This window comes from Pempheris klunzingeri, chromosome 7 (assembly GCF_042242105.1).
Source record: "Pempheris klunzingeri isolate RE-2024b chromosome 7, fPemKlu1.hap1, whole genome shotgun sequence".
NCBI classification, from domain to species: Eukaryota; Metazoa; Chordata; class Actinopteri; order Acropomatiformes; family Pempheridae; genus Pempheris; species Pempheris klunzingeri.
In genome coordinates, this window is record NC_092018.1 from 21,959,903 (window position 1) to 22,031,991 (window position 72,089).

General features: G+C 44.7%; 2 protein-coding genes across 2 annotated transcripts in view; both read left to right on the forward strand.

Annotated features, from left to right (window-relative positions):
• LOC139203649 (coiled-coil domain-containing protein 183-like) overlaps positions 1–8,446 on the forward strand; it is an 8,735-nt gene extending 289 nt beyond the window's left edge. The window contains exons 2-12 of the mRNA XM_070833474.1: positions 740–907; positions 1,230–1,334; positions 1,800–1,922; positions 2,405–2,560; positions 2,641–2,704; positions 3,595–3,695; positions 5,683–5,801; positions 6,882–7,041; positions 7,417–7,542; positions 7,900–7,969; positions 8,313–8,446. Of these exons, the coding sequence (XP_070689575.1) occupies positions 740–907; positions 1,230–1,334; positions 1,800–1,922; positions 2,405–2,560; positions 2,641–2,704; positions 3,595–3,695; positions 5,683–5,801; positions 6,882–7,041; positions 7,417–7,542; positions 7,900–7,969; positions 8,313–8,446 (1,326 nt within the window). The remainder of the gene's footprint in view (positions 1–739; positions 908–1,229; positions 1,335–1,799; positions 1,923–2,404; positions 2,561–2,640; positions 2,705–3,594; positions 3,696–5,682; positions 5,802–6,881; positions 7,042–7,416; positions 7,543–7,899; positions 7,970–8,312) is intronic.
• Positions 8,447–27,542: 19,096 nt separating this feature from the next.
• Positions 27,543–60,007, forward strand: nsmfb (NMDA receptor synaptonuclear signaling and neuronal migration factor b). The gene is made up of 16 exons (XM_070834372.1): positions 27,543–27,613; positions 36,509–36,570; positions 37,619–38,389; positions 38,731–38,803; positions 39,413–39,415; positions 43,101–43,169; positions 47,173–47,225; positions 47,762–47,851; positions 49,149–49,276; positions 49,393–49,476; positions 50,289–50,322; positions 50,564–50,634; positions 51,122–51,201; positions 51,498–51,600; positions 57,557–57,632; positions 59,910–60,007. Exons 1-16 carry the CDS (start codon positions 27,543–27,545, stop codon positions 60,005–60,007), a joined length of 1,866 nt encoding a protein of 621 aa, XP_070690473.1.
• The last annotated feature ends 12,082 nt before the right edge of the window (positions 60,008–72,089 follow it).

Sequence of the window (72,089 nt, forward strand, 5' to 3'; positions counted from 1 at the left end):
AATACTACAAATCCCACAATGCACTGAGCAGCTGCCGCGCTAGTCACGACCCGTGCAGCCGCCCCTCCTCCCGCAGGTATAATGACACACCGATTTTCGCGTTTCCACTAGAACCTACTCAGCTCTACTCGGAGTAGGTACCAGTGGAAACGCGCCATTAAGCTAGCCCCCCCAAAATAAATGGCCAAACTATAAGTGGACTTTGAAAACAGAGACTTTCAAAGCAGGTGGGGGGCAGAGTTTTACCTGTTTGTCTGTTGGAGGTGAACCTGTGTCTTGTTTGTGGAGCTGATGTAGCCATAATTAAAGAATATAAATATAAGACGACACTATGAGACAAAACGTATTATTTTATTGAGGAAAAGTTGTTTGTTTGGCTGTTTACATTCATATTTCTGGATAAAATATATATTATATACTATAATAAAAGAGTCACTATTAGAGTCTTCACTAAATGTTGAGCCCGTTTGGCCCACGACTTAGACTGTGTTTTAAATTTTGGCCCTTTCTTTGATTGAGTTTGACCCCCCTGATCTAGAGCCTTTTAACAAGGCACTACTGAGTCCGAGCCCCCTGTTTTAGTCTCTACCTAAACCATAAAAGCACAAACCTGCCAACTTCACTCTGACTGCCATTAACCTTTTAAACTGGGCAACATTTGTCTTCTCAACAGTTTAATTTAGTTAAAGTAAATGTAATGAATTAGACTAAATGTAAAATGTTTTTTTTTTTTATTCAGAAAAAACTTGAAGTTGAGAAGCAGAGGAGGCACCTCCTGATCAACGAGCACAACAGGCTGATGTTTGAGGTGAAGAAAAAAGAGGCTAAGCTGACGGAGCTGCAGGATGTACTGAAGGCAAATAACCTTCAGCCTGCAGATTACAGCAGTGAGGACACGTTAAAGCAGGTAAGTAGCATTCGGGACATTTCCTACACCACTGTACGTGATCCATGAGATACTTAAAGCTGAAGGCACTGATTTATTTCTTTATCTTTTGCTACAGAACAAGGTGGAAACAACATTTGACACCTTTAACTCTACTCGATTGATCATCAATAGAAAAATGTCCATTAGTGCGGCTACATCTCACCATCTAAACTATAATGCGCACAGTTTAACACACTTAAGAGTCTGTCATGATGACTTTCATGTTTAACAGAGGTCCCACCTTCTCTGACCTTATTATCCTACTACTAGTTCTTTTTTTTGTTTTATTTGCTAATGTTAGCGTGTACGACAGCTGGAGAACAACGTAGACAAGATGAAGGTGAAGATCAAACACGCCATGGGCATCCAGACCGTCTATCAGGGCATCCATGAGCGCCTGCAGGAGGTGAGCTGGGCTGTCCACCACTTTAGAGAGGTAAAGTCCTAGCGGGTCAGATAGGCGATGACAATGACTTCATGAAATAACATATAACAATAATTGAGGTTGAATCATTTCTTCAGTCATTTCACAAATTGTTGCTTCAGTTATATACTTTGCACAATTTATTCTTTTATTAATTTATTATCTAATATTGAACACTCCTCCATAAATCCGAACTCATACAATCTAATGTCGTCAAATGACTCGGTGTCCCCTCATAAGGAAACCAGAGGAGCTCAAAGGAAAGTTAGCCAAAGCCAAGAGATATGACTAAAGCTGTAATGTAGCTCAGCCATCAACAGCCTCCAGCCCATAAAGCCCCCACTGACAAGTTGGCCCCGCGAGCCAAATGAAAATGAACGTTAAAACAAGCAGCAATGTAACCTGTCAGTACAGAGCCCCCCCACATGTTCTGTGTTATGTGGTCAGGAGCTCCATGATCTGTCCAGGGTCCTGGACCAGAAAGAGCGTGCAGTTATCATCGGACAGGCAGAGGTGGACAAAGCGACCAAGCAGCTCCAGTCAGCTGCAGCTGCTGCAGACAGAAAGCTGGTGAGACTTCAGCACCGTTTTCACACCACCAGTTTTTACCTTTCTCAGAACCCGCAACCTCTCTAACATGCTCGGTAAGACTGAAGTTGTCATAGGAAAAGACACATTTGCTATCATGAACACTCACCACCCCAGAACATATCATCTCATGTATTACATGCCATGGAAGAGTGGGACATATTTGTTACAGTGTCCATGTCCCACAGTCCATATAGGAGAAACATCAAGGACAATTAAGAAGAAGAATATTAGATGATGAATCCACCAGCAGAACCAGCAGCCATACTGACATGGATCATTTGACATTTGACTGCTCTGACTTCAGCAGACAAAAAAGGAACGTGTCATTTCGCCATCAGTGGTGAACTTATTGATGAAGTTAAACATTTTGTGTTTCGCTGACAAAATGCCGTCGAAAGAACCCTCTCTCTACGATGTGACACGTGATCGGCTCTGTTCTTTTCTTTTCTCCAACCAACCAGGCCGAGATGGTCCAGGCGGAGCATGAAACAATGGAGAAAAAAAGAGAAATGGAGAGAGAGCTATGTGAGCTGAGTGCAGAAGAGAGGGAGCTCAAAGAGCCCAGTGAAACACTGGGGCGTCTCAGCCTGACAGGGCTGAGCAGGCTGAAGGAGCCGGTAAGAGCTGGACTGGATGGACACAAGTTCAATCAGTTTGTGGATAAGAGAAGGTTGTTGGTTTCTTTCTTCACGTGTAGGAAGAAGAAGAAGAAGAAGAAGAAGAAGAAGGAGAAGAGGAAGCACACTCAATTCCTTTCAAAGGTATCGCAGAACATTGTTGCTGTGCTATCGACCAAATGTCTGCCATTGTAGCGGCATATCGTGATTTAGCCACTACAGTCGTATAACATAGGGGACATGAAGGGAAGTAAGAATGGAAATCGCCAAAGTAGGTCAGTGCCTTACAATGAATCCATTATTAGTATTATCACAACTGAACCAGAATCCCATAACATTTGGATCCAAACAACACAAACTAAAACCTGCAGCGCTATAACTGCTGACCAGCCCTTTCACAGGTACATATTATGGCTGTCCTGTTTTTTCCCCTCAGTGGTTTCACGTTTCACCATCCACACAAACTCTTGTCTTAAATCTTATTATTGTATCTTATCTCTACCTGTGACGCATCACGTAACTCTAGGCCCATATTTATCAAAATTGTCATGACTTAGAAATGCTTTTAAATGTTAAGACTGTCCTAAGGTCTGTGAAGCTGGTTGAGAGGAGATCCTAGATGATGATTGCAGCACACACAGAGGCAGAGCACTCCTCCTGAGACACGTTATGGCGCACAACTGCTGACTGCCAGCCTCTCTTAGCATACGTTCTTCTGTGTTAGCTTGGTGTCTCAGCTGAGTCTGTTGCTGCGCAGCGGCTCTGACGTGTTTTTTTTTTTGCTTGGTTTCACTGAGCCACGGCTTCACTCACTGAATGATTCACAGACTCACATGAAGTCACATGAGTTAACATGCACTAACATGCGTGCACACGGTCAAACTACTTCCAAGATTTAACAGTGAACTTTTCATGCCGACAAAAACCTTACTTTTACAGAGCAATGTGAGCTCTACACTACCTGCCCCCCTGTGTTTAATGCACCAGTATGCTGTAGGCGTAAATACTTGTTTGAGCTCTGTGCGCCTCTGCAGATCATCGGCGTTACAACATCTGTGGCGCTTCCCCGTCAGACGTGAGACGGGTAGAGGACATGGAGGCTCTGAGAGAGGCTCTGGGCTGTGCTGACTTGCAGGTAGTCACTTTATATTGCTGAATATGAATTTAATGCTATGAATACATTATTCTTCAACCCTTCTACAAATTGTTATCTCACCTACTGTTTATTTGGAATGCTTCTCCATCGACATTTTTCAGTGTGGAAACATTATTCAAACATCAAAACATCCAGCTCAGTTAGGCCGGCTATCGCTTTTCTCGTTCCTATCTTTAATACTTTCCAAAATATTCAACGTTTTTTGGCAATTTAGCTCCACTGAAGTGTATTGGCAAAATTCAGCTGTGTTCAATGAACAACTTAAATAAGAACAATTGAAACAGCTCAACACAACTAATATCACAGGTGGTTTCTCCAAAGTCAACACAATATGTCACTTTTAATGACTGCTGCAGTGAATAGAATCCCTCATAAGAGTCTCAAGCACACCTGATGTGACTGATCAAGGGCCTCATTAGTTGCATCAGGTGTGCTTGAGACAGAACACATCAAATACCTGGACTGGGTTTGCTCACAGTGACGTTTGGCTGCATGTTAGAAATATGGATAAGTCAAGAGAATTGTCCAACAAGTTAAGAGAGGAGATCGTTGCCTTGCACAAACAAGGTAAAGGATAGAAAAAGATAGCAAAGGCACTGAATGTTCCTGGATATACTGTCGGAAGCATAGTTCACCAGTTCACAGCTAAAGGAACACCGGCTACACTACCTGGACGTGGCAGAAAGAGGAAGCTATCAACGGCTGTCACCAGATTTCTGAGGAGGCAGGTGGACAGAAACCCCAGAGTGACTGCAAAAGACCTGCAGCAAGACTTGGTGGCAGCAGGCACTGAGGTTTCAGTTCCTACATTAAGGTGCATCACTAACCGCTGAAGGCCTCCATGCCAGAACTCCAAGACAACTCCATTACTGAACCAAAAGCACAAGACAAGACAAGTCTGCTCCAATATGCTAGAAACCATATAAATAAGCCACAGAGGTTTTGGGATTCTGTTCTGTGGAGCGTTGAAACAACACTGGAACTTTTCAGGTCTATGGATCAGAGGTGTGTCTGGAGGAGGAAGAATGAGGCAGACGCTGAAAAGAACAGCCTGCCTACAGTGAAGCACGGCTGTGGCTCTGTGATGCTCTGCTTTGCTTCTGGCTCTGGAAACCTGCAGCGTTTAGAGGGTAAGATGGATTCAATGAAGTATCTGGAAATCCAGGAGAAAACGTCATGCCGTCTGTGAGGAAGCTGAAGCTTGGGTGTCACTGGACCTTCCAACAGGACAATGATCCCAAGCAAACCTCAAAGTCCACCAAGGTTGGCTTCAGAAAAAGTCCTGGAAGATACTAGAGTGGCTGTCACAGTTGCCTGACTTGAATCCCACAGAAAATCTCTGGTGGGATTTAAAGAAGGCGGTTGCAGCACACAAACCCTAGAATATTAGAGAGCTGGAGGCTGTTGTCCATGAGGAATGGGCTGAGATTCCTCAGGAACACTGTCAGAACCTGGTGTCTGGCTGTGCATCACGTCTGCAGCAGGTCATAACAGAAAAAGGGTGCTCTAAAGGACTAAAGATGCTGGTCAAGAAGTGACATATGTGACATATTTTGTTGAATTTGGAGAAACCACCTGTAAAATTAGTTGTGTTGAGCTATTTCAACTGTTCTTGTTTGAGTTGTTCATTGAACACAGCTGAACGTTTGCACATTTTGCCAATACACCTAATTTGCAATGGGGTTTGAATAATTATGTGCAGCTGTATTTTTTTTTTTTGTCTTTGGCCATTAAAGGAGTCCTTTTTTAGATGCTTTCATTGTGTGCTTTTGCTTTGCAGTATTGTAATTGTTCCTCTCTTGTATTGACACACACTGCACACAAGCCTTTGGCTGCATTCCACAGTACAGTAGATGGGTAGTTAAAGCTCACAACCAAGCTCATTATCATTGTATTATGTGACCAGAGAGCCAATTTAAACTGCTGTTTTCTGGCTGTTTGATGTGGTGTCTGCCTGTCTTATTAGGATCTAATTACCAAGGTGGTGTCACAGCAAACGACTAAGGAGCAGCTCCTCACTGAGCTCACCCAGTGCAAGGAACTGGTCAGGCAGGATGCCAAAACCATGGCTGATCTGGAGGTCCGGTACGCTGAACTCAAGTTTGGTGCGAACTCTGCAACTACAAGGTGCATTTAAGCTCTGCTGCACAGTCAGTTATCCAGAGTTGTTGTGAAAATAGTAAAATATGTGAATGTGGTAGCCACTGAATATATCTCAGAGTTTGATGTTGCACACCACCTTTCATGCAAAACACTGACCTTTAGGTTGAGCTGCAACAGAGGTTGAACCGGAGGAGACATATTGACCTCATGTGTTTCAGCAACATGATGTGCTCTGAGTCGTTTATTTGACCTTTTAACTTCCTGTCTACACCTGAAGTGGGAATTCTGTTGGATTGTGGACAACTGTTGTATGTTGTGTGATGTGCTAAAATTGCTAAAAGTATAGTGAGAGATGCTTGGGTTGAAGATGAGGGCAGGGCTCACTGGAAATGTAGCTTTAAAATGTAGTATGAAAGAAGAAAAGGTTCGGACAGTTGAAAGTTGTTAGTTATTTGTACAATCTGATAGAGTTTAATAGTAAATATGGGTCAGTAAGAAATGGAGCGTCTCTTGTCATCCCACTCAGTCTATTCTAGATGCTGGACTTGCCAAGTGTTATGAACCATCAATCCACTTCTGCATCTGTCTTTGAACTGACACGGCAGGCAGTAGTTTAACGCCTGTGGCTTGATAATGAGGGTGGTGATTATTTGAAAGCGGTGCTGGCAGCCCTGATAGGCCGCTCGTGGCTGAGATTTATCAGTGTCGCTCAGCGAGGAAACCTCTGTTAGGAGACATGGTCTTGTGGGGTGATTGGGCCTGATTGATGTCTCTGCTGATTTCTCCTGAGATGTTTTCACAATCCCTTCTCCCGACACCTCGGGCCATTCTCAAAGCGTGTCGTTGAACAGTGACATATTCAGTATCTGATCCCCTTATTGCGCTCATCACTTCATCCCCTTCAAACAGCTGGGACCGGGACAGTTAGCACTGAAGAAGAACCGTGGGACACCTTCAGATGGGGCCATTAAAATGAGAGGAGATGAGATGAGATGTTTTTCTGCCGTGTTTGGTTTTATAATATGAGGAGAGAAAATAAAAACTCCATCTGTTTATTTTAAGGTTTGACAGGCTGCAGGAACAACTCCAGGCGAGGCTAAAACAGGAAAAGGACCGTGCTAAAGGACTGCAGGCCCAGCTGAAGCAGTCTCAGCACCTGCTGGACACGGTTGATATGGGGGTCAACAACCTGTACTTCTGGATGAGCTGTGTGCCCGTGGAGGTCTGGACCAAAAACCGTCCGTTCTTAACTTTCCCACTCATTGTTCCATCTTTTAGCATCTTTTAGCATGTCTGCTTGTTTAAAGGACAGATTCAACTTATTCCAAGTCTATCACCAGGTCTTAACACAGTGCTCCCATCCCAGTGTACGCCGAACAAGTCCTAGGTTGCTCTAATCATTCCTCCAATGATCAAGACAAGATCAAGACATCAAGTGTTTCTCACGAGTCAGCGTCTGATCACTCTGTTTGTTTGTTCATTGTTCGCAGACCTTTTTCACAGCAGACATTTTGATGTTTTGGGAGAGCGCAGGTGGAAGTACTGACATCAACGCTGACCAGCTAATGTATTCAACAAGTCTTTGACTCTTCCTCAGGGGTTGCCAACTGTGTGTGGTGTCGACAGCATAGACAAACTGAGGGACATCAGAGCCCGTCTACCAACACTGCAGCAAAGAGCGTCGGAGCAGAGACCTGTGATCAGCGAGCTGGACCGAGAGAGGGTGCTGAACTTCTCTCATACTTCCTAGTTGTGTTTTATAGCGATACCCAGCTCAGCATCTCTAAATTGGACTTTGTCAGTTTCCCCTAATGCATTAAATACTATAAGCATTATTTTTAAGTTACATAAGAAGATAAGATGATTTTAAAGTCATCAGAAGTCTAATTTGGTTTAAATCTGCTGCCCATTTTCCATTTAATGCTCTTCCTGTAGCTCAAAATGACTTGACTTGACTTGACTCTACTTGAATTGATGCCTCATGTGTCTCACTCTTTTGGAAAAGCATTCAAGTTGTTTAATAGGTGTGACCATAAGTCTGTTGAGTGTGGTTATGGATTAATCCCTACATCCTTTTCAGATTTACAGTTTGCTGGAGCAGTGCAACACGATGGAGCCGAGGAACGTCAAGAGGCCAACCACCCCTGCAGGTGAGCGTCCAGCAGCTTATTATTGTTGAGAGAAATACACAAGAAAGGTGGGATCTGCTAATAGGAGTTTGCAGTCCAGTTAAAAAAAAATCTAAGAAGGACCATTTCATGTAAACACAAATGTCTGTAGTTGTTTTGAATACATCCTTTGCGGTGGTTCCCAACCTGGTAGTCGCAGCCCCCACTAAGGGCTGGAAAAGCATTATGGGGTGCTCCACATGATTATGGGGAATGTAAAATGTAAAAACTTTCTTTTTTTTTTGAAGGCTCAAAATGTCATCTTTGGTTGTCTGATGTCTTGGCTGAGAAACTACCTTTTGTTTCTTTCTCCCATCTCTCACAGATATGCCCCAGCTTAGTGATGATGACGAAGAGACGTGTGCTCCATCCCGCGAGGAGATCAAACGCAGTGGCTCCAGACTGATCGAATCCAAGCAGAACAAGAAGTCCTCGAGGAGAGCCAGGAGGAAGCAGTAGTGATCCAGACCACGCAATGGGTATAATAATAAACGAGAATACAGCAGCAGTCTTCTGCTTGTGGTGACTGCTTGTCAGTGGTCCGCTGTGCACCAGATCTGCAACCCACTCCAACTAATGACGATGAAGGGAGATTTGATCAAAATTCAAAACACTGGAAGTGGAACTTATATTGAACCACTAGGTGGGAGTATTGTCCTGCTGATTTAAAGAGAGCAGAAGCACGTGTTGATTTATCTAACTGGAGGATGACTGGATTGATTCCCAGCTCCCAGCAAGCCTGCCCAGCAGAATTACATGGTAAACAGGTCTAGTCTGGGCACATGGAGATGAGGAAACAGACCGTCCCCTAGAGCACTGATTAGGAGGTGGAACATTTCACACATTTCTCAATGCTGAGTTCACTTTTTCTAAACTCACCATAGCAGCAACCCAGGGTTACACATGACTTGATTTCAAAGACTACACGTACCAAATGCTCTCCCAGAGCTCTACTATCCACTGATCCACACGATTACATTCCCCTGGTGAAGGCCTCCAGTAGACCTGGCTCGGGCGAACAAGGTGGAGCAAAAATGTGCCACTAATTGACGTTAGTGGTTTTCCAGTCAGTCCACTACAGTTTCAGTGATTCAAGAGGCTCTTTTATACTGTCAGTACAAGTACAAGTGCCAGTAAGGTTTTAAGGCTGGTCAACAGACTGGATCACAGACTGGATCACAGGCTGGATCACAGGCTGGACAATAGACTTGGACAACAGACTGGATCACAGGCTGGACAACCGACTGGATCACAGACTGGACAACAGGCTTGGACAACAGACTGGATCACAGACTGGATCACAGACCGGATCACATACTGGATCACAGGCTGGACAATCGACTGGATCACAGACTGGACAACAGACTTGGACAACAGACTGGATCACAGACCGGATCACAAACTGGATCACAGACTTGGACAACAGACTGGATCACAGACTGGATAAGTCCTATGGCAGTGTGTACCTGGGGCATGATGTGACTCGTGACAGGACTTATTTTCTTTGGACACTACAGACACTACAGATTTCCTCTGTTGGTATCAGGAGCAAGGGGGGGTGATGAACAGACCCCACTTCAGAGAAAGATGGAAAAAAAAGTGTTTTTCATTTTACAACAGCATACACTGCTGAAGCTATCTTTCTATGAAAGTGAGATATTGGAGATCAAGTTTCGCACTGTTTTAGGGCCAAAGTGTGTCATTTTAAACTGTCACATTCTATTGATGACAACAATGCTTCAGATGGTTTACATCCATGTCAGAATAATCATTAGACTGAACATCTTTCTCCGACCACTCACACTCACACCTACAGACAGTTTAGAGTCACCAGTTTACCTGCATGTCTCTAAACTGTGGGAGGACGCTGGAGAACCAGAGAGAACCCACACAAGCACAGAGAGAACATGCTGACTCCACACAGAAAGGCCCCATGTTCAAATTGCAAACTACATTTAGCCTGCCAGCAGATTCAAACCGGGAACCTTCTTGATGTGAGGCAACTGTCGCTAGAGAAAAAGTCAGGGTTAGGGTTATCACCAAAGTCTGCACGAGTCGTCCTCTGGGGATCAGGAATGTCTACAAAATCCATCCCAGAGTTAGTGAGAGCTCCGTGTCATGGCCCCAGCAGTCAGCTGGCTTGGGTGCTCAGTGGTGAGCACACCCTCCCAGCATGAAGGTCAGAGGTTCAAGACTTGGTTGGGTTATATGGGGTGTTGACTTCGAATAATTCAATTCAATTCAATTTATTTTGTATAGCCCAATATCACAACAGAGTTGTCTCACAGTGCTTTACAAAGTTCACTGAAATAAACAAGAAGTGTAAGCGAACAAACAATCACACAAATCAAATTTAGAATAATTGAATTCCCCAGCATTAATGGATTTATGACTGAATGAACTGCGAAAAAACACTGAAATGGGCTTTTTTTCAAGACTTACGGTTGCTGGACATTCTGCCTTATTTTGATAAATCTTATTCACTTAACTTTGATGGGGTATTTTGGTCTGTTGAGGGAAAATCAGAGAGATTCACACATTCACTGTGAGCAGCTGTCCAGTAGAGCCACCGCATCGCCCCTTTTAACTGCTAAGAAAGAAAGATGAAAGTCAGATACTTAGAATCGCAATTCTCTCCCCTACACATGCACCACCACCCCTCCGTGGAGAAATTATTGATTTCATCTGTGTTAGTGGCCTGTCTCTCCTTCTGTTTGCAAATTACTTTTTTGTTCTGGTGTTTTTCTTCAGCGCCATCTTAGCACTCCCCCTCCCGGTCTGTTCCTCAGGGCTTCTGTGTCATCCATTTTTAACGGTGAACAAAGCGGGTCACACAGGTAAGTAGGTCATTGCACAGCTGAAGCTGTGAGTCCCTCTGGTGTCAGCACATGGTTGTGTACTGTACGTGTTGCCAATTCCTCCCCTCAGACATCAGACATGTGCAGACAAGGCACGTTTCCCTACAGGAAGCACGATCAATGTGCCAAGTGGCCTGTTCGCCTCCCCCCCACCATCACCCCCTGCCTTAATTGAAACATCACTGGGAAAAAAAATCTATCTATTTCTCTTCTCTATTTATTTTCTTTTCATTGTTTGCTTTTTTTTTTTCATTTTACTCCAAACTGTTATTTAGTTATTGCTTTACATCTCTGGCTGCTTTTTTCTGTTGACTGCCTGTTCCAGCCTTTGGTCTGGACAAATATGTAGAGAAGAAATCCTCTCCTCTGTCCTGAACGTCAGCCTGATCTGTACCTTGAGTTTAGTGCTAAACAGTAAATGCTGTGCTAACGTGCTAAAGTAAAATAGTTAACACGTTAAATATTCTACTTATTCGACGACACGTTAGAATTGTGTCACTGTGCCGCTGTGTGTTAACATGAGCACCGCTGTGCCAAAGTACATCCTGACAGAGCTGCTAGCATGGCTGTAGACCCTTACTCTGTTTAAAATGATTATTTTGCTTGATTTAAGTGTGCAAATAATGTGATATTTATATTACCTCTGGTCACATTTCAAACGGAGGGATTGGAGGTCAGTCACATGTGAACTTCATTATGAGATGTAAGTATTGGACCCTGTTTTTTTTCTTTGACTTGGCCCCCACTGCCATCAGAACTCAGTCTTGGCTTGATATCAAAACTTGTCTCAAACATGACACAGGTGGTCTTGATTTATCAGTACAGTAGGACTGATGTGCAAATTCCACGTCAGTCCTTTGGACTTTTTTTTTTCTTTTCAATTCGTCTTTCTTCTTCTGAGAAAAAGTGTAACAGTAAAAAAAACTGAATGCAGCTGTCTAACAGCAGCAGAGAAGTGCTTTACTCTGTCAGGCTGTGGGCACACAGGCAGGACTTGGAAGTAGCATCACATCATTGTTTATTTGCTCTCCTATGGGGGATATTTACTGATATTTACCCCCCATCTTATTGTTTAAGTGCACCGACCTGCACTGACTTGACCTGACGTTCCTCATTCACCAGAATCCCAGATGGATTTATGAGCTTTTTTTTTTTTTGTTTTACAAAATATCCCATGCCTTATCCGATTAGTAGGGCAGAGCTTAACTGACTCAGTCTGTGACGCTGAGAGCTAAACAAATGTGTCTGTGCAGATCGTCTCACTCAGACACTGGACCAGTCAGAGCTGTGTGTCAGACTGAGGTATGGGCTCAGCCTTGGCACATCCCTGAATCTATTCTACCAGCTCTGGCTCAGTTTGACCCATGGCCAATATTATGTACATTAGGGTGTTTTCTTACGTATTTATTTTTGTGTATACTCGTACAGAACACCACCCACCAGCAGCATCAGATACAAAGATATCAGTCCTGTAAAATCCACAGTGGTTGAAACAAAAAAAAATACAAAACATAAATGCACTGTCGCATGTCTTCTTGTCCCCAGACATTTCAGGGCGTGTAATTAAACCCTGCCGAGACAAAGTGACGCACGTCTGTGTCGGATCAAGTGAAAAGTGAGATGCCAAATTGAGTTTCCTTTACAGAGGCTTGTGCTCCCTGGTGAGAGTTAATAATAACCTGCTCTAAAACACAGGGGCTGAATGGGGTTGCTGAGCACACACACGCTCTCCTTTTATCACTTATGACCAGGACAGAGGGATCAAACCCAGAGCTCCCTGTGCCCGAGGTAAGGCTGATATACCAGGCTCCAAACCACCTCCTTTAGGATCAAAGTGTACACGAGGCCAGTTTGATTAACTGATTATTACGACTGATGTACAGCAGCAACAGTCCATAGAGAAAAGTCCCTTTGTGAATCCGCGGGGAGAGAAGAGTCAGCTCTCCGCCATGAAGCCCAAGCCCAGGTGATATCCTGCACAGGCAGCAGTGAAACATTACGGTCTGTTATTGGTGCAGGTTCCAGCTGGACAGCTCTGATAGGAATGTATGGTCATTTGGTAGGATTTGCATAGTAATAGGCCAACTCCCTCTCTAGATGCAGGGACATTACTTGATTGACGGGTGGATAGAGAACACGTTAACAGCTGAGGAGGCTTTGCTTTTGACTGTCGCCGTCTCCCGTGACTCAGAGCTGTCTTTGAAATCTGACAATTAAGATTAAGATTAAGATGCACCTTTATTCATCCCCCAAAGGGGAAATTCCCATATACACAACAGCTACATTCAGAAAAATTTACAGTGAGAAATTCCAGTGAAAGAAAAAGAAATAAAAATAAAGAAAATTAAGTTCAGAAATAAAATAAATAGAAATATACAAAATATAATGCAAATGTTCAAAAAATACAAAATAAAAAAATGTACAAGAATAAAATATAGTGCAAATATACAAAATGTACACAGGTGAATAGTGCAAATCTACAAAAATGAGCTATTGGTGGTTATTTATGATAAACCATGGTAACAGTAGTAATGTTTGGAACAGTGCTCAAACTTTCTATCCAGAGTGAGAGATACAAGCCACATGACCCACATGTCACTGAAACCATTTACAGTTTTATCTTACAGCTTTTACAAGCAGAAGTATGTTGTTTGGATGTATGTGTCACCTCAAAAGTCATATTCTTTGAGGCGCAGTGCAGTTTTGTGTTTACAAAGCCCTCAGGTAACCGCTGCCAGAACAACAGAGGAACAATGACCCACAGCTACTGAAAGTGGAGGAGGAGCTCAGGGACAAGAGGGAGTTCAGGACTTCAACCCCTTTACAGGTGCGCGCACGCACCCATACGCACGCACACACACACACTCGTTCATATTTACAAAGAATGACGCAAATTTATTTAATATAGTAGGATCACTGCAGATACTGTTGGATAGAAAAAGCAAAGGACATGAGTCTTATTTTTTTACTTCCATGCAGTGAAAGCGGGATGTCATTCTGCCCCAGCTGTTTTTTAAGAACAAAGCTTTCGATTCTCAGATCTGCTTTCCCTCATGAAACTGACTGAGGAAGTGAGGAACTTTATTCTTGAGTCTTCCTGCTTATTGAGGCACTTTATTGGACCAGTGCTGTGTATCACACACTGTTGCAGTGTGACATACAGAAGAAGGAGCTAAACATTTGATGTGTGATATTTATATATAGTCGCAGACTGCTGGGTGTAGAAGAATGGTAAATGGTAAATGTCCATGTTGAATGGGGGTTCGACAGAGAGGGGGGGGTGATGCACAATAAACAACAACCAGAATGCTAACAGTAACTATAGCACAGACAATAGGAATGTGACTAATAATGACCAACATGGTAACATTGAAAAACATGACAATAGTTAATATATGAATAATAATAACAGGACTAATATCAGTGAAAAGTGTCGGTGGCTGACGATCCACAGCAGGAGAACCAGGACCAGGATCCACAGGAATCAGAGAACCACAGCAGGAGAACCAGGACCAGGATCCACAGGAATCAGAGAACCACAGCAGGAGAACCAGGACCAGGATCCACAGGAACCAGAGAACCACAGCAGGAGAACCAGGACCAGGATCCACAGGAATCGGAGAACCACAGCAGGAGAACCAGGACCAGGATCCACAGGAATCAGAGAACCACAGCAGGAGAACCAGGACCAGGATCCACAGGAACCTGAGAGATGAGAAAAGCACAGAAAGGCTCCAGGGAAGATAGCAAGTTAGTAACAGACATTAAAGAGACATGAAGCATCAGGATGGAGAGGAAGAGGAGGAGAGAGGAGCCCAGTGCATCATGGGAGTCCCCTGGCAGTCTAAGCCTATAGCAGCATAACTAGGGGCTGGTCCAAGGCCTGATCCAGCCCTAAACTATATGCCTTATCAAAAAGGAAGGTTTTTAGTCTACTCTTAAATGTAGAGAGGGTGTCTGCCCCCCCGAACCCAAACTGGAAGGAGGTTCCACAGAAGAGGAGCCTGATAGCTGAAAGCTCTGGCTCCATCACTACTTTAGAGGACTTTAGGAACCACCAGTAGGCCTGCATTCTGGGAGCACAGTGCTCTAGTGGGGTAGTACGGTACTATGAGTTCTTTAAGATATGATGGAGCCTGAACATTAAGAGCCTTGTAGGTGAGGAGAAGGATTTTAAACTCTATTCTAGATTTTACTGGAAGCCAATGAAGAGAAGCCAGTACAGGAGAAATGTGGTCTCTTCTCTTAGTTCTCGTCAGAACATGAGCAGCAGCGTTCTGGACCAGCTGGAGAGACTTTAAGGACTTATTGGGGCAGCCTGATAATAATGAACAGAAATAGTCCAACCTAGAAGTGACAAATGCATGGACTAATTTTTCTGCATCATCTATAGACAGGATGGGCCTGATTTTAACAATATTATGTAGATGGAAAAAGGCAGTTCTAGAAATCTGTTTAATGTGGGAGTTAAAGGACAAATCCTGATCAAATAAGACTCCCAGATTCGTAGTTATTCGTACATATTCGTAATTTCAATGAAACTCAACACTTCCTGCACCAATGTCCCTTAATAAATGACTTGCAGCAGCCAAAAGGGCAAATCCCTTACTTTCCTGGAAGGCTCTTAATGCGAAACATCTACAGGGAGTGGTGATTTTATTAACGGCAGCTTAACACTGATCAAATAACAGCAAATTAGATTTGATTGGAATAAATGAGTAAATGAAAAACAAATTTCTGTTCAAAAGAAAAACTCAAAGCAGCACAGTACTGAGCGTGGCGAGACTCTTTTTCCTGATGGAGTCATTCTTTGGTTGGCCACAGTTACAGTAACTGCTGCCTGAAAAAAAAAGTTAATATAGTTTCAATCTACATCTATATTTTATGTGGGCAGATCAGAACAAGATCTTACTGAATACATGAAATACACGTCGGATATTAATGCTGGGATTTAGAGCAAAAATGTAAAAACGTATTCATCATTATTATGACTTCATCACACACCGGAGTTTCTCATCTGTAGGTTCTACATGTGCAGCGCAGACATACGTTGCATATTTTTTCTTTATGTGCAACCCCAGAGACCAAATCCTGTCTGATCTTCACCATTATGAGTCTTTCACCAGTCCCTCTGACCCTCTGCCTAGCATTCCTAACCACAAGTGACCAAGTCTGATTCTGAGCATCCAACAATTCAAGTATAAATCTTGTTCTGTCTCATCTCTCCTGATAGAATCCAGACGGGACGCACATGAGTTCCACTGCCTCTGGCTGCCGGCAGCTGCAGTACGGTAGGATATTCAGGCCAAGATGATCTAGTGTGGGTCTTTGGAGACTCAACACTAATCAGCTAATGAGAGGTCTGCCTAATTGTCTTAGCATCAGTCAAAAGCGAGACTGATGGAGACGGCAGACAGTTCGGTCAGAAAGTTCACAGTGAGATAGGACGGCAAAATCACTCTAAAACAAGACTGGGACTTTTGAAAAAGCATGTGGGACGGAAATTGAACAAAACATTTATCAAAACATTCTGAATCTCTAACTGACCCAGTGTAGATCATGTCAGTAAGTTCGCAATAATAATTCCTTCACATGGGTCATCATCTGTAGAGCTTTGCGCCCTAAAGTATGACAATAAACCCTGTCACACTGTGCCCACAATAAAAACTGATCACTGCGTCAGCGTGTGTGCATCCTCTGTGTGGGGTCAGTCCTAACACAGGTGAAAGTGATGCTATGGAAATAATCCCCAACTCACATATAAAACAGACAGACAAAGATAATCAGCTCGAAGCAGTGGAAAACAGAGATCCAATCAATAAATAAACTAGAATGCTATAATTCACTGGACAGAAAATTTCAATTAGCCCTATATATAACTCAAATAATACATCCTAGAAAAAGACACACCCTCACTAGATACAGACTTAGTGACCATAAAGTCACTGTTGAAACTGAATTTGAGAAAGAACAAAGAGTGCTGTCATCCGTTGTGAAACAGGAGACATTGAGACAGAAATTCATTGTCTCACAAGTTGTCCAAAATACAAAGAAATTAGAGAAAATGTTCTCTTCAAATTCCGCTTAACCACCTAGAACTGGCAGGAAAAGATGTTTCTGCACCTCACAAAGCAAGACACATTTCTATGTAACATCCTTTTTTTTTCTCTTTGATTTCATTTTATTGTGTATTGTTTTATATTCTGTTGCATACATGTGACGTGTTGCCTCGGCAACACGTTTGATCAAACCGTCGTGCATGCCAATAGAGACAAGTGATATTGTAGAGAGAGGGGTGGGAGGAGGGGGGGTTGATTGGTGCACTGACAATGATGGCTTCCAGACTGGAAGGCTTATCCAATTAGCCAGACCACACTGAGCATGATCAGGATAGCATCCAGCACCTCAGCCTGTGCACGTGTCTGTCTTCCAACACTCACGATTCCTCTCCCAGCACCCCCCCCTCCAGTCATCCTCCTCCTCGTTCCCCTCCCCATCTCACCATTCCTGTCCTCCAATCCCATCACCTGCTGTGATTGTTAAATGGCAACAAACTATCGGAGCGTTGGGAGTGTGTGGGAAGTCATCGGGGCCCAATCCATCACCAGGAAGTGTTGGCTCGGCTGGGAGTAGAGGTGGTGGTTGGGGGTGGGCGGCGGGATGTATTTAAATGTCTGCTCATAATGTTCACCTCCAAGCGGCTGACTTATGGAGATTGGATTGGACAGCGTATCCTTGAGCAAGGTCAGAATCGTAATGAGCCCGAATATAAAAGCACCTTTAATGTGCAGATGAAAAGACAGCAGGGCTGTGGAAACATAGATCCCTCAGCATGATGTGTATGTTTCTCACAAGATAAATGGTGTTGGCTGCAGAAAATACCGGGGGTGGGGCTCTAATGGATAGAAATGATTTGTAACTCAAGGTACATGGTCATCTAGTCGGTAGCAATGGAGAATGCAGAGTAAATGATTATAAAGCATTTCTTTTATTGAGATTTTATTTGATTGTAGAGAGAGAAATAAGAAATGACAAAAAAGCAGAATCAGCTGGATCGAATCAAGTTTTGGTTATTTTGGTTATAAGTAAAACCTACATTTAAGACACAGCAAATGAATCTCACATGCTAGTTCTATTTCTTATAGCCCTTTAAGAGCTGGCGCTATTGGGTTTATCCCCTCGCACTTGCACAGTCCTGAAGATTTCTTTTGCGCCCTTGTGCCGTGCACGGACCCCACCCCAGTCCGCAAGAGTGGTATATAATACCTGACATCTGCTCCCACATCGTGTCCTCTCCTCTCCTCGCCTGTGTTAGTGCTTATGGACTCCAGTGGTCCAGTGGGGCATTGACTACATCCAGCAAGCCTATACTAAATAGAACGTTGGTTACTTTCTGTAACCCCAGATTCTATGATCTGCTGGGTCATTTGGTGGAGCAGCAATTGCTCTATTAGGGTCTGAGCTGCATGAATCTGATGCCGGCTGTACACCTCTAGTTGTGTTGGCACTGGCTGATGCTGCCTGGATGTCACCTGGATCTGCCGTCATGCTTGTTCTTGTTTTAAAACTATGTGCACCTATGAGAGGAGTGCAGTCATGCTGCTGCTGGAAAGTGTGGGTTTCATTTCATGAACCCTAACAATAACCCAAACCATTTCCAGCTGGCGTTTAAGTGACTGACCACAGATACACCAAGAGATGGACTGCCCAGCTGGTTAGCAGGACGGACTGACGGACGGACGGATGGACAGACAGACAGACCCTTTACCCGATTGCTGCTCCTGCAATTCACGCTCTTTGGTGTTTTTTCCCCCTCTTTTCGTGACCAGAAGGACAGTTCCCCTCATCCTCATCCAAGTTGTAAACACTGACACCCTCTTGGACTTGTGGGGGTAATTTGCATAATGGGAAGGGCCTTAAGCAACTTGCATAGTGAGTGTGTAGGGCTGCCCGGCTCTAAGCTCCTGGCTCCTTGGAGCTGGTGTGGATGTACATGGCAGCTGTTAAGTGTGAAATTACAGAATGGAACTAGATGTCAAACAGTAGAGCAGTGACAGTTGCAATCACCCTCTCTACATTTCAGAGTAGACTAAAAACCTTCCTTAGTTATAAAGCCTATAGTTCAGGGCTGGATCAGGTCTTGGACCAGCCCCTAGTTATGCTGCTATAGGCTTAGACTGCCGGGGGACTCCCATGATGCACTGGGCTCCTCTCTCCTCCTCTTCCTCTCCATCATTCTGCTTCATGTCTCTTTAATGTTACTAACTTGGTATCTTCCCCGGAGCCTTTCTGTGCTTCTCATCTCTCAGGTTCCTGTGGATCCTGGTCCTGGTTCTCCTGCTGTGGTTCTCAGGTTCCTGAGGATCCTGGTCCTGGTTCTCCTGCTGTGGTTCTCTGGTTCCTGTGGATCCTGGTCCTGGTTCTCCTGCTGTGGTTCTCTGCTCTGCGGATCGTCAGCCACCTTACTGATATTAGTCAGTAAGGAACTGTTATTATTATTCACATATTAACTATTGTCATTGTTACCATAACCAGAATAATTATTAGTCACATTCCTATTGTCAGCACTGCTGCCTAATCTAATATCTGATGCTGCTCATGTGGGGATTCTTAATGTTGAACTCCTGAATCGTTGGGTCTCTCTCTTAATTAAAGAGTTTGGTCTAGACCTGCTCTTTATGGAAAGAGTCTTGAGATAACGCTGTTATGAATTGGCGCTCTATAAATAAAGATTGATTGAGATTGACAGCAATCTTACATATCACTAACCCTTCCACGGTAGATAAAAGTTGTGACAAGACACATGAGGTGAACTGCATTTTACTGCAAACATGGTAACCTTTAACCTTTTTACAATGCAGTTCGGTTTGCACTAAGAAGTTACCAGAAACTAATGTCAGAGAGCTGGAAAGGGAAGGATACTCCATGAACTACACGTAATAAAATGGTTTTCTGTTAAATCTGCATTAGAAACACCCCAGCCTTATTCCAGTATGTTGTGCCCTGATTCCCCTTATGCACAACCTGTACATTCACCAACACTTTTCATTACCGTCCTCTCTCACATGAGCTTTGCATTTTTACAGCCCTCTATACACCCCATAACAGCATGGTATATCACAGCTATAAACTGGTTTTATCATGGGAGAGAGTTGTTCATGGCCACAGAGCATAAGCATGTCATTACTTACTCCCCTGCTAACACCCATTTCCATGTGCAGTATTATTTTGCCAGGGTTCATCCACGTTGTTATGGCCTGTATGGGATTTTAGATGAAGTCACTCCCAATACCGCTGCTGTAATGTATTTACACGATGTTGGAAGAATGGGAACAACAGGAAAACCCCCTGATACTCTGACTTGAGAGTATATATGTATTACTGTGTGTTCAGACAGAGGGTAGTGTGTCTGCAGATTAAGCAGAAAAATGTGATTCTAATATCATTAACCTTTCTACAACAATATCTACTTGACGTTTGCTTAATTCCCCGAGTGATTTTGAGGTTATCCCCTCTCAAATGTCTAGCACCATCCCAACATTTGCACAACGGTAATATTCTCCATTTAAATCACTATAACCGAATTCATTTTCTATCCTGTAGGATGGCAGCGAGGAGCTGTTCTAAACCTTGCAATGCAATGGAGAGGAGAGTCGGCAGGATCGCACTGAGTGTTGCACAGCTGATGCAGTGTGCAGCGGCATGCTAAACAACTTGAGCCGATTTGTAATGGAGAGGTTTATCGGGCATGCACCGGCATCCCTGCGACATGTGGAGCCCCCACTGCCTGGTGCTGATAAGGGAGGGCTGTACTGGAAGAGAAATAGGGTCCATTTTTAGCTGGTAAAAAGGCCTCTTACAAGTAATGAAAAGGCAGCTACTGAGCTTACTGAGAGGATGAGCCCTACTGACCCCCCCCCCCCCCACCTTTCCTCTAGCGGCACCAGCAGGTGGCAAGTATTCGCTTGTCCTGTGAATTTTCTCTGCTGCGCGGATTGGCACAAAATATTGTACAGTCATTCATGGTTCCCAGAGGATGAGTCCTGAGGACTTTGATGATTCTGACTTTTCCTCTAGCACCACTTTGAGGTTGACATTTTGTAGTTGTGTTTGATATTTTATGGTTTAGGGTTATTTACATGCATTCATGGTTCCCTCAGTATGACTACTAAACACTTTGGTGATCCCTTCACTGTTTATGCATGTCCAAATACTGCAAGACTCAGCCTATACGTTGAGTTTAGAGCTTATTAGCATGCTAAACTAAGACACTGACCAAGAGAAACATTACTCCTGCTCAGTCGGCATCAGCCTGACTGAGCTGGTGTCACGGCTGGAGACTCCAACCTTGTTGCTTTGTCTTTGCTGTCTAATTTGAACTCTCTAATATTGTATTATTAATAGAAATAACGCATCTTACCATGCCCAGCTGATGCCCATATCATGATCCCATGGGTGTAACACGAGGCATGCCGTCACTGTGCTGCTTACATCACAGTGTACAGTTTAGATTTCTTCCTGCTTGTAATGTGTTGGCAGGCACGGGCACAGGAACTGAAAACAGACTTAACTTAAATTTCCAGCTACTGTATCGGTCATTCTTTCATGATGATGAACCATTTTCATACATGATGGGATTTTGTGACTTTTCTTCTGGTTAGTAAAGTACATAATGTGAGGCCTTATACTGTGATTGATTTGCAAGCTCTCCAGGCTGCTCTACTGATTCACCAGAGGGCATGAATTTGTTTTACTACAAGTCCACAGCTCAGACATGGCAGGCAGAGGCCACATGAAGACACTGATGAAACCTGGATTCAGGCTACTGTCTTTTTTTAACTGAACTAAGCCTTCAGGCAGGACTTCCTCCAGGCTGTCCACAGCCCACAGCACCCTCCTCCAGTCAGACGAGTAAGGCTTGAAAGAGGGTCTGCCAGCCCGGGTTGAAAGTATGCGGCCTTCCTGTGGGCTTCATCCTTCGGCTATGAGGTACCTCTGGCACTCTTTTCTCTCCTCTCCATCCTCCATATGTGCGTTGCTCTACATAAAGCGTCTCCTGTGCTTGTCTGTCTGCTGCCGTTCCCTCCCTTCCCTCCCTCCTTTACCTGCTTGCGGGTGGTGTGGACTACATCAGTAACACCTGATCAGCACTTTTTGGAAAGTGACTTTGAGATGTGTTACATTTCAGCTACAGCCACAGGTGTTAGATGCTTCAGTGTCTCTGCTGACTTTCTTCTGCACATGACCCATGTCCTACAGCAGCACAGTAGATGCTGTGTGTGTGTGTGTGTGTGTGTGTGGAGGAGCACACGCAGACACCTGTGTGTGTTTGTGTGAGATGGTAGTGAAGAGCTGTCACTGTGGATGGGCAGGAGAGCCACACACTCGCAGCAAAAACACAGATGGCTGCTCAGATATTCATGCGGTTGATTTACTGACGGGCTCTGCTCACCACTGCCTGACCGGCCTCACGTGCAGCAGGAGGGGAGGAAGGAGAGGCGGAGTGAGGGAGAGCAAAGAGGAGGAGGAAGGTGGTATAACAGGGCTGGGGTGTTGTGGCTCCTCGCACGCAAACGTCTGTGCAGTGAAGAGTGGAAGTGACCCTGCTTCATGGAGGCTCAGGTGGACTAGTTCTCTGTGCTGCTGGAAAACATTGGGCCTCATGCAGGAAGACATGTACAAACAGATTTCCTCTTATTTTAGTTTGTGTCCACAATTTGTTCTTATTCTATTAGTACCCACTGATTTCTGGGATTCACCAAAGGTGTCTTGTTTTGGCTCCTTTCTTAAGAGAAAAAAGGAGGAGCGGTGGAGACACTGAAAGCCGACAGAGCACAAGTTTTACATTTGAGGAACATAAAAAGCACATGAATATTTTCAGATCAAATTTAGATTACAATACGTTCTGGAAAAATTCTGTTAAATCGCTGGTTCGATCCCCTGCTCCAGTGAGTCAGCGCGTCGAAGTGTCCTCGGGCAAGACACTGAACCCCAACCTGCTCCTGAAGCAGCTTCAGTGTGTGACAGAACAGTCTCCTCCAACTTTAGATTCCTCCTGAATGAACGATGTGTGAATGGGTGAATGAGGATGTGATGGAAAAGCGCTTTGAGTGGTTGAAATGAGTGGAAAGGAGAAATACAAATACAGAGCGTTTACCATTTAAATGGTGGGCTGAAGACATACTATTGGTCCATTGACGCCAGTGAAGACTATTAAACTCTTTTGGCTGATGTGAGCTTTCAGCCTCCCAATAGTTTCCATTCAGACCGACTCAGCCAACGCTGAGATCTATTTGACGACGCTGTTGTCTTTCCAGACATCATTTAAGTCAAATCTTTATACTTTTTTTTACTGTTTCTTTATCGTTTCTTCTTTCCTACAAAATGTCTTATTTGCTGTTTGATTAGTTTTTTTGTCTTTGTGCTTTTTGTTTTCTATTCTTGTATGTATTTCTTAAGTCTTTCTCTATGAAAATCTGCTATAAACTTGCTTTTACTTTGTATCAGTTTATTTAGCAGATTGTCGATTTCACGACAGTTGAACCCGTTCTGCGGCCTTTCACTCCAGTTCTTGGGCAGATGTCACAGTATTCGCACGCAGCCCCACACCTGCCCTTCGATGATGTTTAGGAGGCGTTAATGCTAATAATGCTAATAACAAACCATCGGCCGCACACCTCCAATTTATGACCGAGTGGGATTCATCATTTGGAGCACATTTGGTTTCTCTTACTTCTCTTATCAGAGAATGGAAAAAAAACATGAGAGAAATCTAGGAGAAGTCGCTTCATGAGGCCCATTGTTATTTAATTCGTACCTTCTCACCAAACCCAAGCCAGCACAAGGAGGACCATGTAGTCCAGGCAGAAATAGGTGCCCTCTTCACGCGTTCATCAGCCAACGTTCGTATTATTTATAAGAGTGCAAACCCTCTGTCCCGGGTGACGCTGTGGGTTTGGCTTCTGAATCTATATTTTGTTTGCTGTCTGGCAGCCGCCTCTCTGAATAAGATGTACCTGCTGCTGTCTGACTTCTTCAGATTGCGACTATGAGGAAGAATACTGAAATCCTTAGCGCTGCACTTCACCGGTTTATCCCTCAAATAAAACGTGGCACTTAAACCTGTATACGACAGCGTGTGAAGGTGGTCCAGGGCCCTGACATGGATGAAGAAAATGTTTTCAGCGCAGGTATAACCTTCAGTGAACTTTTTGTTGTGGTCCTGACCTTATGAGAACTTCCCAGTGAGAAAAACGACAGCACTGGTCGTTTTTTGGAATGCCGAAAACAACGTTTAGCCGCCATCAGCACAGGGCATCACTGGGGCTACTTCATAGATATAGAGAGATTAAAGAACCGTGAGCGTATGTCCGGGTGGGGGATTTGGCCTTAAAATAGTACCATGTTATTTTATTTCAGGGTATTTCTGTGATATTGATTTTATTGACAACGTGACAAAATACTGAAAAAAGATTTTCTATTATACAGTCAGCCTTTGGTTTGTAAACAGCAACAGTACCTCAGCCTGTTAACGCTGGTTTCAGAATGATTGAGCACCCAACACTGACACACGTCAAACCTGCCCAGCTTTTTAATGCTCTGATTTTCCTCTTGTTCACAGGGATCTTTGTCTCTTTCTGCACCTCTCTGTTGTCTGTCTGGTCGAACTGTTGGAACGTTACATTCCACGGCCACCGACCACGTGTCCATGGTGCATTGGTGTAACGTGGCGGTCTGCTCGTGCGTGGTCCCGAAGACCATGCAGGTTCAGAATCGCGTTGCTTCGTGTCGGCAGCACTGCTCTCAGCTGCCGTTTCTACCCAAACCACTTCCACACAACTCCTCCGCCGCGGAGCCGGTAGCCATGTTAGTTGAGCTTTCAGCCATGCTTGCTGTTCCCGTGTGTAACATATGAGAATGTTGCCATTCTAACGATCAGAATTTTTTTTTTTATCATATTAAAATCAATCAATCAATCAATCAATCTTTATTTATATAGCGCCAATTCACAACAGCGTTATCTCAAGACGTTTTCCATAAAGAGCAGGTCTAGACCAAACTCTTTAATTAAGAGAGAGACCCAACGATTCAGGAATTCAACATTAAGGGTTCAAGAATCCCCACATGAGCAGCATCAGATATTATATGACACCAGTACTATTGTGAACAATGTAATATGGCACATGCTGTTTGCTAGCTATCCACAGCTAACGTGTACAGTCAACACATTTGGTTCTTATGGAGCCACAAACATGGAATGAACAAACGGCCCTAAATCTAGCCAACAGATCAGTGTGGATGAGTGTGACAGTGAACGCTGCGATGAGAACACACAGTGTGTAATGCTACTGTATGAGTGAACTCTTCCTCACCATCCTCCTCCATCTCCCGTACATCTGCGATAATGATGCAGGTATGAAGTCTCTGAAGTCTAATCCAGTGAGACGGATCTCATTTCCATGGCTGTGATGACAGATAGCACGGTACCCTCCCCGGTGCTATTCTTATCGTACTGTCACTAGAGCTTGCCGCTGTTGAAATCACTGGTGGTTTTATGGATCAGATGACTGAATTCTTCAGCATCCTTAAACCCTGCTAAGTATTTTTTTTTTTGAGTTAAGCTTCCTCACTTGTGACCCTCTGGCATATATCTGTTTTGGGTTTATTTTCCAGAAGTTTGTGCCCGTTACTTGTGTTATACTGTCCTGACTGACCCTGTCACTATGTGCTGAACAAGTATACATTCAAGCTGAGGGAATGTTTCACACAAGTCGGGCAGAGTGCACCTGGTTAGCACTGACATTCAGGGTATTTTCTCATATTAAAGTTAAGGGTTCACAGCCTCCTTGGTGGACATGGTGATTATGATAGGCCCCGTGTCAGACTGGAGCTGTCTGTTCCTGCAGTGAGTCCACAAGCTTTGCTTATAGTGGCTAAAAGGAAGAGCTTTCTTTACATTGATCGTGTGTTGACATGTAATTGATTTCGTTTTCCTCAGAGAGGAAAAACTATTCTGCATGATTCTCAGCTCAGTAGAAACCCTGATGGGACTGGAAATGAAAGTCAAATGATCCTCTCCGTTTTTTCTTCTCATCAATCTTAAACTATTCGATGGCGCTAAAGGTAGAGTGGATTCAGTCTGTGTGAAGTTATTAGTAGTTATTAGTAGTAAATGACACCTTGAATGGGAGCGAACGCGGGGAATGACGTGATTTTCACCAAATATGAATCAACACCGGCGCTAATTACTCAACAGAAGTGAGAACATGTGTGTGTCTGGACTGTGGCTGTGCAGAGCATTTAAGATTTGACAAGCTAATGATTATTAGAATATTGATTGAACTGCCACAGTGCTGTGCGCCGTTAACACTCCATCTCGACCAGTTCCGTTAAAATTCTGCTCACACTTAAATGCATGTGGTGACTAACCAATAATTTATGGAACATGGGATAATGTAACACAGATCTTTACTTTTGATACTGAAACTCGATAATTCCTGGTAGTAATTATGTACTTATACTTGAATAATGTATTAAATGTAGTACCTTTAATTGTAAATGAGCATTTTTGCACAGCAGTCTATACTTTCACCTGAGTAACGCATTGAAATCATTCTTCCAAGCCTGCCTTGGAACATTTAATTCCATTTATACTGACACATTTCATATTGCTGTTTGTTCAGTATTTCAGTTTTACGCAGCGTTAAATGTTAAACAACAGAAGAAGAGTTTGTAGTTTGAAAATATACCTTAGAGAGCAGTGTGGGTGCACATCGGCGATGGGAGTCACGACTGGCAGCACACACCGCACTGGTCAAATGTCGTGCTAGGTGTTCTTCGCCATGCAGACAGCAGAGTCAGTCAGCTGGTCGCCCACCGCTTTGGACTGAAATATCTCAACATCGATCTCAAAGATCGCCATGAAAAACCGCAGGAGCATTTGTGGTCCCCAGAGGATGAATCCTAAGCCCCTTGTTTTGGTTGCTGATCTTATGCTGTGCACAGGATGAGTAGTAACACTGGTCAGCTGTAGTTGTGCAGTCTGTTGCATGGCTGACATGGCTACTGCTGCTCTTCTGCTGGTGTGAACACAGAAACAGCTCCGCTCAGCTCGTTGATGAACAGATGACAAATGCAGCTCAAGGAAAGGTGGACTCTGCCACTCCAAATACATGACAGAGAGAAACTTCTTGGGGAACACGTGTGGAAAAGAAGGATTCTACCTTCAAATGTTCCAAACACACTGATGCTTTAAGTGAATGACAGCGCTTTGCTTTCCTTCATCACTGATAATAAACTGCAGGGTTACACGTGGACACCTCCCTCCATCCAACACGCACCCATTTAATGAGCCTGCTCAGTAATCCTCTCCTGTTGGTGCCCACCCCGCACCTGGCCGGGGGGGGGGCGCCTCCTTCCTTTTATGGTCTCCGTTTCCTTCCTGGAAGCCTGAGCTGGATGAGGAGCGGAGCGCAGCTCGTCCATCCTCTCTCCATCCTCTCTCCATCCTCTCTCCGTCCTCCCGCAGTGTCGCCGCCTCCTTCTGGAACATTCACTGTCTTCTATCAGCCCGGAGCCGTCGTCGGGCTCTCTGGTCGGACACGGAGGATTTGTCTCTTTTCTCGTCTCTTCGCGTCCCCGCCGATCAGTCAGTGGCATGGTCCGCCTTTTCCGTCCGGGGTGGTGTCCACTTCAGCATGGGAGCTGCGGTGTCCAGGAGGAAGAACCTGAGGAGTGAAGCGATATCTAACGTGGCCGCAAAAGTTCGGTGAGTGTGTGTGTGTGTGTGTGTGTGTGTGTGTGTGTGTGTGCGTGCGTGTGTCCAGACCCGAGGATGAGTTCACTCTAATTACAGAACCTCCAAGAGCGCATCCCAGGGACATTAAAGTAATAGGCTGTGATTGAAGTGATGCTCCCCCCCCTCCTCCTCCTCCTCCTCTCTTTTTTGAGCATCTCTTTAACTTTAACTTCCTCCAGCTTTTAATCAAACTGCTGCGCTTGCTGTCTCTCAGCGGATTCTTTGAAGTAAACTATGAGTAAAATCCCTGGACCTGAACATCTCCCTCCTTCCATTAGTTTCCCTCTTGTCCTTCAGTCCAGTGAGGGCCAGCAGCCCACATGTACAGTGCACCAGTGATCCTCGGGGGAATCAGAGGTGTCCCTAATGTTTGGCTCGCTGCATGGATTCAGATGGGAACAACAGAGCCTCTTTGACACACTGTCCTACTATTAGAGTCAGCGAACATGTGTGGCTGCAATCTTATTTGAGTAAAGCTTTCATTTCATCATATTTGGTTTAATCCAGCCCATATATTTGTCTGAATGATGGCCGTGACACGATGATGATACTTGTCGAGCACTTTGCTGGGCGGAGGCAGCAGTCACACAGATGACCCGAGGGGAGGCTGAGAGCAGCAGCTGCTCTGCTCTCTCTGAGATCTTGGTGAAGGGAGCGTGGTTGGGGGTTTGACTGATGGGCAGGCAGCGCATCAGACTCTTGGAAACTGCGCTGGACATCTTTTAAATGACTAAACGATTATCTGTCGATGAATCGACAGTGAAAGAATCTTTAGCTGCTCTGCACAAGCTGAAGCTGAAGATAGTGAGAGTAAGAACGTGCTGTGCGTTCACGAGGAAGCCCTGTGGTTCTGTCCTTTTGTTGGAGGCTGCAGCCACAGTGTTGATGTGCTCTGCTGCAGTCCACTAACGTCCACCTGGACTCACTGAGCGTGTGACTAATTCTAATGACATTTAACTGTGAGTGTATGAGTCATGCCATGAGAGGTCTTGGTGTCATGTGTGTCTGATCATTGTGTTCTTGGATCGCTTCTGGGTGACTAATTTTCTGTGGAAGATGCGGCCTGTGTCGCCCACTTGCTGCCCTCACTAGGCCGAACGCGTACACCTACTTTCAGCTGCTCCTGCAGTAAAACAAAGGCATTTATGCTTCGGTACACAGAGTATGACCTTTTCATCGACTCCCCTGCGCTTTGTGCACACATTCTCCATTTGTCTTTGTCATCCTTTTGCTGTTTATCTGTTTATCGCCTCCATCTCCGCCTCACTCGCTTTTTCACACCTCACGCTTAACTCTCCATAAATCGAGCTGATCGCAGCCAGCATCCCAGACACACATGTGGACCGCAGCCAAGGCGCCTGTGCTCATGCACGCTTCCCTCTCTATCAGCAATCAGATTCAAGATTCGAGATTTCCCTGTACAATGAAAATCTTACTTTGCCATCCACACTGAATGCCAAAGAGTAAAAAAAGAAGAGGATAGAATAAAATATAAAAACATATAAATATAAACTACTATTGCTAAATAAACTGCTATTGCTTAACATATAAATATATTTACAAAATGTGCAACTTAACATAAAGTACAGTCAATGTGCAGATGAATGTGCAGATTAGAGGTAGTTGTGACTCCTAAGGAGCCTGATGGCGGAGGGAAAGAAGGAGTTTCTGAGTCTGGACGTCCTGCATTTCAGACTCCTGTACCTCCGGCCTGAGGGGAGGAGGTACAGGGGGCTGCTCTCCAGTTGACGATGAGTTTAACGGCTCTCGGCGAACAATAGCTGTTTCCCCTGAATCCCAGGCGCTCCGTCTGAGCCCCAGCCAGGATTAGTGGTGTCACGACTCTGCCGGATGATCTGAGTTTATCAGTTGAGCAGTGAATGAGCAGGGGCAAAGCTGTTTCACCTCTGCCTAACAAATCCAATCCCACGTCTTTGTCTTTGGGGCGAGCGTGAATAGCAAAGCAGTAGAGCGAGATTATCCTGGAAGTCTTCTCCCAGCACTCTCCTGCTTCTGAGCCTGGACCTCACACACGTCACTGCAGAGATCAGCTATGAAGCACTTGGTCGTTTAGCTTCAGATTAACAGCTAATGCCTTTGCGAGGTTTGGTAAAAGTGTGTGGGGATAAAAAGAAAACGCTCAGCCATATCAATATGTGGACTTCAGTAACATCTAGACTCATGATGTGATAAAAGAGAGAAGGGCCGAGCTGGATGGAGTTCAGTAGTTGGGAAAATGAATCCCGGTGCTACTTCTGACACTGATGAGGTAGAAACTAAATATTTATGCGACTTGATGGACCACAGCCTGATAATTATGAGCCATCTGGGCCTCCAACCAGGAACAGGCGAGAACGAGGAGAGGTAACAGCCAGGGATAAGAGCAGAACCGGGAGAGAGCTGGTCAGGAGTCAACACCTGTAACACCAGTAACAACACCTGACTCTGTAAATGTGTACCAGTACCGGGACCAGTAGCCGTCACTGACTGCAGCCACATGTCACACTGCCGGGCCCCGACTCCACACCAGGCTCGTGGTGCTCTGCCACAGGCGGAGTGGAGGAGAGAGAGGCGCAGCACCTCTCCACCTTTCTGCTCTACAGATGCTGCAGTCTTGGCTGCGCTAAAGCCGCCCTTCCTTGTGTTGTTAGAATATGGGAGAGCGGCCAACACTCACTACCATGTGGAAAAAAGAGGCTGTTTTTATTTGTGTTGCTCAAAACGCTTCCTGCTCTGAATTCTAGCGTGAAAAAAAAAAAACACATGATATCATAAAAATCATAGTTTCTGCCAACCCTGAGCTGTAGATGCATAATAGAGCTAGATTAAACCTACAGGCTGCTTTTGATCAGATGAAAACTGGGTGTAAGTGTGGTCACGCATCTCTGCACAAGATCACGAGTGTCTCAGGGAGCTCTACGTCCTGAGAAAGCTGAGCACGAGCCATGTTGTTCCCCTCCTTCGGTAGATTGAATCACGCAGCGGCCAGATTGGCAAACAGTAGCATGCTGTGAAGAGTTTACTGACAGCACCTGGTAGGATTTCAGAGGAATCATCAAGATATTCAGGGTTAGAATTTTCAAATTCTAAATCCGTTGACAGCACAAGTCGGCACTTGGGGACTTGCTCACGTGGTCAGCGCTGGAGTTGGTGCAGATTAGATTACAGCACTGAAATTAAACGTGGAATGAATCATTTCCAGTACAGCCAGGCCATCCAGCTACTTTCCATTATTTCGAGCGTTTGTTTTGGCCGCCTGGCCGGCATCTAGCTGGCCGAGCTGCAGTCGATCAGGACGACGGAGGGGATTGGCGTCTCAGATGGGATGAGAAGAGGGACGGTGCCAAAAGAAAATCTGCATTCACAAGTGGGCTGATTTGAAATAGAGTGTCTCTGTTGGTTAGTGTTAGTGATAATGTGTGGACAGTCTGAACACTGCGCCAAGATGACTGAGAGAAGAACGAAAGGGGTGAAAAGGCTGACGGATCTCTTTGTCTTTTACTGTGCACTTACTTGTGTGTTTAATGTCTCTGTTTTTTGGGGAGTTTTGAGGGGAAATGAGTTCTCTTTCATGCAATGTGCCTGAAGCACGTAGCCCAAACTGCCTCCCAGTCTTTGTAGCAGAGCCCCCCCCCAGAGTCGGGCCGTCTGCTCCGATCAGCCACTTGATATGAAAGATTACGAGCACTTAAGAGTCAACGTCACCTTTAATATTTCAACAAGATTTGAGTCACGTCTGACAGGAATTGTGCAGCACAACAGTTTTGGGCCAGTAATAGTTTCCACTTTGGTGAAAATCTGATTTCACGGCCTCTTTCCCACAAAGAGTGGGTGAGCAAGCCTGCCCCCCCCCCCCCCCAGCACAGCACAGATTAGCTCCAGCCACGGTCCAGTGTAGCTATTAACTATAAAACATCTGCCCCCCCAGCCCCACCCCAAAACATGAACCTGTCTGAGTCACTGGTGGAAAACCAAATATGACGGAAGATTTTTTAAAGCGCCAGTGCTCAGTTATGTGTGATGTATCTTCATCACTGAAGCCGGGGACGAGAAGCAGAACGGCCAGGAGGGAAGCCAAAGGCTAAAAGACTTCTCATGGAGCTCACTACTCCATCAGAAGTGGGGTGTGTCTGCCTGCTGCCCCCTCAGCTCGTCAGTGAGCCGTGCCGCCGACAGGACACTTCCCCGTAGTGGAGGGTGGGGTTCAGTGTCTCAATAAATTGGGATGTGGCCAAAGGACGTCCACTCCTCTCCTTTCTGTGACTCTTCCAGTCTGTGTATCACTGTTACAACCTCCTGATGACACTCTGTGACCCTCTAAGCTCAGTGAACACCTCCGTCTGAGGACTTCCTGTTTGAAGCCTCGCAATGGCGAGGTGCTGCTGATCAGTTGTTAGGTGTCGTCTTGGTCTCATGATGTCAGAATGTGAACAGCACGATGAGGAGGACTGTTTAAATACCAATTCTAACTGAAGCAGGAAATGTATTGGTGGATTCATGGATCAAACCTGTTGTGAATGTTGCTGTTAAGCTTCTTGTTAGAGAACAGCAACTGGTGCAGAAAGTACTGAAACACTGAACAGTTGGACATGTGCATTCAAAAGTTTAGAGAAGGTCACATTAAGTTCACCTGGAAAGGTTAGAATGCATTTTAGGTTCATCCTGAAATTTCACCTGAAAGCCGAATATCCCTAACTTTTTGTGAGTAGTGTAGATGGATGGATGGGTGGACAGGCAGGTAAAGAAAAGGAGAAGAAAGAGAGCAAGGAAAAAGAACTTTAGAGGAAGAGGGAGAAAAAGGGGACAGACAGGACAGAGGGGAGTGTGAGCAGGAGTCTGATGGACTGAGTGAGCCTGTAAAAGCAAAATGAATCTGAGCATCTTTCTGAAATATTTTCAATGAGAGGCCAGCTGCAGTGCTTCGTAGAAAAGTGCTCCTAAGTGCAGTCTGTTTAACAGCCTCACTGTCACTGTCGCTGTGTGCTCCCTCAAAGGTCAGCACCGTCACCACGGCAGAGTTTGGCATGAAGTTCACCGAAGTTGAACGGATTTATTTCACCACTGGAATGAACTGAACTTGCTTGGAAGGAACGTTGCCGTTCAGAATGCTGGTGTGACCCGACGTTAACCATGAAGGAGTCACAGGAGTCGGTGGAAGGCCACAGTGACACCGTGGTGTAGGAAAGAAGCTACATGAGCTTGATATTTTACAAATGTCACAAATCCACTTACTGTCTCATTTTCCCATCTTTGAAAGTGCACAAAAACTCATACTTGTAAACTATAATGAATAATAAATAATGTAAATAATTTAATATAAATATAATACATGTGAGGGCAGCATGGTGGTGCTGTGGTTAGCACTGTTGTCTCACAGCAAGAAGGTTCGAATCCCGGTTTGAACCTGGGGTCTTTCTGTGTGGAGTTTGCATGTTCTCCCCACGCTAGCGTGGGTTCTCTCCGGGTACTCCGGCTTCCTCCCACAATCCAAAGACATGCGCGTTAGGTTAATTGTTGACTCTAAATTGCTCCCCCGCGACCCAGCTCCCCCGCGACCCTGACGGATAAGCGGTATAGAAAATGGATGGATGGATGGATAATACATGTGTGCTCAAGGTTCACAGAATACTTGGCATGTACTATCCACACAAAACCTTTCCGCACAAACACACTCCAAGACACATGGACAAAAGCAAAAGCACTCAGCCAAGCTAGCAGACGACGTCTTTATTCTTGTGTTTGCTGGTCACCACTGCAGCGTCAGCTGAGAACGTGACCCCCCAGGCATCTACACGCTGCACCATGTCACACACTCCTTCACACACAGAGAGGAGGAAGGCATCCGATCAGCTCATCAGAGCATAACATCATCCACTTTCTGGATCACTCCCCCCCCTTACTATTGTGCCTCCCTTCTTCATCCCCCCCCCCCTCTCAGTTCTTCCTTCCTTTCTATTTTGGTCCTATAAACACATCTCCCTGTTGTCACCATGTTTCTTCTCCTCCCTCCTCCCCATCCTCATGTCACATGGCTGGAAACATGCCGGAGGATAAAACTCCCAAATCGCAGAGAAAAGCTGCTGCACGGCGAGATGAGGCACAGCCTGACCGCGCTCAGCCGAGTCCAACTGCGATGTATAATTAATGTGTTAAAAATGCTCCGACACACAAGTGTTGGACAGCGTGTTTTGTGTGTCAGAGCCTAGTGGGGTAAAAAATAAATGAGGGCACTTTAAGCTAAAGCTTATCAGATGAGCACTTTGGCCTAAGGAGGATGTGGAGCCTTCGCCGTGGCTGTGGAGATACTCCACAAGGGCTGCAGGGAGAATGTGTCTTCACTCTGTGTGTGTGTGTGTGTGTGTGTGCTTTTCAGACTTGACTCCTATCCTTGCGAGGACTGAATTTCTCAAAGTCTGTGTAAAGTTAGGCAAACATGAAGATTTCCGATAAGGTGAGCAGAATGACCAAATTAGTTGATGGTCAAAAATTGCATGAATGTTTTGACATTTCATAGCCAGAAAAGTTGAGGTGCAACTAATAACATTAATAATGGCTTCATTCCAATTAGCTGCTCCAGTTCCAGGGCCTTGGTACTGTGCACTGCCACAACACGCTGTGGCACTGAAATAGAGCAGCGCTTCTGTTTCCACCTGTTTTATTTCTGTCAAAACGTCTTTGAGGAAACAGCCCTCAGGGGACCACAGATCTCTGCGTTTGTCCCCAAGAAGAAAAGCGTGATTGTCTTCTCAATAAGCTAAGCTAAAGGACTAGTGAGCTTGCTAACACGCTCAGAGAGCATGTTCCAGGTTTTAGGTGTTGGCGGTCAGCTTGCCAGGGACAACGAGTAGTCACAAGGTCATCAGGTCCAAAACCAAATATTCTGTGCAGATTCATTCCCCTGACCCACTCTGTTTTTTTACCGAGCCAAAGGACTCGTACATCACTCACAGATTGTTACCACATATTCCAATGGTTTTAGGGTACGAGGAGGCAGAGTTTCACATTTCGTAACCTGCTGATACATGATGCTTAGGAAGCCGTAGCAGAGCGGACTTAGCATCGGGCATCATGCACAGCACTTTATACTGGAGCTGGCAATAACCGTTCAGAAGTGTGTAACAACTACTAAACGGCAACTGTTGTCAAAATCAGTGAGTCTGCTAAGTTGCAAAAGTTGCTGAGAAAACAAAGAAGTGTTTGGTCTCTCGTCAGGTCCAGCTGGGGGGGGGGGCACAGTGCAGTGACACTGCAGTCCTGGTGAGACTTTTTCCAGAAGCTGTGCCTAAAGGAGCTCAGCCTGTGCTAGCCTGGGATCCTGCAGAACTTTGTCCTCTGTCAACCGACGTGTTTTCACATTCTTTGTCCCTCAGCGGAGCATATGGATTTTTTATTGGAAGGACTCAAGCAGATAGATCAGAGATGATTGCATTTTCTTCCTTGTGTGCTCTCCCCTCCTCCTCTCCCGTCATCCAGGCTGGGAAGGAGTTTTCACAGGGAGCGGGGCCGCTGCACGTGCAGCCTCATATTTAATTACTCAGAGTGTCGTACCAGGAAGGCATATAGGCTACAGCAACAACACAGCAATTCCATTTCACCGCAACCCCCCCTGAGATTTGGCCCTGTGTGCATGCAGACATGTGTGTGTGTGTGTGTGTGTGTGTGTGTGTGTGTGTGGCCTATTTATTTTTCTGCATGCCGCTCCACATGCTCACTCTGATGTGTGGGAGTCTGTGTGTGTGTGTGTGTGTGCAGATGGCAGGAATGCCAGGTCGGACTGAGTGGGAGGAAAGTGATTATAGACTGTACTGTTTCTCTATAGGTGTGTGTGTGTGTGTGTGGGGGGGGGGGGGGGGGGGTTCAGCAGGAGAAATCTGTACCTGGCTATTAAACAAACTACTACATGCCATCGTACACCTGCTGATTGTACTTATTTCCTCCCATTTTGGCTGAACTGGATGTACTGTCTCTATGTCCTAATACAGGTTTTTGTCAAAAGTGAATTTTAATTTCAGGTTACCATTTATTGATGATTGTACTCACTAATCAATTCATTTTGCATGGTATTTTCTTCATGGGCAGCACAGTGGTGTGGGGGTTAATGCTGTTCCCTCACAGCAAGAAGGTTCCAGAAATGTAGTTTGGGCCTGGGGCATGTTCTCTCTGTGCTTGTGTGGGTTCTCTCTGGTTCTCCAGCTTCCTCCCACAGTTTAGAGACATGCAGGTTAACTGGTGACTCTAAACTGTCTGTAGGTGTGAGTGTGAGTGGTTGTCTGTCTCTGTGTGTTGGGCCTGTGATTGACTGCTGACCAGTTCAGGGTGTACCATGTCTCTCTCCCAAGGTCAGCTGGTCAGCCCCCCCCCCACCCCTCTGTGACCCTTATGGATAAGCAATATAGACGATGGATGGGTGGCTGTTTTTAAATTGAAATAACTATAATCATGTGTAAGTGCCTGCGTGTATGTCCTGGCTTTATGGTTAACGCCACAGCCCCCTATAGGATCTATCAGCTGTGCAGCTGTAGTTGCCAAGCTGTTTCCCAGCCCTCCAGTCTCTAGAAGAACACACTGTTAACCTAGTGGGAGACGGCTGTTAGAGAGTACACATTCAGGACACTAACAATAAAATGGGCCTCTCTCTCACAGCCTTCTGTGGTGCCGTGATGTACTTGACTGGTAGCGTGTAATGACACTCACTCATGCAGAGGCCTTGTGGATAAAAAAAAAAAAAAAAAAAAAAAGCTCAGACTATTTATGCGGAGAGAATCCTGTGAAACGTGGACTCTTTGTGACTCACTTCTCTGTTTGACAATAGCAGCTGTGCAGTGGAGCTCGGGGTTAACTGCTGCGCTTGTTGTGTCTTTACAGCGCAGCTAGAGCGTTTGGAGAATACCTGTCCAATACCAACCCAGAGAACCGCAACGGAGCAGGTGGGTGTCACACACGCCGTGGAAATAACAAATGGACTAAGCATTAACAAGGAACATGCCAGTCTGTTCTGTTTCTGCAGCTTCATGCAGGAGAACAGGTCATGCAAAAAAAAAAAAAAAAACAGGCTTAAAATATGTACAGAATAAATGGTCTGTATTTATGCTTTCCATTCATTTCAGCTATTCACAGCGCTTGTACATCACATCCTCATTCACACATCACTCATACAGGAGGAATCTAGACTATTCTTTCACACACTGAGGCTGTGCTTCAGGAGAAGGTGGGGTTCGGTGTCCCGCCAAGACGTGCTGATTTAGAAGGGCCAGTGATCGACCATCTGATTGATGGATGACCCACTCTATCTCAATAGTGCAGCATAGTTCAGCACAGTACAGCATGACCTCACAACTGGAAGACAAACTTTCATTGAATGAGCAAAACATCCTCATCGCTGTAGTTGTGACTTTGTTAATTAGATGCATATATTCATTTGCACTTAGACCTCTCATGTTAGTAGTGTTGTGTCACACGAAGAAGGTTCCATGTTCAAATCCGCCGGCAGGTTTGTGGTTTGAACCGTGAACCTTGTGCTTGTGTGGGTTCCTCCCACAGTTTAGAGACATGCAGGTTAGCTGGTGACTCTAAACTGTCTGTAGGTGTGAGTGTAAGTGGTTGTCTGTCTCTGTGTGTTGGGCCTGTGATTGGATGCTGACCAGTGACCCCGCCTCTCACCAAAGTCGGCTGGGATTGGCTCCAGCGGGAGCATCTGTCCTCCATGACCCTCCCTCCCCTTTTGTGTCCCCTCATGTACTATACCAGCTCATCCATTTCCAAATCTTTCATTATTTCCCTCCTTGTTTTTTCCTGTCACTGAGCCACCGCTCTGCTTTCCTTTCTCATCGTGGAAAAAGCTTTGCACAACAAACAAACTCTCTCTCTTCATTTACATTGTAGGTGTTCATCAAAATACATTGTTTATCTGTTGCTTTTTTTGTTTTCTTGTTACTTATCGCCCTCTTCTCTCTATTTCTGTCCCTCGAACTCCAGATCATCTATTGTCTGACACTTTTCCCGGCCAGGACTGCGACTCTCCAGACGTCAGCCGATTGCATAACAACAATCTGCCACCACAGAGCCGCTGTTTGCCCACAGCTAAACCCAACCAGTGCAGCCCGTCCGATCCCAGCGCTCATCATCCGTCTCAGCCTCGGGTCAACACCCCCCAGGCTCAAGCGCCTTTGGGCCCCTCCAAACGTCGACTGTCCACCGAGCACTGCCTGTCCACAGAGGACCCATCTGGTCCCGGAGGTCCAGAGGGGTGTGTGGAGGTGAAGCCAGCCAGAGTGTACACAATCACCAGGGAAGGAGGGATGACCCTGGGAGGGCGTGGCGCTGAAGAGAGCCTGGAGCTGGAGGTGCTGAAGGGCTCCAGGGAGCAGCCTCTGTCCCAGGCCCCTGCCTCTGCCAACCCCAACCTGTCCTGCATCAGCCAGCCGTCTGCCACAGCCCCCCGTGGTGGCCATCACCGCAACAGCCATCACCGCAGCAGCCATCACCACGCCCCCCAGCATCAGGGAGGGCCACCGTCATCATCGCAGCCGCTGCAGAGCTCAGGGAGCGCCAACAACATCCGGGACTGGGGGATGAGGAGAGGGGGGTCGCGGGACGACTACACCCCAGACTGCGTGGCTTGCATCCGGGCTCCGTGTCAAAGCCAGCGCTCCCTGGACCTGGACAGCTCACCGCGGGATGGAGGGAAGCAGCGCAAGAAACTGGAGAGGATGTACAGCGAGGACCGAGCGTCTGCTGATGACAGGGGTAAACACAGATGGATGGGGGGAGGACGGGGGCTTAAATTGACGTGATAGAAGGAAAGACATTGTAGAAATATACATCTGTCATGTCAGCTGCTTTGTGGGTCACGTGCTCACTCACAACTTGAAAAGTGACAGGTGTGAAAAGATATCCAAATATACCCGAGCTTTGAAGTGATTAAAAGAGGAAAGCGAGGCGTTTTTTTTCACCCCATTCACCCTCAGATGTTTCACTTCGTGCTCTCTTGTCATCAGGCATTCACTAGCCTCCTCCGCTAATTGTGAGGCCGCGTTTGAATGTTCTGCTGGCTGATTCCACGCCTTCCTTTTGTTTTCTGTTTGCAGAGGACAATCCTAATAGCTGGTTCCCCAAAGAGAATATGTTCAGCTTTCAGACAGCCACCACCACCATGCAGGCGTGAGTATGGCACAGAAAAACTAGCCCTCTCTCTCACTCTGTACATCATAGTGTCTCACTGCTCCACCACGATGCTGGCAAGATGTGGCTCAGCCGTTTCCTTCCAAGACTCGCAGCTCAAATAAAGTGTTCTACTACAAAATCTTAATGAGCTTTCACACATTTCTTACACGATGTCTGAAGCCAGGACAACTTGTTAGAATAAAGTACTGGCCAGTCAGAGTTATCCACTTCTGTTATTCATCTTTTTGTTTCTTCTCTGATCTATGGATGGAGGAAAAGGATAAATTCAATTAGCAATAAAATCAAATGTTCATTTTCATGTTTGACAATGTATATTTGCAGAAAACTGAAAAAAAATTTGAAAAGATGAAAAACCCCATTGATAAATAATTGTCTTTGTATTCCTCAGCATCACACAGTCTTAATGATAAGAAACTGAATGTTAAATAGATGTCTCATATTCGCTCCAAACAGGAAGACGATGTGCAACCTGCACTTTGCATTTGAATTTGAGTGCTGTAACAATTTTAGCACATTTAAAAGGGACATTCCATGGACTTTTTATGGTTATTTTCTTGATAGCTGACTTTGGTACATGTCACTAAGAAGGTTTGGGAAAAAACCCAATATTATGACAGTTGTCATGTTCATTTGAAATGATCAAAAGTTGTGACATAATTCAAAATCAAATGCAAAAGTGCATCTTGCAGTTTTATTTTTAGGTTTAAATGGTAAATGGACTGCGCCTTTCTATTTTTTCTGACTGCTCAAAGTGGCTTCTGATTGGTGGGCGACCCGACCCACTCCCACCACCAGACATTGTCAATATGAAATCCTCTTCTTGGTCTGTTTCTTTGTGTAATACTTGGTAGTGCACTGAAAATGAGTATAGGCCCTCTGTAGGTTTAAGAATGTGCATCTCATTGACAGCTTTTAAAAGAACTCATTTTTGTCTGTAACTCATTTTTTCAAAAACCTATTACATTTATACATTTAATGTATAAAAGTTCTACAGTTTTCATAATGAAAATTGGATTATAAAATGTGAGTTTTAATTTTGTTCTACATTATGTGCACACACGGATCCGTTCATTGTCCACGCCGCTTATCACACTCGCACCTTCAGACAGTTTAGAGCCACCAGTTTACCTGCATGTCTCTAAACTGTGGGAGGAAGCTGGAGAACCAGAGAGAGCCCACACAAGCACAGAGAGAACATGCAGACTCCACACAGAAAGGTTCAAGGCTCAAACTGCAAACCAGCTGGCTGGCGGATTCAAACCTGGAACCTTTTTACTGTGAGGCAGCAGTGCTAAAAGATTAATTTGACGTTTTTATGATATTTTCCCTCACATGCTTCCAAACTGATCACCTTGATCAGTTTGAAAATATGTAGCAGAAATACTGGCACCAAATGTCAGTGTATCTGATCCAGAGGAAAACCTTCTCTCCCTTACTGACATTACAGACGTCAGCGTATGTCCTGCCTCCAATATCCAGGGAAGTGAAACAGCTAACACTGATTAATTCATGCAGACATGACCTTTATACACACAGCACAGAGCAGAGCAAAGACATCATTCGATAACTAACCTCCAAAACATACAGCACGTTTTATATAGTAGTGACTGTGTGTTGATCTAGACAGTGCATATGCATACGCCAACACACAAACACACACACACACATTGGTGCCCTCCACTCCTCGTGACCAGTTAATTAGCACCCATCACCCAGATCTTATAATTATAACGCTCAGACAGACAAGGCTCACCCACCATGAGCTCTCCCCTGGTCTCTCCCACGCTCCCTCCTCCCTCTCCATATGTCAGCGTCTCTCCTCCTTTACCGTCCGTCTCCATCCGCTGCATCTCCATCGGGATCACACTGATGTATGTGCCTGACACTGGCCTTTGACTGAAATAGCTGGCCAATCAGTGTCTTTCACCTCTGATATGATGGGTTTGTTGCACTTGGATTAATTCCACTTTTCTGTGTGTGAGCAGTCCAACATTGTTTCACGTGTCCTGTGCAGTTCCTCGTGTCTTTTCCACTTTCGTATCCGTGTTTGTCCCAATTAGGCCGACAAAGATTCTTTCCTTGCTCATTGACAGTTTGAGTTTATAGTGAACACTTTTTCACTCCAGGTGAGTTTTTTGTATCTAGTATAGAGTGGGAGCTGCAACATAAAGCACTCCCTGATGTGTGTGCTGTGTTTGGCTGGCCCTGTTGCTAACTTCTCTTTCATTTTGCCCTCTCTTCTTCCTCTCCCCTCCATGTGGCGGCTGTCCAAACCACGACTGTAGAATATCGTGAGTAACTCTTTCAACCGCCCCCACTGTTCTTCCTCGTTGCTCTTCCTTTTTCTCACTCTGTCAGTTAGGTAACATGTCTTGAACTCTTTTCCTCGTGTGGCTTTGTGCTATTCAGTCTGCTGTGTCCTTAACCCCCCCCCCAGCCTCAGTGTCTGCTAGACTGGGTGTTTGAAGTTACAGCATCTCTCAGTAGTCAGCTGAAGGGCAGGCAAGGGACTGGAGAAGGAACGAAGTGAGAATCAGAAGTACTAAATCCACTGATTGCACAGGAAAGCTTTACATTTGCTGCTTCAAGCAAGGCCATTAAATCTCCAGATAGATAGATCAAGGTGATGAAAACAAACATGGAGCAATATGGTACTCCTGTGTCCGGCATCAGCGACTCATTCAGCATTACAAAAGAGCTGAATTACATAAAAGAGACTCACGGACAGCAGGATTCAGATAAGAAGCAAATAGTGCTGAACACGTAATCATTTTGAAATCGTTAGTGCAATTTGAACAAGTGCAACTGTCAAATCTTAAGATTCCCTGAGTGGAAACTCTTGGCTGTTATCTGGTTAATAAGCTCCCTGCATGCCAATGCTGCTTATACTCAGCAAAGACCATAGCCTCTCTCTCTCTCTCTCTCTCTCTCTCTCTTTACACACTTCATTTTCTGATCAGCAGGTTGTTCATGGTTTCATTTAAACTTCTGACATGGGTCAATCAATCAATCAATCAATCAATCAATCAGTCAGTCTTTATTTATATTACGCCAATTCATAACAAGCGTTATTTGTAGACATTTTTCGTGAAGAGCAGGTCTAGCTCTAACTCTGTAATTAAGAGAATTGAACTGAAAGTTAAGGACTCAAGAATCCCACATGAGCAAGAAGCAGGAGACGCCGTCGAGGAAAACTCCTGCTCTGTGTGGAAAGTGAAACAGCCCCTGGCTGTTGGCAGGGAGCACGTTAACTTATTAACTAGAAACAGTCAGGCTGCTGGAGCGCTTCATGGCACAAAAAGGAAGAAGGCGCTCTGCTTTTCTCAGAGTTTCTGGTGACAGAGACACAGCTATGACGACTTGTGGCTAATAAGACTCCCAGAGCTCATCAGCTGTCTGTCTGTTTGTCAAAGCCAGACTGCAGGACATGGCTTCATTTCTGACACATGCTGTCACTGATGATTCTCATCACGTCTGACATCCTGTCAGAGCCATTACTGTCCCCTGTGGGAAAGGCGCACACCCCCAATGACCACCTTCCACACTGGCAGAACGAGAAACAGTACACAGCAAGACTGGCACGCGCGAAAGATAACGCTTTAACGTGGATTTAATGAAATTATATTAGAGAGTCAAAGACGGCAGTCATCATTTAGTACTAGGAGCTGCTTGGCTAATGCTGATAACAATACAGGTAACTCACAGGAGGCAGACTCCTCAGTGTGCATTGTGGTCCTGTGTGTGTGTGTGTGTGTGTGTGTGTGTGTGTGTGCTACTTGAGAATATCCACATGTGTTCTGCTCCCAGTGGATGAGACGTCCCTGTGCTGCAAACCGAACCCCTCACTAACCTGTATGGGCTTTAACCCCTCACCTTGAACCCTCTACAGCTGCTCCTCCCATCCTGACTGGAACTTTATATTTATGCCCGAACCCAACTCGACCCAAAGGGCTGAAATGTGGTGAATTTCTCCCAACTTAGTGCTAGTCAGGCCTTGTAAAAAAAAAAAAAAAAGATATATATATATCTATATCTATCTATCTATCTATCTATATATATATATCTATATATATCTATATCTATATATCTATATATCTATATATATATATATATAGATATATATATATATAAGAAGACTAAAACTCTAGAGCTCAAACCCAGATGTAACGTTTACGTAGCCCTTTGGTCAGTTTGGGTTCAGACAAAAATTCTTTGGTGTTAGGTCAAACACAGAAAAACCACAAAACCTCTTACTGCTTTGACGTCCTGGCAGGGCTTTCCGAGGCATTGCTGAGAGAAAGAGACGGAAAAGAGAGCAGGAGGCAGCCACCATGATGGAGAGGTACCGTGTCCTGGCCGTCCTGTCCTGTCCTGTGCGGTGCTAAACCCTCCCTGTTACACTGCCCATGCTACAGAGAAATATCCTCATGACAAGTCTCACCATCAGTCTAAGATCTTAGAATCTCTTTGGTCTTAATGGACCACTTTTGGACACGTACACTACACATACTGACAGTCAACACTTCCTGCACAGATGTTTCACTCTAAACGCCTTTCAGCAGCTCATCCTGCTGCTGCTGGGCGGCTTTCAATACAAAACACTGCAGCTAATACTGCGTTTCTTTGACAGTAATTTAACATCACTGAGCCTCTCACACTCATGCACTGATGTTTCAGACTGCTTTTAATGATGCTGCACACACACCATCATACTGCACTATGGCCATGGAAGTACTCAGTGGTCTAGGTGAGCAGCAGCACATTTCAGAAGGCTCTGCACGCCCTATTAGACAAGGCAATGATAACGGTAACCATCGTCATCACTGTAATCCTTCAACACATTCATAGTAGCAGAGCTGAAAGTCCCTGTTGTCTCAGAGCTCTGCGTCACATCTCAAAGTCCTCATCATGGACAGACTGATCAGCTGTCCAGGTCACATGATGAACCTGATTTAAAACTTGTAGTTAAGTGGTGCGTAACGCCAACAGTCGGATACAAAAACATTCTGTAACCAACATTACTGCCAACAGCAGGACAGAAAAGTATTTAATATTCAAGGCTTTGGGAAATGAAACTTGTGCATGTGTGCATTTCAAGCAAGATTACTATTCGTTAGTCAATTCAAAATATTGTAAGGTTCTTTGAATATTTGAATGTAATTCTATAACACGACAATAGTCGTTAAACTATTTGATGTTTTGTAATTCAATGACTAGAATATTGGAAAGTCACGACCCTTCCTTTTTATAAACATCTTCAAACTACATGCTATTTATATTGTGTACTTATGGTTCAATGTGAAAACTTAAGACACAAGATGAACAAAATAAACGATTACTAAAGAATAACTTCAGCTTTGAATTTAAGGTGAGATTAGAAAATCTAATTTAGCTCGTAGATGTCGTACAAATGCAGGTGAAGTGATGACACATTTGAATTTGAACACATGAATTTATGAAATGTACTCATCGCTATTATGGCTATGGCAAACATAATGACACTAATTTAGATCCTCTCACTGCCAACAGTTTGATACGCTGACACACACACACACACACACACACACACACACACACACACACACACACACATCTCTGGAAATGGAAATGCAGCACATTTTTTTGTGTACTTGTGTTTGCCTCCGTGCACACAGGACACAGAACAGTCCCTCCACTCTCGTCCTCAGCTCATATAGATCACTAACAGTACAGTGTGGTGTCTGTGTGTGTGTGTGTGTGTGTGTGTGTGTGAGGCTGCAGGTTTAATCGCTGTTCCTCGCTACACAGTTACTCGTAAAAGAGAGATCTATCCGTCCAGGACTGTAGCTCTGTCAGCCAAAACCCCTCCAATCCACCAGGCTGAGACATGCCATGTGCTGTTTGAGCCCGCGTGTGTATTTGTGTGTTGCAAGTTCTTCAAACAGTGCGGGAGAATTATTTTTATGTACGTGTGTGCCTGCAGGGCTGTGCCACGTATTTTTAGAATGCAATGGTTTTGATGGAAAGCTACACCTCGGTTAGTTTTGAAAATCAAATTAATCACGTTTGAATGAGCGAGACATTTCTTCGCAAACCCTCTGGAAAGGTCACATGTGGAGTGAGAGGGGGGTGGGTGGGATAGCTGCAGACACGCGTATTCATGCGCACACAACATGAATTTGACTCGGTGGTCTTGATGCGCGGGTGTGAGTGATTTAAAATGCTCCTGTCACTGCGTAGGAAACTAAAACGCTGGCTGACGGATGGCTCCCCGTCTCCTCTGAGTCATCCCCCTATTTTAGGCTCTGCCTTCACGACTCCTGCAATCAACACTGACATGTCAACATTGGTTTTTTTTGGAATGCCTTGAAACTGCACTCTGTTTCTTAAAGTGCACGTGGAAGGGTGTGTGCTGCGCTCTAAGGATTAGGGTTACAGTAACAGATCAGGTTGATTTGGGCTTTTTACTCATGAGACTTCAGTTTGCCGCGATGTTGTTCACTGTAGCAATAATTAACTGCAGAGGTGGGTAGTCACTACACATCACTAGTTCTTTTGTTCTCCACAGAGCTCAGTAAGCCTGTAAACTTGTGAACTGGTTCCAATTTCATCTTCATGATGAGGAAAAATATCTTCCACTTCAGAATAGCAGTTCAAATCTCTTGTAATTTTACCTGATGAATGATTTCAACAACTAGATTAACAAGACTGACACTGATTCTTTATCTGTCTAACTGCCAGTAAGCCATCGAAGGCAGCTCTGAGACACGGCCCATACGCTTTTCTGTTTCTAAAAACAGGATTTTAATGTCGTACTTTCTGTGTGCAAAGCGGTTGTGTAAACAATAAAGAAAACCCCACGCCACTTTCGAGACTTTCACGTTAAAGTTTTGCATAGTTAAAAAAAAATACAGGTTATCCCAAATAATACCCTGCATCTGGTTTAGTTTTCAGTTTCTGCACAGGTAGAGCAGGACACAGATTCATCTGTTGTTGCTGTTTGGGATACTTCCAGACAGTTGGCTAGCTACCACTAGCCTACCTTTCCATGTTACAGGGACAGCCTGGATGAAGTAGAATCCATATTCGTTTTTTTTTTTTTTTTGAATACAAATTTAAAAACAATCAATCCCAATTTCCCATAATGCTACTCTATAGCGTCTCTTTGATAGATCCTGGCTGCCTGGTAAACCCCCATGTCATTCAAACTCTGTGCTCCCAGTTTGTTTAAAAGGCGCTCCAATAAGGATGCACTCACACCTCTTCTTTTCAGGCCAAGACCAACTGCTTAGAGCGCAGAGTACCGATAGAAATGTGTAATAATACCATTACAGTAAACCATTTCCCTTACAGTCCCATCACACCTCAGAGCGCCACGACACATCACAGGGGGAATCGTAATAACTGCACGTTCCTGCACATGTCTACAAATTGCTGTATGAGATCGTGTGGTCTAACCACTTACACTTCACTTAAAGAGACAAATTCAGGGATAAGTGACAGAAATGGTACTGGCCCCACACTGAACACCACAGTCAGCCAGGCCTTTCTGAATAATAAAAAGCTGAGTGTTAGACCACACACTGTTCCACTCAGGGCTGTTTCTCTGTTCTGGCTTGTCTTTCCTCCCTCTCCTCTTCTTCAGTGGTACTTGCACAATGGTGCAGGTGTATCCAGGTGTCTCAGGGCATAACTCTTTGCAGAAGAAATTCCAGGAAGGCACTCAACTGAGCAGGGAGAGAAAGGGAAGATGAAGACGGAAGAGCACAAAATCCTTTAAATGAGTGTAAAAGCTGCTCGTACTTTTAAAGGGTTCTCGTCCTCTTCTCTCCTCTCACTCTCTTCCTACTTCTTTCTTCTGTTGGTCTCTTACGGGCGTTTCATTAAAAACTTTGATGTGACGTGTGCGAGTAACTTCAAACACTCAGTGAAAGCACTACACCGGCTTCTTGGGAGTTTGGGCCGAGTCTTTTGTGTTTCTCTGTCAGATCATTGGGGAGCTGCAGAGTATTTATTTTTCAGAAAACATTCATTTTAAAACACGAGTCTGGAACTTTGAAGCATAGATATAAAACAACATGATGCGGTGTTACATCGGAAGTTGTGGGATTACCCTCCACTATCTTATCTAAATCTAAAGTAAACATACAACATGTTAGTGACAGTTCTTGCATATTTAATTCAGGTGAAATTGCAAAAATATGTTGTGTGCAATATAAATGCACAATTTGGCACCAGTCTTCTTGTGTTTTTTTTTTTTTCTTCATCTGTTTCTGTTGGGTACATTGGTTCTCTGGTTCTGTCCCTCTGCTCTTGATGTCCTATTCTTGATGTCTCTTGTCTTCTCCTCTTCCCTAAAATGGTAGAAACTTCCGCAAACACCTTAGGATGGTGGGCAGTCGCAGGATGAAGGTCCAGAGTGAGTATTTCAGCGTGTCTGTTTGCATGTATGTGTGCCGCATGCAGTCATGAAACATTGGAACTGAGATTCATGTTTGTAGAAATACTGTAGTAGAGTGCTCTTGTGGATCAGCATCTTGCATATGTGTGCTTCTCATTATATTCCACCATGTTTAGTACTTCACAAGCCTAACTGGTTACAGGCTCTATGACTCTAACCTAGGAGACTGAGATGAGTGTGCTATTACAGTCCCTAAGTGGTATGAACATAGACCCCGCAATGAATGGAATCAGTAACATTAACAAGAATGTTTAATGTTGGTTTTGGCTGACACATGTCATCCTATAATAAATATTCAGTCAGAAGTATCTGCATTAGCTGTCTTTGGGTTTTGGACATAAGCAATTTGAAAACTTTTAATTGTCTTCAAATTGGTTATACACAACATTTATACACACACACACAGGCTCGGCAAAACAGAACCCTTCATTTCTGTTCGATGATCCTTTGGAGAGTGTGTATGTGTGTGTAAGTGACTCTCTTCCCCTCATCAGCCTTCGCTGACCGCCGAGCCAAGAGTTTCAGCCGCTCGTGGAGTGACCCCACCCCCGTCAAGCCTGACTCACTGCATGACTCCAGAGACAGTGAGTACATAGGATATACACGCAAGCTTTTATAGACATCCATAAACACACACACACCTTCTGCATGCAGCTACATGCTGTACACACACTACACACAACATGTGAGCACATCACAGACACAAAGAACCCAAACGCACCTGCATGGACATGTGGACCCAGAGAGATCTAGAGACACACACACAGACTGTGTTGTTCTAGTTTTTGGTTGTCTGTCCACAGAGTGTGTCCACAGAGTGTGTCCACAGTGTGTGTCCACAGTGTGTGTCCACAGAGTGTGTCCACAGTGTCTGTCCACAGTGTGTGTCCACAGTGTGTCCACAGTGTGTGTCCACAGAGTCTGTCCACAGTGTGTGTCCACAGTGTGTGTCCACAGAGTCTGTCCACATGTGTCCACAGTGTGTCCACAGTGTGTCCACAGAGTGTCCACAGAGTGTGTCCACGGAGCGTGTCCACAGAGCGTGTCCACAGAGTGTGTCCACAGTGTCTGTCCACAGTGTGTGTCCACAGTGTGTCCACAGTGTGTGTCCACAGAGTCTGTCCACAGTGTGTGTCCACAGAGTCTGTCCACAGTGTGTGTCCACAGAGTCTGTCCACATGTGTCCACAGTGTGTCCACAGAGTCTGTCCACAGTGTGTCCACAGAGTGTCCACAGAGTCTGTCCACAGTGTGTCCACAGAGTGTATCCACAGAGTGTGTCCACAGTGTCTGTCCACAGTATGTGTCCACAGTGTGTCCACAGAGTGTCCACAGAGTGTGTCCACAGTGTGTGTCCACAGTGTCTGTCCACAGTATGTGTCCACAGTGTGTCCACAGAGTGTCCACAGAGTGTGTCCACAGAGTGTGTCCACAGAGCGTGTCCACAGAGCGTGTCCACAGAGTGTGTCCACAGAGTGTGTCCACAGAGCGTGTCCACAGTGTCTGTCCACAGAGTGTGTCCACAGTGTGTCCACAGTGTGTCCACAGAGTGTGTCCACAGTGTCTGTCCACAGAGTGTGTCCACAGAGTGTGTCCACAGTGTCTGTCCACAGAGTGTGTCCACAGAGTCTGTCCACAGCCATCCTCATCTTTGAGCCTGTCTCCATCAGCCTGTTGTTCTGTGTCGTATCTGTCTGGGCGAATAATGAGGGCAGCGTTGTGTTTTGTGTTGTTTGCTGTCTGATTTGAACTCCTCCGTTCCTCCCCTCTGAGCTGGAAAAATAACAGGTGCACCACTTTTAAATGGAGCACCCTCCTCTCTAATCTTGTTTGTGTGTTATCCTTTCATCTTGCCCTTTGTTCGTGTGTGTGTATGGAGCAGGTGGTGAGCTTCAGACCTCCTCAGGGACACTAGATGAAGGGCTGGATGAGGATGCAGACTGGGAGGAGGAGAGGGAAATGGAGAGAGCGGCCTGTGAAGGAGAGGACTTCATCCCACCTAAAATCATGGTGAGGATCCTGGCAACCCAGTTTTTAATTGGCTCTGGCATTGAATATATCCTTCAAGTCATCCACGCTGATGCAGCCAAGGGTGGTGAAGTTTCTCTCCTCCTTATTTTCCACAGCTGATATCCTCCAAGGTCCCAAAGGCTGAATACGTTCCCAACATCATTCGCAGGGACGACCACTCTATCATCCCCATTCTTTATGTGAGTAGCACATGAATTTAGGTTTTAAGCATTGTTAACAGAGTTCCAGAGTTGGTACCACAGCAACAATACAGAAATCTCTAGCACCTCACCATCCACATTGCATCTGGAGTGCAACGGCTCCAGTGCCATAAGTTCCACCTGGGGGCATTTACCGTTTCTCTCCATAACACATATGAAACATAAAATAACATGACTGTCACTCGCATTATTGGGGATAGCGCTCGGCTCTGGAAATCAAGAAAATGACTGTCCAGCTAATTGAGTTATAGATGCACTAAAGTGGTCACAGCATTTTGGGGTGTACCACGGCGCTGTGGGCTGTACTGCAAAGAAACAAATAGAAAAAAGGAGGTGCTGGGAGCCGACGTCTGGGAGCAAGAATGTGAACAAACATTGGCGTCTAAAGTGGTGTGGATGATTCTGGCTGTGCTCAGAGAAGCCTAAAAAAAAAGGATAAAAAAGCTACAAATGTAATGGATGCATGCAGGTAAGAGAAATAAAATCCAGAGAACCTCATTACAATGACCCCAGCCAGTATTACAATGATCTCCGTCTGATTATTCAGGTACAGTAGCTACAGTTAGGACAAAGTCAGTGTTTAAATGAGGCCTACCTCAGCATCGACTGGTTCTCACAGAGAGTAACCCAGAAACTGATTTCACTGAGTACTTTTGCTGACATTTGATAATATTTGATGAGCAGCCCACAATAAAACAGGAAATAAAGAAAACATAAACCAAACTTGACGAGACAAATTCAGGTCAGGAGGTTTTAATAAAATAATGACTGTGTCATTCTTCCTTTTAAAGGACCATGAACACGCCACCTTTGACGACATCCTTGGTGAGTTGTTTTTTTTTTAAACATGAGCTCAAGTGAAATTAGCTTTTAAACATTAGCTCTCTCAGTGCAAATGTGGAAAAGATAAGGGTAGAATGAGTTTCAGCATGCTGGAGTGCAGAGATGACTCATTGTTTCTGTGTGTGTGTGTGTGTGTCTTGAGGGACAGCCAGTTAATATGTGTCACCGTACTAGCTGAGTCTCTCTCTCTCTCTGTCTCTCTCTCTGGCTGTCTCTCGCCCAGAGGAGATAGAGAAGAAGCTGACTGCCTACAGAAAAGGCTGTAAAATCTGGAACATGCTCATTTTCTGCCAGGTGAGTGACAGGAGAGGCAGAGAAATATTGTGACATAATTGGGTAACGTTGTCCCTGAAATCAGTCGGTGCTGTCTAACTTATGGGCTGCAGGATAAACTAACGTCGGCTGCTAAAGACATTAACATGTTGTAGTGAGTTTAAGTCACCTTAACATGCTGTATGTGGATGATAAATAGAAAAGGACAATACAATGCAATGCCAAGTCAAGTACTGCTCTTTTCTTTAATTTTGCTTTCATATCTTCACAAATGTTAGTAGTATTTCTTTCCTGCATCCTGCATGCATTTCCAGTCCTGCTGAATAATGCTGCTGGTACCTCGAGGAAATACATTTGGCGTAATCAATATCAGATTTTGGCTTGTTATTCCTATGCACACGGTTTACACATAATTTCAACCACACTCACACAGTAGCATGCTATTATCAGCTCTCCACACCTTTTCAGTTCTAACAGAATCTATAGTAACACAAACTCCTCTCCCCAGGGAGGTCCAGGACATCTGTACCTGCTGAAGAATAAAGTGGCTACCTTTGCAAAGGTGGAGAAGGAGGAAGACATGATCCAGTAAGGCTCACTTCATCCCTGTCTGCCATGAACTGGATGGATGGCTCAGCTTTTTCTTCTAACCTCTCTCACACAAACATTTGTGAATGACATTTAAATGATTGTAGGTGGCATGAAAGCATGCAGTGGAGATCACCAAACATCGAGCTCCTCCAGTTTCTGTTTGGACTGTTACTCATACCTGCTCTCCCTCTGACCTTGCCCCTCTGTCTAACTCACTCTTCTCATTTCCTCTGCAGCTCCTACCCCCCTTTGTTGTTGGGTCTCTTAACCTCTGGCCTCTCCTGTGTGTCCAGGTTCTGGCGGCGGCTCAGCAGGCTGATGAGTAAGCTGAACCCGGAGCCCAACCTCATCTACATCATGGGCTGCTATGTGCTGGGGAGCGCTAATGGAGAAAAGGTAGCTGCCCCTGTATTCTGAGTCACAATAAGCCTCAAGAACAAACATGACTCCCACACTCCACCAGTTAGTGCAAAAATATGCATTTACATTTCGGCATATGGATATGTAGCCATCCATCCATCGTCTATATGCTTATCCATAAGGGTCACGGGGGGGCTGGAGCCAATCCCAGCTGACCTTGGGAGAGAAACATGGTACACCCTGAACTGGTCAGCAGTCAATCACAGGCCCAACACACAGAGACAGACAACCACTCACACTCACACCTACAGACAGTTTAGAGTCACCAGTTTACCTGCATGTCTCTAAACTGTGGGAGGAAGCTGGAGAACCAGAGAGAACCCACACAAGCACAGAGAGAACATGCAGACTCTGCATATGCTGCATGCTTACTCATAATCACAAATATGTACACACACACACACACACACACACATACGCACACACACACACAGCCATGCTGTCTTGCACCGTGCAGATAAATCATGTAGACAATATCTGTTGGCTCTGTCTTGCAGAGTCTAATGAGGTGGAGGAAAGAGCACTTTTTGCATATGTATGTTGAAATAATTAAAGCAGGAGCAGTGTTGTGCATTTGAAAGCTACGATGATCTATTGCAAAGTGATTTTTTATGAGTCATAGGGGAATTGAATGAATTATGACCTTATCAGCACCTTCTGTTGCCTGGCTGCAGCTCTGAGCCTGCTGTCAAGCTGCTACACAGCACGGGGGGGGTTGGGGCGCGCTATAAAGAAGAGGACACACACACACACACACACATACACAGCACTATGGAATGACAGGAAAATAGACTCCTTGGCACCAACTTAATTAGGCTTCTCTCTCACACACACACACACACACACACACACAGTTACTCCCACTGCAATGACACGCTCACACATTCACTCACACACTCGTGCCTCCTCCAGTACCCCTGCCACGACCCCTCCACCCCCACAGAGACTGATACACACTCGCTATATGCAGACACACTCACACACAGCATATGCACATGAACATGCCCACACACTGAAATATTCATACTTTCTCATGCAGCTCCATCTAGATCCACTGTCGTGCTGCGTCTCATGATGGTTTACAGCGGTACCCGTCATTGTTCTGCACTTTGGTGCTAAAACCTCATGTAGAGCTTCTTCTGCCTGCTTGTCTAAGACGCCTGAATCTGCAATGACCAATTTTCCAAGAATATCAGAAATAGATGCAGAGTAAAAGCCGTTGAATGAATATTGTATGATTGTGTACCGCTTGACCTTAATGCTTCAGGCGGTATGAAGCTGTGAGGGCAGTAAAGAGACAAGGAGAGAAAAACCACTGAACTGATGTTGGCTTAGGAACCTTATGATGGTGTCACATGTTATTAAGTAGTAAGACGAATTTGATTAGAAGAGAAGAGAGGAGAAGAGAGGAGAACCTGCTGGGTTTGTGATGGTCACGACCTCACAGAGACAACACATGATGCAAACAAAATCCAACACCAGTCTCCAAGGGACACTACAAGCTTCTAAACACACACTTTATTAGCTAAAGACTAAAGCTAGGATGTTAGAAAACATCAGCTTTGTTAGTTTGCTAATTTTAAATAACTTTTCATAAAATTGGCAAAAGAAAGACCAATAAAAGTGTCTCCTTCCCTGAGTGTTAGAGCACGACAAAATGATTTGTCTTGTCTCTTCAGTGGAAGTTTGAGTGACAGATGAGTCACCTGCTTCAAGCTTCAGCTCAGCCAAGAGTAAAAACTATTTATTGCAGCATTTCAGCTTCTGGATTGTCTGCATTTCTTCTGGTTTTCTTTTCCTGTGCATTGAGAAGTCTGTTGTTGGCAGAAGGAGCAGCACCGAGCGCTCATTAGACGGTCATCTGAAGCTCAGCAGGGGTGTCCCAGTCAAAGGTTTATGATTATAATAGGAATCTTTTAAGCTTGTCCGCTTACCAGTTGTGATCTCAGATTTACACTAAATGGATTACACAGCTTGTGAACTTGTCACACTGTTGGCTGCAGGTTGTGAAAACTCTAAACTGTATTTCTTCCTCTCCTGCCAACAAAACGTGATTAAAAGTGATCTTCGAGCTTTAGTCATTCATGATCTCGGTAACTTACCAATGTTCAGAGCTGAGTCTAGTGATAATTACCAATACTGACTGCTCCTTTCAGTTTAAGTGTCCCTGAGCCATCATTAACAAACAGCTTGAATTGCACCTGTACTTTTCCTATTATCACATGTCCAGCTGCAGGTTCTGTGTCTGGTGTGAACGGCCTTTGCCGCTTGGCTACTTCTAATTACAGTCTTTACAGTATGACGTGAACACGGCCTGAAAGAAAGTAATGGGGTTTCTGGGAAATGTAGTTTTAATGAGGAAGTGCTGTTGTGCTGTTTATGGCACGTTTACAAAGGGCTTTGTTTGCCTGTCCCCTCCAGGAGGAAAGACACCCTAGCAGTGCACCGTGACATCTGGCATCTTCTCCATAGTGATTCAGTACAAGTCACACGAGGATGAGAGGGGGTGGACCAGGAAGGGCTTACTCGCTGCATTTAACAATTTTCCCCCTGCTGCGTGTGTGCGCTCCTACAAGCTCAGCTGGAGAGCCACTATTAATAGACTGAGTGAGCGAGCGAGCCACCTTCAGATGGTCTGGTCCACTCCATACAGAACAAAACAGCCTGACCTCTTCAGTGAAAATCACCTGGTATTTGGAGCTTTGCGCAGTAAAGTCACATCGACTCAAAATAAGCCGAGCTACCTGCATTATTTCCAAAAAAATCAAAGGTGTGAGAGATCAGCGGCACTCACAATGACAGCTGAGCTGATACTGTATATGGCATAGCGGGGATATCGTACTTCCACAGTTAAGTGCACTTTCTTTTTTCCGACTGCTTCCCACAGTGGCTGTTAGGTGACTTGGCTGTTCTGGCTTCTAGACTGAGACTCGGAGTTTGCAATAAAAGTCACACATAATGTTTTTACAGTGCGCTGTAATGTGTGATAACAGCCTGATCAGACCCAGTTTCATGTTAACATCTCACACATGGGCAGATATGCTGTGGTGTAAAATGTATTCAGTGCAGCAAAAGCATTCTGCTGCCATGTCAGCTGATCCATCCCAGTAAAGTATCACAGTAGAGTACTTTCTGATCAGGACCAGTCCGTCCATCGACCGCATTCAGAACCATGAAACACCAGCAGCTGCTTGAAAAAAATCTCCATCTCTCCACAAAGCACTTGACTATAAAAACAGCATTGATGATTTCACACTGTACACCCATTTTAAATGGTACAGACCTCACACATGCACAGTATAACTGCAAAGCAGGACGTTGTTCCTGTAAACACCACTCAGCCTCCTTTCCTCTGACGCCTAACTGAGCTCCTCAGCTGCTCACTGAGTTCTGCAATAGCGCAAAGGTTAATCACACTGCCTGCGCTACTGAAACATTATTACTTGCTAACAGCTTCCTCGCATTAGCATATGTGACGCTGACCTCAGCTGTGAAAAGTCAAGCTCTGTAAATCCTCTGGTAAACGCCAGAGCGGGCGGTGTTAGCAGCAAACGTAATCTGTGGCAGGTTGTGTGACCTTAAGGTGAAAGGTACAGCAACATACAGCAGCATTATTATCAGCAGACCAAGCTAATTTAGAATATGACAGATCCACATTTTGGCGGATAAAGACCCTCTCTCTCTCTCCGAGCCACAGGTTTATTTATGGCTCCCATCATATTTCATCCTCCATATGTCAAGAGATACAAAAACAGTACTTGCTGGTTGCCTGGCAACCTCACAATGACAACGAGACTCCAGGAAGTGACTTTGCCAGGCTAAGAAATAGTCTGTTGTTTTTTTACACATTGTGTTCATCGGGGAGCTCTGGAGGCGCTGGCAGGTGGATTCTGTTATGTTTGTGCTAAGCTAAGCCAAGCTGCTCCTGGCTGCAGATTTAACGTACAGATGCGGGAGTGGTTTCAGTCTCCCCATGTAACTCTTGGGAAGAGAGTGAGTGAGAGTATCTCCCAAAATGTTGAAGTATTTATGAAAGAAAAGATTTGATTGTCACACGAGGAGTACAAAATCTTGACAATAATCCAGCAATTGGATAACTTTACCTGTCCTCAAAACTCAAACTGTTGCAAAATGTCGGAGAAAATAGGTCCAAATGTTCAGAAACGTTCCCACAGATCACAGTGAAATTCTATGAAGGTAAAAATTGTGATTTTGAATTGTTGATCGAGGAATAGCTGTGTTATAATGTTTAACATTTTCTTCCCAAGATAACAAAATACATTTTCTTTGCACAACAAAACCAGCTGGTATCCTACATGTTCTCTACATGCAGAAAAACACGTGGCATGGCACAGAGGAAAGATGGCCTCTGTAATCAACTTTGATTTAGTGAATAAAGGCAGTATGTTGAGTTATCTGTCAAGATCTAATGCATCTTTAATGGAGTGAGATAAAAATTCTAAATTAATTTAATGTTCAATTTTAGCAATCATAAATGAAAACTGTGGCCATGGATTCTCATCTAAAGCCTTGTGAATGCATTTAGATGTTCTTCTTTACTGAGCGTCTCTGTGAAATCTTCTATTTTCCTTGAAGGAAGCAGACCAAAAAAAGCGTCAAAACCCCTTCCCTTTGCACTGACGCATTCACAGCAAAGCTTGTGAATGCCATTTGGCTGCTAGGTTCCACATGTGTGATGGCACACAAGCTGGCACAGGACTGGACCCCAGGGAGTGAGAGGAAGGACAGGCAGACAAGCTGGAACAAGAGGGAGGTGGAGGCTGTGAAAATGTGGAGAGGGCCAGAGGCAGATGTGTCATCAGGTCAGACAGGCGTCCTGATGCACAGATAATCATGTGTGCTGCAGACACACGCAGCAGGTGATCAGGATACCACCGATGTGTTCATCTTGTGGTTTTCACTGCCGGCTTGGCCACAGTGAGGGTGGGGATTTGGGAACATTTGGGATGCATAGAGACTACTGTGAATGCAGCAGAGAGACTGCTTTGATGCCCAGTCCCTGGGTTCATATTAAAAAGTCACCCAAAGATTAAAATGACCACTCAGCATGTCATTCAGAGACATTAGATATTTCAAAAGCTCCTCAAATGCAGCCAAGAGAAGCCACATGAGACAGGTGTGGTCTTTGAGGTTTGAGGCAGCAGCTGATCATGCTGTGATGAGGCCTCTGTAGACCGTCCCATGATGGTGGGAGCACCGGCCCAGCCCGCTGCAACTTCCTAGCCACAACCCCTGAACTGTCACCGCTGAAACTGGCTAGCTAGCTGGCTTCAGCTTTGTGGACAAGTAACCGTCGTCCCTGACGTCTGTTCAGTCGATGAGACAGAAGCCCTTCAGTCCCACACCTCGTCACATAAAAGCAACGGAAATGTACTGTGTTGGTCACGTCCCGTAACATTTCCACTGTAGAGCCGAAAGTCATGCTTTCAGCGCCGCACACGTCTGGATGAAATGTGAGACATTAGCTGAAGGCTGCAGCAGCAGAAGGTTCAACAGTGCAACACAAAGAGACTGAATGTCCATCATGGTCAGCCTCCTTAAGAGAACTAAAATACAGTGATAACATGTGAAAAAGTTTAATAAACCACAAAACAGCATGAATGAGCCCATTTTGTTCACGTCATCGCAGCGAGGACGTGAAGCCAGCTCTACCTCCTGAGCCACAGGAGTGTGGACAGGAACATCAGCAGAGGTGCCGTTTCATTTTTACTCAGCTAGTACTCAGTGTAAGTGGCCCTTTGACCTGTTCACATCCTGTCAGCTGCATGAACAGAGTGCCGCAGGGCCTCCTCTGCTCTCTGCATACAGCCACACCTCTGCGTCATCGCTGCTTTGTTTGGTTTCATTTCAAAATGCCTGATGGCATTCTCCCTAACACTTCCTCTCTGGCTCTGTTCTTCTTTCCCTGCAGCTGATCCAGACTCTGAAGAGGCTGATGAGACCCACCTTGGTCGAATTCAAGTCCCCACTAGAGCTGTCTGCACAGGGTGAGAGCACCACGCTCACACACACACACACACACACACACCACATGATTGTTTTTTCTGCCGTCTTTACACAGATAACATGTTTTTTTCCACCTGTGCCACAAGAGTGTTGCACGCACCACAACCTGCGCACACGCTGACAGCATACAAACGGTATTTGCATTGATTCTGGCCTCACCAGCACACTTGCTGAATGTTGATAGTGGGCATTAATCACTGCCAGTAAGTCACTCAGCAATAAAGAAAGCACATTAGGGAGTGTGAGCAAACATACAGGTGTGAACTCTGCTGAGCTCAATACATCCCTCATCAGTCATTTTCCCGACATCTATCGATGCCACGCTAATTATTTTCCTATTAAAGTGTCATTAATGCCTCTATGTAGTCCTGATCCTTCCCTCTGCTGCGTGTGCAGCAACAGGCTGAATGCTGCCTCAAAGGGTTTAACATCTAAATACACCCAGCGTGCCCGATCAGAGGCATCTCCTTTATTTTGAAAAAATACCAAAGCAGTGACTGATGACGTGACAGGAAGCCACTGACTCCAGCTCCATGACCCAGATCCTGCTCCTGCCACAATCACAGTTTCATCAGCAAATGTGATTGATGTTTATTTCCAGTGCAGACAGTCATTAAGTACATTCAAGTTTAATTTAGGTGCATGACCTGATTCGGTGCACATAATATATTATGTAGGAAGCAGCGTGTAGTGATCACAGTGATCACTGAGTGCTTTTCTTTTTCTTTACGTCGCGTCGTTTCTTTACGTGCAGATTACCATCTGATTCACATTTGTATGTTTATTATATGAGTGTAAAGTAATGAAACAGACTCTATTATGTTACACATTATGTGATTGAGTTTTATCAATCCTAGTGGTGGCAGCGTCAACCACAGGTGCTTTCCCCCGTGCTGTGGCGCTTCTCACTGCGAAGCCCACGGGTGCTCTGGACTGATCCACTGGGCCGCTAAAGAGACAGACAGGGGGCAGACAGCCGCTTCTGACGGTCCACCAGCCTGCTGATGCAGTGCCCCCCCCCTTCTGGAATGATTACACTGAAAACACAAGCCAAATGAAAGTATCAGTATTTCAGAATAATTCATGTACCAGATGTACAGGTTTGAATTATTCTGAACCAAATCTTTTTTTATCACTGCTACCAGTGATTGTTTCCTTGATAAAAACGAGTTACCCCTGGTTGACTTCTAATAAATAAATATAACAACGAGCCAGTCTTTTGAAAGGAACGGCTCCTCAAGATCCGGATCCCTTCAAAGAGCCATAAATCCCATCTCTAGTACAGAACAGACCAACAAAATCACAGTATATACAGATTAGGATGACGTGGATTATGAAATATATGTGAAGAATGTGACAGACAGAAAGAGAGGCTTAGAGAAATGCAGCGCTTTTTGGGAAGTTCACAGTTTTATTCTTGTAGGCAGGACAAGTTTGGACTGTGAGTATTCTGGTTAAGAGATTCATTGAGACTGAGATGGACCCGCTGAAGGGTAGGTTGGTGAAGTAACAGGTGCGAGGTCTAAACCAATCGCAGAGTGAACACTAACTGAAAGTTAAGGTGAAGAAATGAGGTTTAAATTGGGATTTAAAGGCCTCAACAGAGAGTGTCTGCTATCAGCAGGGAGGTTATTCCAGAGGAAAGGGGGGGTGATAGGAGAAGGCTCTGCAGTCTGCTGACTTCAGCCTATGTTCTGAGAGAGGAGAGACCGAGACAGGATACTGTATAGGGTGTAAGGAGATCAGACAGGTATCAAGCCCATTTACAGTTTAGTAAGTCATCAGAAGCGCACGCAGGTCTGATCTGGCATGAGAGTGGCACAATGAGACCAGCTGCTTCCTCCGAACCAGATGACCAGTAGTCGTCAATGTCAAACTAAAATGTCAGCCCCGTGTCAGGCCGTGATGAATGGTGATGAATGAACAGCCAGCCAGTGAGACAAAAATCACTTATTGGCGGTCAATGCAGAGCTCAGTGGCGGGGGGGGGAGCCCACCTGATAAGGAAGTGCTCACCGTAGTGGGCTGTGGGCTGGTTCACCAGGGGACGACATGAGCTCCAGACAGCAAAACACTACAATAATAAAGTCTGGAGGAAACAAAGGTGTGAACTAGGACAGAGCTCGGTCAGCTGTGTTACTACCTAAGTGGAAAAAGGCGAGTTAACGTGCTGCCCCAAAGAGAAGGTGGGATCAAACTGGAGGATGAAGTCAGGTTCGTGATCCTAACCTGGCTCTGTGTGTTGTCTCCTGGCTGCAGGCAAAGAGATGATCGAGACGTACTTTGACTTCCGTCTGTTCCGCCTGTGGAAAAGCCGTCAGCACTCCAAGCTGCTGGACTACGACGACCTCCTGTGACTTCGCCCACCTGCTGTTGGCTTGTCGTCCAAGTTATCTCACATCTGAGCCCACTGTACGGTGATGGGGCGTTTGGTTGGAGGGCCCCCCTCCCCCTGAGAGGCTTCTAGAGCGGCTCTGCGACAGGGCTGGAGCAGCAGAAGTGCAACTGGGTCTCCCCCCCCCCCTCTGAAGCAACAGGGTGGCCCTGTAGAATCAGCCAGCGCTGTACTTTTTCTCTCTTATCCGTTTTAACTTTCTGCCTATCTCTCAGAGAAAAGAGAAAGAGAAGCCCAAGAGAAAGGAGGGAGAAGCAAGGGACTCATCGTGCTAGCCTAAATGTGTCAGAAGACGCTAACGAGAGTTCCTGAGTTCAGAGAGGATGTTGGGTAAAAGAGTGAAGGCAGAGAACAGAAAGAACTGACAGATTTGAGTGGGTTTTTTTGCCTTTAGTCAGACCTATCTGCTCTTTTAAGATGGAGGCTGATCAGGATGGAAGTATTTTCCTTGTCAGGTGTGGAAGTTGTTCACAAAAGGATCAGAGCTTATATGTAAATAAACCAGCGCGTACTGGAGCAGTAGAGAATAGAGTTCCAGCATCTCTCTTCATGCTATCACGTGAAAATCTTTGAAATTTAAGTAGTCTCATGAAAACCTAGAGTTGTCTCTTTAACACAGCTTTTTTAGAACTCTGATAAATGTATTAGTATTTCGTACAGACTGTTGTATTAACTCAGGTTAAATCCCTTGTTTGATACTAAGAATTGTACTCACTGTTGGCAACATACTGTAGATCTGAGTCCAAGGCCTTCATACTCCACACAGTCACCTACAGTGGAACGTTGTGACAGTCAGGGATGTTATATCTTAATGTGTGTGTGATGTGGAGGTTTTCTACGTGCTCATAGTTTAGAGTCAACCGTAGCCAGACAGGTGTATCCCTGCATGTGTCGTAACATTACAGCATTACCTTTGACCCCCGCTGAGCACAACACTAGCTGTTCTCTCCTGTTCTGTTGGTCCGCAGGCGCTGGTCCTGCTTAAGTGTGTTTGTTTCGCATGTGTGTGTTCCTATCTTCTCGCGTTTTGTCACTCGGTAAAGAGATTGCAGATGGGGACTGTGACACCAGACCAGACACCAACATACAAACTGGATATTTCATTGACTTCAACACTAAAGTCGTAAATTAGACTTTTCTTATTTAAGACTTGAATCGCTTAGAGTAGCAATGGTGGTGGTAGAGGTGATACTTTCCTTCATGTTAGTTTTGTTTCTCCTCACCACTAAATGTTTTTTTTTTTCTATGTTCATGGTCTCTTAAAACCAGTGCTCTAACAAAGTCATCTCAGTTAATGTCACAATATGAAGGAACACTGAACACTGTCCTTGTGATACCCGTTTCTGGCCTTTATATCCACTGTAAAATATCAGTGCTAACTTAAACTTAAAGGTGCGCCCCAGCAATTTAGTATCGCCATTATGCTGGCCTACTTTTGGGAGACAGAGTAGAAAAAGAAGCGTCAGAGCCCGTGCAGCAGACTGACTTTTAGTCCCTACTATGACTCAAAAACATCTGACATTTCCCATAATGCTTTTATTACCTTCTCTGCTCATGTCTTACGAAAAGTACGACCTCCAACTTTTTGTTAAAGATGCGCAGCGGGAAGCCCAAACTGAGAAACCCTGAACACATCATTAGAAACTACGGCATCATCAGCGGTATGTACTCCCGACTTTAAAGTGAACTGATCTTCACGTGTGCTGAAAAATGGTGGAGTGCCACTTTAAAAATTCACCAGGCACTTTTCACACACTTGTCCTCCATTATATCACTCTTGGGCTATTGTAACCCATCTTACAACGAAGGCCATTATTAGTCTGATTATTGGCCTCGCGTGTATTTATTAAGAAGTAATTGTATTTATTTTTTTAAACAAGGGCTCACCCCATTGTACTGTATAGCTAATAAACACTCATACTAACAGTAAATAACTGCTCTGTGGAGGTACTTTAAACTAATAGTAAAAGTTTTGGAGAGTGCTTTGGAACCGTATCCTGTAACAGCTGGTATCAGCAGTGAATATGTGTAGTGTCAGATAGGATAAGTGACATTTATATTGCTCCATCTCAAGCTTGTGCTGAGGTGGGCAAATTCTTCTGTTATATATTTCCTCTGCCTATATGCAGCTTCAGCATTTGATAAAACTGTGTGTTCTTCAACTTGTATCTTTTTCTTACCAAATATCCTCACAAAGATAGGAAATTAAGACTTTTTTTTTCTCATCCATTTGGATTTTGCTCGAAGGTAAAGTATGGCTGAGGGGCAGGATTTCAAGTATAGTAACACAAGATGCGTCATTTATTCACGTATCTTTCCATCCACGTGAGTGTGCGTGTCATGGTCACGGCTGGCTGAGCCCCTTCACTCCTTTCACGTGTAAGATCACGTCTTGTGTTGTTGCTTTCTGACCCATGCGAGTCAGCTGAGCCGCCCGTTGTGTGCAGAGTAGCTCTTAGGCTGCAGGATCAGGACGGGGGCGGGGGGTTCAGATGCCGACACTGATCAGCTTGATCCATCCGAGAGGATCAAGGGCCTCTTTGGTCCGGAACGGCACATTTCTAGACATTTGTAATTTCTCCTTGCTGTCAGTGAGGATGTTAGAATGACTATGATATATCAGTGACGTTGGCACTGCTTTATAGTAACCGCATTGTAGAGAGGGCAATAATCTAATAACCATTTTGTCAAACAGGAAGTTAAACTGTTTTATCCACAAATGGCTTAATTAGCTATTTTCCTCAGTAATACTGGTACTGTTCCCGTTATAGGAGTGTTTTTTTTTCTGTATTAAATCTATTTAGTCAGTGTAAAGTATTGTTCATGTCTGTGCTAGAATTGCATAAAGACGCTGAATCATTCATACTGCTGTCAACTTATCGTTACGCCACAAAGTAGCATGTATCACTAGATCAACAGTGTGATCATTTAGTTTAGTCACTGTCAACACTTGAGGACTTAGTAGCGTACAATATGCCAGATAAGACCAGCGTGTGGTGGTGCTACCTGTGCTACAGGTTTTAGCACTTTAAGAATAGCACCATCCTCCTGGTGTGTGTGATAAACCTCCACCACACTCTGCTGCTTTCAGTTTCTCTCAGTAACAGAAATGCTTTTTTTTCATTTACTTATTTCCAACAGCTTCCACTTATCCATTCTCTGATCACAGTTAAGCAGCTGTCAGTGAAACTTAATGGTGCCCGGAAGTAAAAGCAATCGCATGTTGTTTCGTTACTGATGGAACTAGTGTTGTACAAATGTACGTTCTGCTCAATGAATCGTTTGAACTAGAACAGGTTATTCCACCCCTCTTCAATTCCTCACCCATATTTAGTTGTTTAGCAGGCAGACAGCGATTATTTGAGACATTTAGGGGGAGAGGGGATGGTTGTCTCGTGTTTTGGTCACCACAGCGTTCATTACGGCCAGACTAGAGGTTTGTTTCATCATGTTCATATCAAACATTTGGCTCATTTCTATCTATTAATTCTATTAATCATTTCTTAATGAAACGTATTAAAAAGAGGAAGGTAATAGCTTTAACTTTTCAGTAGCCAGCTGAGACGTGTGGCAGCAGCATAAAAGCTGTCAGGAGGTCAGGTGGGCTGGCCGTCTCACCTGTGACCTCCTTCAGATTTTACATTCATAGTGACTTGTTATGAAACTATGGCTTTGATAAAACTCCACATCCACGGTTTAAACGAGCAGACAAACACACCGACAGTTCTAGAGATGGTGATTCTGTTCATTTGAAACCTGATTTGGTGTCTCCAGCTCACAAAAACGTCAAAGTTACCAGTGCTTTTTAAAATCACACTTTTTATTGAAACCTCACTGATAACTAGAGGGACAACAACCCTGTAGTGGGGTCGGTGATCGCCGTGTGTTAACCTGCTGTTAAAATAAGTTATAAGAATGAAAGGGAAACCCATTTCTACCCATGACCTGAAGCCTTCCTCTGATGTAGGAGTGATCGCTGGAAGATGTGTTGATGATGAGCGACTTACAGGAGAGTAAAAAGTATCCCCGTTCTCCCCTTCTTAAAAATCTACTATCTTATCTTACTTTTGTACAGTTTTGTATGACCAATAGATGCTGCAGCTCTTGTTAACTATCTTACTCGTTCACAGTATTTATACCAACCTCACGATTAATGTTTTGTCCTTTCACGTTAAAATCACTTTACGGTTCAGTGCTCTTTCTGCATTGTAGCCCAGCAGCTTCCATTTCGAAAAACGTGATGTGCTGTTTTGCTTTGGACTTATCAGGTGAGCGTGGACCTCAGAGCCTTTTGGTGTCTTGTGTCTTGAATTATCTTGTTGCTTAAAGGTAGGATCAGGTCTTTGTAAGTCATGTTTTCCTTTCTTGGTGATAAACATGTGTTGTAATATCACCTACTCTCCAGACCTTTCCTCTGTAGCAATATCCTGTGTTTGAATATTTCTATATGGCTATTTAAAGAACTATCAAAATATAATAATGTACCAGTCTGTAATTTATATGGATTTATACCGACTGTTGGTTTGCAGCGCTGTGGATGATGGACGGAAACAAAGTCTGCTCACTGCTTGGCTCCTTTATGTTCTGTTGGATGGCAGATCCTGCTTCTTCCTCTGCTGTGAGTGTAAGGCCAAACCCCAGAGCCGAATCACACGTCTGCTCAATTGTTCTAAGTGAATCTCAGGTCAATGTATTTAATCCTGCTGCTGTGTTTAACTGCAAGTTGAGCTTGACGTATTTCTAATGAATGATCTGATCCCAAAGAAAACACAGACCCCTGAAGCTCAGATGATACATTTCCTCTCATGCTGAAACACAAAGTCTAAAAAGAAACATGAAGCAAGAGCTCGAGCAGTGGAGCATGTTTGACGGCACCTCGGCTGTATAATTAACAGTAGCTTTTTGCTTTGGAGGAGCTCAAAATGACATCAGTATGATCACACTGCAGTCAACACACAGTTCTGACTCTGGATCTGTCTCTCTGGATCATGGTCTGAGATGTTTAAATCTTTTTGGCCACTTGCTGGCAAAGCGAGCTGAAGACTTAACAATCGCATACTATCAAAAACATTTTCCACACCCGGCACACAGAGAGCAACATTAGCGTTCATGTTGGCATAAAAGTCCAGTTTTCACACTCCTTTTAGTTCTGTTTTGGTCCAAATGCCAACTACCGAGGTAATTATCTGACACTTTAGCAACCACTGCGTTGCTAACTTTTGTCTGTCTGCCATTTGGTGCTGAGCCGGTAGCAGACAGTGGGCTGAGAGCGTTTTGATAACTGCACTGATTGGAGTGGGATTACTGGATCGAAAAAACCAAAACAATGAGCCAGAAGAGGCTAAAAACCTCCATACAGCGGACAGGACCACAGAGTTGGCTGATAATTCTCCGTGGATTTGCCACTACGAGAGACCATCATCATTTGATCCACTGGTAATATAAAAATATTGATTGTCGCAGCCTTACGTTCGCTGCTGTGCATATAGCTCGAGCACTGGAGAAAGCAGGAGTCCTCATCTAACATGAAAGGAGCTGAGCTGAGATACCTCAGAGTCAGGTCTTTTTGGGTGCTGGCAACTTTGAGACAGCCACACAGATCTCAGATGTCTCAGAGACTCTTTAATGAGGACTTGGATTCATATTAGCTCACATCCATCATGCTGTAGTTGAATAAGGCACACACACACACACACACACACACAGTTTGACTTGGCTGGCTTATTGAAACAGCCATTTCCATTTCCCCCCTCCAGGTGAAATCATTAGTAAGCATTGTTGTGCCCTCCCCGCTGCTCTTGCTGGGTTGCAGTGAAGATTGCCAGGCTCAGTTGGGAGTGTGATTGAGTTTGATGAGTGTGATGGACTGATGCTGCCTTGATTGCCCCGACATCTCCAGTTGGGCCGTGATTGTATTTCGGGGCGAGTGGAAATAACGTGTTTATATCATGTCTGTTTCACTTTGCATCAACTTCTAAGTCATGACTAACTGAGCACTACATTTTGGAACAGCTTTCTTAGTCTAACACACAGTAGAGACTGTAGGAGTGATAGATTGTTACAATATAAGGATCAAAACAGGTTGATCATCCACGTGTCTTGATAAAGAAAATCTTGTTTATTATGAAAAGTATAATAGCAAATAACACCACTGTATTTGGTGATTTTGATACCTGTAAAAGTTAAGAATATATCTGGGTAGCTTTTCAGAGTTTTTTGGGCTCTTCCCTAGACTAGACATCGTACATGGAACTGTAATCCAAGGGGGCCCATTTGTTGCATCTGAACTACTAGCAAAGAAATGTTGTTGCATTGCACAATGTTGGTAATAACCCGTGTGAAATCTGATTGTTTTTAAAGGTTTTTTTCCCAGTAAAAATCAGTTCTACACGACTCGTTTCAGTGTCTTGTTCTTGACTGAGTGATGACATGGATGTAGTAGAAGAGGGTTAGAGATCTGAGTAGCTACTAAGTGACCCTGCGTTTATCCATCTGGACTGACACACTGTAGTGGTGTTGGTGGTGGTGGTGGTGGTGGTACCACTTTACTTGAGTAGGCACAAAAAGGGAGTAAAGGTCAGTTAATTATGAAGTAACGAGGGATTACGTGGTACCTACTCACTTTACTTTAGCGCACAAATAGAGTAACTAATGGTTAATTATCCAGGAACTGCTCATCAGCGACCCATTAATGATCCTCACTGCTTTGTTACTACCTGCTCTCATTTTGTGTCCCTTATTGTAACACGTTACCAGTATAATACCGCCGTAACACGTGCAGAGGCTGCAGATGCACATTGTGAGCTCACGTGATGCTAAGACAAATGTCCACTTCAACATGTTAAAGGTTTCCGAGCAAACAAAAGCACTTGTCCTGCTCCTTGGAGGCCCACTGCCCTGATTCTATGGGCTGATTTTGAATTGACAGGAAGCTTTTGTACAGTGACACACACACACATGCAGATATACACGGACACAGTAGCCCAAAGGAGTCGGCGATCTTACTGTAACCAGCACGTGATGAATAATTTAAGAGAAGATGGAGCAAACCAGACCCGAGTTAGTGCTCAGCACTTGTGTGGAAAAAATGGGGGAGGAAGTTATGACCATGTCTTACCTCTGTGTATTAAGCCCCAAAGTATAATAAATAATAGTATATAAATACTGACACGGTGACAAACGCTGATTAAAACATCAGCTCATGGGTGGATCGTATCGAGCTTAATGCACTCTTTTGTGTTACCTCCCATTCATGAAGTGCCTTAAACATGAAGTCACTTTGTGTTGATCATTCTGGATTCAGGACGTGAGATGGATATTTCTCTACAGTAGAGCGTTCGTTCTATCGGGTTAGGGTTAGTCTCTCTGAGATTAAGATCTCTTTTGCACCTGAGGAGAGCAGAGAGACAGAACATAGACAAAATAGATGACATGCAGCATCCAAAGACCAGCACAGACATCATGAAATAAAGTCAGTAGGTAAAAATAATGAGCTGAAAATCAATGGGATAAGACAGTCAAGTGTTTACTTTACATTTAACTCACATTTCTCTGTTTGAGCTCCTTTGACTAAAATATGCACAGCAGCAGTCAGCCTGGACAAACTGTGGATCACTTTTATTTCACACAGAATGCATCCAAAGACCGCATCCTCCAGGTGTTGACTCTCCTTTTTGCACGTTCACATACTTCTGCTAAAATTGCTCGACTTGCACTGGTTGTTTTTATGATCTTATTTATGATTTTCACCACAGTACAACTGCTGGCACTGAGGTTTGTGGAGGAGTCCTTGGTCCGGTCTCCAGGTCTCTGATTGAAAGTCTGTATCTTCCTCACTGGATGAGTTTAATTCCTGCTGCAGATGGCTGTCAAGGGCTGTAAGAAAGTACAATACACTTTACTGCAGCCCTGACCTTCAACCCCCCCCCCTGTCAGCCCCCTCCTCTACTAAACTCATTCCTGGGAGCGGGTCACGGAGCGGTTTTATGGATTCTATAAAAGGCCTTTACAATAACGCACTGTTTGCCCCGTGGGGCACAAATGGAATTTCCACTGTCCGCATGAGGCAGTGATGCAGCTCCAGTTTTAATGAACGCAATCTCCATATGGATAGTTTGACAACAGATGATTTACGTTTGTCTAGAGCTATTCTGCTCTGGATAAAAAGAAAAAACACAAATCAATACATTGAAAGAATTCCATCATGAATGTTTTATGCAAGACGAGGAAAAACATGACCATCCGTCAATATTACAGTTCATGTAAAAATGTGACTGTTGTAGTCAGTAGATCCAGGGTGCTCCTTTTTTTCTAGTTGTAGTTGAAATTAAACATGAATGCTTTAAAGTCCCCACTGTTAAGTTCATCCACATGCTTGCTCTTATTCAGAGTCAATTTCATGTGACTTCAGTTTAAAAAGATCCTGCATGAGCACTGATCTGTCCTCTCTAACCGCACACTCACCCTTTAATATCTGCTGAACTGACTTTAAATGATTGGGAAATAGGCTTATTTCTTTCCAAGCCTTTCACAACACCCGTCACGCATTCTCATGGCGGCTTCCCTTACCCTCCTGTCTCCTCTTCACATCCTATACATATTTGGTAAATGGACTCAAAGCTCTTTTAACACTTTACACCATCCACACACTGACAGCAGGTCACGACTGCTGACACACACACACACACACAGGCTCAGTGTGACACTGGGACACTTGTTGGACATGCGGACCGGAGGAGCTGGGGATCAAGCTTCTGACCGGTGGAGCCCGTTCCCACACTCATTCCCTTTCATTATATGCTGGATTGGGCCTCCTGTGCTTCCACTTGCTCTGCCTGCCTGCCCTTGCCTCCTCAACCTCCTGCCTGCCCATCGGACCGTTGCCTTTCTGCCCGACCCTTCTTGCGTCAACAGTGACAGTGGATTCAGGAAGCTGCATCTTGTTTCTTAAGAAATTGTTCGAGCAACTGTCTTCAACTGTAACTATATCCCCTGCTCTCAGTGTCCATGCTAAGCTAGGCAAAGTGCCTCCCTGCTCCACTTCACTTAAAGACAAGAGAGAGAGGAAGGTATCTCATAATGTGTCCTGCTGATGCTGACCCTAGTGTTGCAGCAACAGACTCTGAAGGCTTTCTGAGGATGTTTAAGGATACGCCTCATGTTCCCTCCTCCTCTTTGTTTCTGTTGCCTTCCCTCCCGTCTTCCTTTGCTTTCTTTTTAGTTGTCTGCTCCTGGTCCTGTTCATCCTCACCCGTCTTTACTTCCACAGCGATAGCAATGGCTGAATGTTTTTTTTAATGGGAGAACGGAGAAATATGAAGAATGCAAAAACTGTTGGTGTGAGCAAGGCCAGAGAGGAACGCTGCATGATAAGTGAATGTGTTTCTTTTCCACTTTATTTCTACCGTAGCAGCTCCACGTCGTAGAGCTCTGATTTAATGCAGCAGGTTTAAGCAGCTGCCGATAGACTGATCAGTTTGAACTAATCAGTGTTATGTTGCTCCACTTTTCTTCACGCTTCAAAATCAAACACGTTTGCTGTTCATGTGTGTGTGTTCTGGCTTTCTACAACACTTTTTTTTAACTGTTATTCTGAAGCTGCAGCACACTGCTCCTGCAGGGATGGTTATGGGCCGTCGGAGCACGTTTGCCCTCGACTACCGCAGGTCTGACTGTAAAAAAGGAAGAATTGTGAATGCTGTCAGTGTGATTAACCTTTTTCCTTGTTTCCTTTTCCCCTCCAAGCACACACACACACACACACACACACACACCTCCTGACACTCCACCCTGTTTGAAGGTTAATTGGGTTGAACCCCAGCTATAGATCATAGAGTTAAGATCAATCAAGGCGCTCTTACATCATTGTGTGTGTGGGGGAGGAGGGGATGGGAGGTTGGAGGGGGGTGGAGGAACAGAAGGAGTAAAACAGGACTGCAGAGAGATTGATAGATTGCCTTTTTCCATCTACGTAATATTGCTAAAATCAGGCCCACCATGATGCAGAAAAACGAGTTCACACATTTGTCACTTCTAGGTTGGACTATTTCTGTTCATTATTATCAGGCTGCCCCAATAAGTCGTTAAAGTCTCTCCAGCTGGTCCAGAACGCTGCTGCTCGTGTTCTGACGAGAACTAAGAGAAGAGACCATATTTCTCCTGTACTGGCTTCTCTTCATTGGCTTCCAGTAAAATCTAGAATAGAGTTTAAAATCCTTCTCCTCACCTACAAGGTTCTTAATGTTCAGGCTCCATCATATCTTAAAGAACTCATAGTACCGTACTACCCCACTAGAGCACTGTGCTCCCAGAATGCAGGCCTACTGGTGGTTCCTAAAGTCCTCTAAAGTAGTGATGGAGCCAGAGCTTTCAGCTATCAGGCTCCTCTCCTGTGGAACCTCCTTCCAGTTTGGGTTCAGGGGGCAGACACCCTCTCTACATTTAAGAGTAGACTAAAAACCTTCCTTAGTGATAAGGCATATAGTTCAGGGCTGGTTCAGGTCTTGGACCAGCCCCTAGTTATGCTGCTATAGGCTTAGACTGCCGGGGGACCCCCATGATGCACTGGGCTCCTCTCTCCTCCTCTTCCTCTCCATCCTGATGCTTCATGTCTCTTTAATGTCTGTTACTAACTTGCTATCTTCCCTGGAGCCTTTCTGTGCTTTTCTCATCTCTCTGGTTCCTGAGGATCCTGGTCCTGGTTCTCCTGCTGTGGTTCTCTCTGGTTATAAATAAAGATTGATTGATTGATTGATTGCAGGCATCTTTCTCTTGCTCTTCAGCTTTTTGCTCACCTGCATCATCATCATCATCATCATCATCATCATTTATGATCTGTTACAGGTATGTCCATCAAATTGAGACCCTGGAGAGAGAAACCAGGTCTAAGGTATGACCTTTAGAATGCGAGGGCCCTCTAACAGATCGAGTAAGATTAAAAGAATCTATACAATCTAAAAAGGGAGGTGGGGGGTGAGGGACTGGGAGGGACAACAGATGTGGATATTGAAATCACCAGGAATAAGCACCCTGTCCAGGTATGACTATGGAAAAAAGCTCAGAAAACTCAGAGATCAAATGTACTGTTTTAGGGTGTTTAGGAATTAAAATACAGAGAGAGAGGGGGCGGGGTCAGTGATTTAAAAAAAATGAAGTAAAATTACCAAATGAAACAAGATGGCACTAAAGATCAGACTTAAAAAACACAGTTAGACCAACCCCTTTCCACCTGGGGATATTAGAATATGCTAAACGTGGGGGCCTTGTCTTGATCGGTGGAACAGTGTCACCTGGAGCAATAGAATCAATAAAATGATTATTGATGAAGGGCTTATTCCTGCCACCTATAGAAGAGGTGTGTGAACGGGAGGCTCTGTGCCTGGTAACTGCCTCTATGGGAAAACTCTAGGTGAGAGTTAATGAGGTTAGTTAATGGGAGGTTAATGACAGATGAGGCAAAAGCATGTGCAGCATGCGTCTGCTGGGGAGGCAGCATGAAAGACACTAGGTGGCTAGATGAGCTGGTGAAAAGGGCTAGTTCAGCGTTTGGTGGGAGGATGTATGTAGTAAGGTGCAGGCCGTCCTAGACACATCGGTCCTCCCCTCCACAGCACCCAGCAGGCTGAACGGCTCAGGAGATCCTTCGTGTCCACAGCCATCAGGCCATACAGCTCCTCCTGCTTTGAGGTCATTTTATTGTTTTATTTAACCCCATGCATGCTATCTTCTTTTATTGTGTCTTGTCTAAAATTGATATTTTTCTGCTGTTACAAATATATGAGCTACTAGACATTACCAGACATCCCTTAGAAGGATGAATAATCCTTCGGTTATCTATAACGCTTATCCTTCAGGGGAGGTGGGTAATAGTCAGTCCAATTCAAATGTGAACTATAACTCATGTGCTGAGATAGGAGACGTATGCTTTCATTAAATTATACATAGATACGTCCCAGTAAATTGTTGCTATGTGTCGTATACTCTGAAACCAAGGTCTCAAGGGCCCTAAAAGTTGAAGAGAATAACTTTTGAAATAATGTCAGACA

What these genes read in the sequence shown, in the direction of transcription:
- nsmfb (XM_070834372.1), top strand. Translation starts at nt 27,543, where the DNA reads ATGGGAGCTGCGGTGTCCAGGAGGAAGAACCTGAGGAGTGAAGCGATA. An exon ending in GCAGCCACCATGATGGAGAG is followed by an intron (nt 43,170 to 47,172) that starts GTACCGTGTCCT and finishes CTAAAATGGTAG; the next exon opens with AAACTTCCGCAAACACCTTA. An exon ending in ACATGCTCATTTTCTGCCAG is followed by an intron (nt 50,635 to 51,121) that starts GTGAGTGACAGG and finishes TCCTCTCCCCAG; the next exon opens with GGAGGTCCAGGACATCTGTA.